The sequence below is a fragment of the Rutilus rutilus genome, assembly GCF_951802725.1.
Source record: "Rutilus rutilus genome assembly, chromosome: 1".
Taxonomy (NCBI): Eukaryota; Metazoa; Chordata; class Actinopteri; order Cypriniformes; family Leuciscidae; genus Rutilus; species Rutilus rutilus.
The window spans coordinates 51,256,292-51,328,380 of record NC_140209.1 but is presented as its reverse complement, the minus strand read 5'-3'; the positions used below and the strand labels follow the sequence as shown (position 1 = coordinate 51,328,380).

Below are 72,089 nucleotides of genomic sequence, written 5' to 3'. Positions count from 1 at the left end.
ATTAAATCAATTATCGTTAAAGAAAACAGCAACTAAGTATAATAACACTTCAAAACAATTAAACACATGGGATTCTATGAAGATTCTATGATGTTCTGGACAAGTTCTGAAACTGATTACAGCGCCGGCATCTAAAATGTAACTCTTACTTCATGTTCCAGAAGCGTTCCATTCCTTTGCGTTTGCATTGTTTGTGTGATCTCATACTGACCACACCCCTGCTGCTCTGAACTTGCACATTCATCTGTTCTTCCACTAAGCACTATTGGAGGAGAAATGTGACTGGGTGGCCTGCTTCTCTCGGCCTCCCTTGGAATGCTGGGAGTTGCAGCTTCGTGGCTGCCACACAGCCATCTATCACTCCTCTCGATCAACTCTTCAAGTGTCTGAGCCAACTTCCCACAAGCTGTAAAAGAAAAAGTGTGAATTTAGTCTGAAACCGTCTCACAATTGGTAACGTGTTGTGTAACAGCACACCACAGTAATACTAAATCTTTCTTCGACGTGAAGTTTCCTCATGAACTTGCTGAACTTTTCCTCAAACTGAAATGATCTTGAAACATGAAATGGGCTGTGAATGAGTCGGTTGTTAGCAAGATTTCAGCTCGGTGTACATCTTTCCCTGCCAATGGAAATGCATTGCACTAAAAAAACCAAACCCAGCGAGGGCACTTTGCCTGCTCATTTCAGAAGTCCACCACTTTACCTGTTAGGCTCCTGATTTGCTCTCGAAGGCCGTCCATCTCCCTCTGCATACTGAGCACCATTGCGATAAGCTCCGCCCTTGAACATGATTGGAGGCTTCCAAGGACCTGAAAGGAGATTATTCATATCCCATTTTAATAGCATAGACAGTGACGTGGACACATGGGTTCAAAGTAGTATAAACAATTTACCAAAAATGCTGTTTTTTGCATTTGACTGTTTATGCATGTAAAAGCAAGTGTTTGGAGCCAAAAGAGTGTAAGTGCAATTCACTTTTTTTGGCTCTAAACTTCCAAAAGGCACTTAGATGTTTAAAAGTAAGAAGCTTTAATTAATGCAGTGAATTAAATATGAGATTTTTAATAAAGTTACTACCTCCATAGTGAAATCTGCATCCCTTGTTGCATCTCCAAGGGGCTTGTCAACCTCAAACGCCTGTTAAAAAAGGACATTTGGTAACAATTTAAAAATAAATAAAAAGATATTTGAGGTTCATCACATTGACAAAACCCTCTAAAGATCCTCAATTCTAAGATGCCTCAGATATCCTGTACTCCTGTTATTACAAACTTTAATATTTTTTAAAGTGCCTCAAAACGTTTCCCTCATCATGGGATTTCATGAAGGAACTGATGGCAGTCTTTGAAGTTCTTGGAGGAACTTGGGGGTTCCATCATGTAAGTTCCCCAGAGAACTGATTGCCTTTTTTGAAATGGTGCCTAAAGGTCCTCCAGAGGGTTCTGCCAGTGTGACAGTCTGCGGAAATCCAAATTAAGCCTCCAGTGTCTTCATATTTACTGTAAGTGATCCTATTAACCCTCATTAAAGCTACAATATGTAATTTTTTTCGCCGCTAGGGGTCGCTAACCTCTTACAATAACAAAGGCGTAGGTTCATGACGTATAAGCGGAATTATGGAACTTGCTGTCATGCCAAAGGATCTAATAATGTTTGAGTGAATAACATGCCTGTGGTATGAAGCAGGGCGCTATTACTAATGAGAGACAGATAGCAGCGCCTCACGCACGTCCCGCGGATATGAAGAAATAAGGACATTTTATTCTACCGAACTACACGCAAGTGCTGAATTACTACTCACACAGGTCAGTTTATTAGACGAATGAAACTTGTGAGGTAACGCAGCGCTGTTTCACTTGGTCTACACTGTCACACTAAACTGCATTTGAGTGTGTTGAAAGTTATAATGTTATTCTATGTGTTATGGCGCTTTTCCATTACCAGTACCAGCTCGACTCAGCTCGGCTCGGCTCGCATTTCGCTCCGTTTTCCATTGCAGATAGTACCTCCACAATAGTACCTGGACGTCATAGCGACGCCGCAGGAAACTGCTGTGACTTAATCTTTTACGCGAGACGCGCGAGACACACCCGCTACCTACACACACAGGACAATGGAGGAAATCGAGTGTATGCTGTTTTTGGATGTTTTTGTTTTTGTTTTTGCTGTTTTTTATTCAGGATACTGCGTCTGGCGCGTGGAATGATGACGCAGTGAATAGTGACGATTCTCTCTGACCAATCAGCAGTCTGCCATGATTTCACGTCACATTTTAGTATCGCCTCAGCTCGCCTCAGCCCGCTTAGAACCTCGCCGGAGGTGGTACGAAAAAAAGTACCTGGAAGCAGGTACAGGTACAGCTTTTACACAGTGGAAAACCAAACAGAGCCGAGTCGAGTCGAGCCGAGCCGAGGCGAGCTGGTACTGTGTAGTGGAAAAGCGCCATTAGTTTGTCTGTATGAGACTAGCAGTAAGCTAGATCAACATTAGAATAACATAATGATCATATTCTAATATTTCATCATGTTGAGCTATATAACATTGATTAGTTTTATGTACATTTGCTCACCTGTCTAATAAAGTGCATACAGAAGCAGCGTCTCTATCAAGCAGAAGTTAGTCGTGGACGCGAAGCTCTCGGCATCTCGAAAACGCCACGCTGATATTGATCCTCGTTTTAGTTCTCCTTTTGTCCCAAAGTCTGTTTGCCATGGTCCATAATGTTTGAACGAAACAACAGTGTGAGCGTGCCGCTAGACGTAACGCAGTTGTCCACGTCTGTCGCCATGGTTACTATGGCAGTACAAGCGGAAACCAGGGATAACGCGGATATTACATCATTGACAGGCGACAAGTGAACCGGGATAAGCCATTATTTAAAATGGGAATTTCTCTGAAATTAAAAATCTTTGGGAACTTTTGGGATTGTGCATGTGCTTTTTGAATTTTTTATTACAAAAATCTTACATATTGTAGCTTTAAACTGCAGATGAGCTACATCAAGTCTGAAATAAATAAACACATAAATAATTTAAAAGCTCCTTTATCACATGGAAGATACAGTAAATCATTTTAATATAGGCTAAATATTATATTTCATGAAATTTCATGTAATTGTATTATTTTATAATATCTAATTAAAAATGTGTAAGTTATTATAAATGGTAAGAATGGCCATTGCAACAGTTATTCTAATCTACTCAGCAATGCTTATCAGCAAAAAAACACAACTGATTATAATTAGTCAGCATTTAAAAGTAACAAACCTTTGTTTTGAACTTTTTACAAGATGAGATGTCCTCTCCATTTAGTCCTCTCCATTTTCTCCTCTTCGCCGGTTCTTGCTGAAAGACAGTCACATAATTATATCAAGGGTCTGTAAAACAAGGACACTTACGCAACAAAAGGATGATGTTTACATACACTGAAGACGTGGTTCGCCCTCGCACCGGTGTCTTCGGGTGTCTCTTCGTATCCATTGTACAGGATGCGCTTCGCTATTGTTTTTCTCCTCATCTTTCGCCCATTAGCCGTTTTCCTCGCCGGAAAAGCGTCCGGTTCTTTATCATGCCGGTCATGGCCACGCGCAGATCCGTGACAGCCTGATGACTTTCACGCTCGTGGCATTTCCATTAAAGTTAAAGACACTCTGGCGTGTCAACATCACGAGTGCGTCTTGAAACACTTAAATGCGAGTAAAATGTGTAATAAAGAAAGAAAAATAATAATAATAAAAAATAAATGACTCTAAAAGTTTTAACAGTGGCTAACATGTCTTAAATGAATTCCAGTTTGATTAAAAAATAAAAAAAAGCATCATATAGTAGCCTACAGCTCATAATTGCTTTAGGCTAGCTGCATGTTGTGTTAATAACATCAGGCATTTTAATAACGTAAAGCTCATAACTGCTATTTATTCTATAGCCGTCATATTCATATTATATTCGTATTTAATATAGCCACTTCTAATGATCTTCATAACCTCTTGCTACTGTAGTTTTGTTGTTTGTTGATTTACTGCACATTCCACAAAATACAGTAGCCTACACTTCAATGTCCCCATGACATTTTTAAAACATAACATATACCATGTTTTTGTGTTAACACCTATTAAATATGTTTAATAAACTATTATCTAACAAAATTAACAAGGTGTGAATTGTAGCTAGTTTTAAACACATATTGACTATCTAATAGTTAAAATCATCATAATCACTGCCACAGACATCATCATTAAAAACATCATAAATGTCACAATCTATTGGAATGATATTCAATTAATTGTAGTAAAAAGCATTTTAACTAAATACACTTTACTGACCAAAAACATAACAAAAACTAAGGCCTACTTAAAAACGGACAAAAAAAAGTATTAGGCTATTTTTAGCATTTGCTGCATTTGTCAAGCTCAACCACTCAACCATGATAATCAAATTATTTTAAGAAAATGTTCAAACAAATAGGCTAAATGTATGGATTTTTAAATGGATAAGGAGATTTAATATGTTGTATTATTCAAATATTTAATTACAAGCCTAATACATTAAGACATGTATAAATGCACTTGTCTTAAACCAAAATGTGTATCTAAATCTATTCAAGTCTAAAGATTTGAAATTTATTCCACATTATATGGAGACTTTATAGGCCACTTTCCTTATTTCTTACTCTCTTTTTCTTTCTTCTTTTGGCTGTGTGAGCACAGATACCAGTGAGAGGTCAGGTACGGGTTGACCCCATGCAGTCCCAGGTGACGTACAGTGAGCACTAAGTGTATCCAGAAGCACCTGAGGTTGTAAAACAGAGGTCTCTCCAGGAATGAGAGGAGGAAAGCAGCTCTGGGCTGGAACAAAGTGGATCCTGTAACTCATTAAAGCAGTCTGTGGATTACAAAAGGTCAATCAAATAGTGCCATGTGAACCAGTACTGTCTTGCTTCTGGTTTGTCAGTTAAACAAGACCCCGTTTGATCCAATCAAGTGCATAGGCGAGACAGATTATATCTATACCTGTTAGTAAAATGCTTCTAAAAGGCATATATTTCTAAGCTATTCTCAGTATTAAATTATGAGTGATTGACAGGCGAGTAAGTAAAGCGGCTCTTCACTACTGTCTAGGTACATTAAATTAGTTCTTATACTTCAAATGTGGTCTGGTCACATGGATAGGTTCACAATTCAGTGTGTTTTGGACCCTGTTTACACCTGCAATTAGTGCTGTCCACTTGTGATTACCCAAAACAGATCTTAATACAAGGAGTAAATGGGGATCATGTAAGTTTTGACTCATTTTAAATCCATAGCTATTTCTTTATCAGCTTGTTCATTCAATTTAAAACAGACTAGCACACAAAGACTCACTGTTAGGAGACACAAATAGCATCGACTACAGAACTACTTCTCTACGGACATTAAGAAAGATACATTAACACACTGGATGAAAGCAAACTGGCACCTTCTCTTATAATGGTGATTAGACAAGCATGAAATCCACACTACATTGATCCTGGTGGCCAGTCATTTCAGTTCAGACCGTCTGAGAGGTTCATTCTAACTTACATGAACAAAATGACTTACTCATCCTGCCGGATCCACCGTGACGTTCATAATCTGCAGAGACCAAACATGAAGATCTGTGACTAAAGCACAGCAGATGTTATTACAGTCCAGACTACATATGCGACAGCAGAGCCACCATCTCTTGCTCAGACAGACTAGTTATTGATCTCCTCCCCACATTTCGGCCTCTTGAGAGGCTCCGAAATGGCATAGAGAGGAGTATTGATGATATATTGATATGCATTCTTTTATTTACTTTAACCATAAGGCCTTTCACCTCTCTCCTAACAAATCAATTGCACGTACAGCATGAAGCTTCTTTTCTGGGTCACGGGCTGCCATTCCCCATTCAGTCTGAAGCAGCTTTGAAGTGTGTCTTGTGACTGTCAGACTTGTCTATGCTGCATCAGAATTTGTACAAAAGGAGCTAATCTACAGATGCAGATTTGATACTCAAAGAACATTCAGTATTATTATCCATGTTGAAAACAGTTGTGTAAATTTTTTTTTCAAGATTCTTTGATGAATGTACAGTTCAATAGAACAGCATTTCTTTGAAATAGAATCTTTTGTAACATTATAAACGTCTTTACTGTAACTTTTGATCAATTTCAATCATCCTTGATGAATAAAAGTATTGATTTCTTTTATTTATTTCCCCCAAAAAATTAAATAAAAATTCGTACTGATCCCAAACTTTTGAACGGTAGTGTTTTAATGTTACAAAAGCTTTCTATTTCAGATAAATGCTGTTCTTTTGAACTTTCTATTCATCAAAGAAGCCTGAAATAAAAATTTCTGTCTTTTTTGTCCCATATTATTTGAGACCAACCAAAAAAAGAAGCATGAACTAGAATGAAGTGAAATCAGGAACAGAACTACAATCGTTAAATTCATATGATTCCAAATGTGAATCATACCTGCTTGCGCAGGTAACAGACAAAGACTTTCTTCTCTCCAGCCCTCTCCTTCTTTGTACATAATGAAAATAAAAGAGTAAATAGTGCCATAAAGAAAGAGGCCCTGCCTGGGCACTGAGTGGGATTTAATTGACCATATGGGGGCGTTGGAGTTGATCTCTGACCCTACTCCCATCAACCCTTGGGAGCGCCCGAAAATGATTTAATGGAGAGAAAAGTAGGCCAGCCACCCAGGCAAAAAAGGATGATACAAATTATCACACATACAGTACTACTATAATACTATAATGTCTGCATTTAATGCACCTCTTAACATTTCCCTATGGATGTGCATGCAGAAGCTTGTTGTGTCTTATACTCACCTATCGCTGATGGACAACTCGTGTTTTGAGGCCGCTCAGCAGTCTGTCACTTGTTTAGACTCCCCACCATGGCACTTCTTTCCTCCGTTGCCAACGTTCTCTCCCCCCTTTCTGCTCATGCATATGGAGAAGCTTAATTTGGAAGGACAACAGCGCTGCCTTAAGATCTGTCGCAGAGAGACAACATAGACTGACACATGAGTGCAAAACAATGCAGGCCATTCGGTGTCCAGGGCAGCACTGAATGTGAAGGAGTGCTGGACAGGGGTCTTGCAAGCCTTTGATGGGGAAAACCAGGTTAAGGGTTACCACTCTCTCTTTTTCTAAGGTGAAATGTGTAATTTTTTGTACATTTTGATGCTTAAATATGTGTATAACAGTTTAGAGGGCAGAGACAACCAAGCCCAAAAAATGTCATTAATTTTACAATTCTTTGTTGTTCAGAAATGATACACTTCACCTTTAAAGAAACAAGCATTCAAACCCAGCATTTACAAGTCAATTTCAATCTCATGCAAGACAAATAGTGTAGTTTCTTTATGTTTAGTTTCATTATCCTAAATCAGACATATTACAGAATCACGAACCTATACTTTCACATCTTACCTTGATGATAAAATGACAAACTCGTAAAAACACAAATTAAAAACTATTTTGTGAACACGAAGAAATAGTTCACGCGAAAATGACAATTCTGTCATCATTTGCTCACATTCATGTCATTCAAAATGACTTACTTTCTCCTGTGGACAGTTTCAGTTCCTATTGATTTACACTGTATGGACAAAAATTACAGTGGAAGTCAATGGGAACCGAAACTGTTTGGTAACCAACATTCTTCAGAATATCTTATTTTGTGCTCCATTAAGCCCATTAAGCATGCATATGTTGTTGCATCCCTCATATTTAAGTTTCTCTGTATAAAAACACCTGCTGATAAATTAGTAAACTCCAAATGTGTCAAATGTTGATTCTCATTAACTATTAACATCTAATTCATTGCATTTGCGGCAAGAAACAAGACCTTTTCACCAATAAACGCTCGCTATTCCACCAGCCGATCCAGATCTGGCCTACGGTCATCTGTTAACATGAATCTGAGAGTTTCAAGATGACATGAAGCTGTGCAACCTGCAAACTTTCTCCCAGAACACCGTTCTGTTCAGCATCAGCCATTTCTGCCTTTGAGGGATTAGAGTGATGTCATCGGCAAGGTCTCAACCCTTTTCGCTGTCATCCTGGCCCAGGTCGCCGTTAAGTCCGAGCGGCGTAGCTTTTGCATGCACTATAATTCAGACTGTGACTTTGATGATAATAGCACTAATAATGGCCTGACAGTGACGGATGGGTGCAGGCAATTTGGGGGCCCGTGAAGTGACCCCCGGCTCAATCAGAGCACTTCCAGGTTAAATGTGACCCCAGGCAGCCGGCAAATAGGGAGAAGTGCTGAATGGGATGAAGGAAAAAAAGAAAGAGTGAGAGAGAGGTAAAGCACTGAAGTGAGGAAAACTCCTCAGGATAATAAGTAATTGCTGCTATGCCATTTCTTTCCCGTTTGGATGCTTCTGCAAGATTCCAAGAGTAGAAACTCTGTCCGCTAACCACAGGGACAACCACATTCGAATCCCTAGAGCTACACTCGGAATTCTGCCGCGTTGCCAGAACCTTTCGGTTTCACAACCCAAGTCTTTGGCCGCAAACACAGTACTCTTAATCAGTCCAAACACCTCCCCGGGCAGCAGTGGGAATGCTTGGCCAGGCCATGTGTTAGACATTAAACGCAATCAGTGACGGCGTTTTTTGAGTGCTGGAGAGATTGAGAGGAAGGGAGATCCAGGTTGATAAATAGCAGAGCCACTCAAATGCCCGTCTGTTCACGGGGAGTCTGGGTAATCAAACCAAGGCCTGTTTGCTTTATTTATGCCGCACGTCAAAATGAGAGATTTATCGTTATTGCGAGGCAGCTCTTGATTAGTGAGGAGAATGTGGGAAGCTAACCTGGAAAACCTCTACTGGCGTTTAACGTCTTCTTGTCGGGATGAGCACAAAGCAAACAATAGATACATGCTGGCTAAGATGGAGAAGTGACAGGGATTAAGTGTTCTTTGTGGCGAATTCAATTCTGGGGCACAGCATTTTCTCATGATTACTGTATGAAAACGCTCTCCAACTCTCCATCAAAAAACAACTAACATCTGATTGCCATTCATCCTTTAGTGGTATCATCTGCAGATGGGATTTGACACCAAAGACAACATGAGCTATGGAAATGATTAAGCAAGACCTCCACAGCAAATAACTCGGTCATGCAGTACTATAATTTCAATTTCCTTCGCAAACAACTGTTTCAATATACGCTTGGACAAACCAAATAAACACTTCTGACGTACTTATGGTTTCTTGAGACATTTAACCTTTTATCTTTCCCTGCCAGAAACAAACGGCATGTTAAGAATTAACGTAAGGTTCTTCCCTCTAGGTCAACACCGTTCCTTGAAGTTCCTGTATTTTTCCATTAATCCTCCTCCATCTCCCTTAATCATACTGCTGGCCCGGCGACTTGAAAGGCGCCAAGTAACACGCAACCTGTCAGATCCAGCAAGGGAAAAATGAATTAAGTCCAGAGGGTAAAGTTGGGACGAAGAGAAGTGTGAGTGGGCCGGGTATTGAGCCCTGGGGCACCCCGAAAGTCATAACTCAGAGCTTAGGTACCGCGGCCCGCCTGAGGAGTTACCGTCTGCCAATTGATTTAGTGTCATCTGAGGTCTTGGCCGCCTCTTACGATTATGTGCCTTATTAAGTGATTCTCTGAGCATGACAGCTTTAGGATATTAGGTGGTACTTTCTGTGGCCTTTTTCTAAGTACATGAATCGCCTGCTTTTATTAGTCTGAAGGACACTGCTCAATCCTGGTCTGATGGTGTGAAACCTTTCCTATATAGTACTGACTATATGGCCAGTTGGAATAAAATACTTACATTTTCCATTAGGCGCGGTCTCTCTTCAGTTTTCTCGAAGCATCTCTACAACTCTAGTTTTAACATTTTGAGGTCGCAACCCCTCTGGACTACAACATTTCTAAAAAACTGAAACCCAAATATTTGAGTACCAAAGCATGCTATAACACCAAGTGAGCATGTTTCCTTTAGAAGGACATTTCCTCTGGATAGTGTTTATTTTCTTTCACCTTTGTTTGATGGAAAGGTTATGCAAACATATATAAAAGAAAGATTTTTGTTTGATGTGTGTATATCTGTGCCTGTGAGTGGATGATTATGTGTGTGCAAAGAAGCCAAAATTGTGAGTTAAATATTGTCATAGACATTCATTAGCCAAGTGCAACAATTACAGGGGACTTTTGACCAAAGTTACAACTGCAGGATTATTTTATCAGAAATCACATACACAGAGTTCCCAGAACTCTCCAGGAGAAATCTCTTCATCCTCCATGTTGGATAAAATTCCTGTACGAGATATGCTGTTTACCATGACTCCATGGCTTCATGCATTACTGGAAATAGACAAAGAGAAACCAAAAAAAGATTAAATAAAGTCTTATGCTGTCAGTAATGGCAGTACATATACTGTTCTCCTAAAACGTTTCTGGGGTATAATGGGTATAACCCATCTTTTCTGTAATGTATTTTTTGATGATTTGTGTGATGACAAAGTGATGATTGAATGATTGGACTGGGTACAATGTAGAATTGAACAATTGGCTCCTTTTCAATCCAGGAGTCAGAATTTTAATTGCGCTGGCCACACCCTACAGGAAGTCAAACTGGATTGATAGGAACTATTCATTCAAAGCGATTCATAAGATAATGCCTTCAGGGAGTGTGCGTCACGGATCCATATATCTATTTATAAATAATTTACATGTATTAGATTATATTGTTTGTGTGTGTGTGTGTGTGTGTGTTGAGACAGATAGATGAATATATATTTAATACTACTGATTAAAAGTTTAAGCCTTTTTTAAAGAAAGTAATACTTTTTTTCAGCAAGGATGCTGCTCTTTTTTTAACATTCTAGTCATCAAATAATCCTGGAAAAATGTATTATGGTTTCCAAAAAAATATTAAGCAGCACTGTTTTCAACATTTATAATAAGAAATGTTTCTTGAGCAGCAAATCATCATATCAGAATGATTTCTAAAGTATCATGTGACACTGAAGATTGGAGTACTGATGCTGAAAATTCAGTGTCGCCATTACAGGAATAAATTACATTTGAAAATATATATTTAAATACACAACCGTTATTTTAAATTGCAATAATAAAAATAAAAAAAATCTCTGTATTTTGTTTTCACTGTATTTTTTATCAAATGAATGCAGCCTGGTGAGCATAAGAGACTTCTTTCAAAAATATTTAACAAAATATTTGAACAGTAACATATAATATAGAGATGAATAAATTTCTCTCTATATATAAATTAAACTGATCTCTCTGTCAGTCTATAATACTGTCAAACTACAAGACTTCAACCAGGCTTTATCAACCCATCATTCAAAATCTGTGTTCATGAAAAAACCTTGTATTACCTCCACATTACCTTTAAGGATAATCTCAATCTTTACATTCAACAAGAATGTCAAACACCAAACATGAAACTGTATTACAGCCAATGTGTTAAAGTTATAATCATTCCACAAACAAAGATAACATTCAATAAACGCATTGCTGAGAAATGTTTCCAGGGCAAGGACTCTGAACCTTCTTTAGTCAAGGGTGTTTTTACTGCTGAATCTTTGTGCCAAGAGAGTTTGACAACATGGCATTATGTGCAATTTATGTCAGGCTTGGTTTTATGTGTGTGTGTTTATGTGCGAGAGTGTCGGTGAAAAAGAGTGTGACAGAGATTGCATTCATATGTATGACCTTCCTCTTTAGAGGCACCGTCAGAGATCACAGTCAGTGTTGACAGAGATATTTCTCCCATGCATTGCAGCGTTGAGGGCTGCTGTCTAAATGCTTACTCACCAGGCGCCGACTGCACAGGCCGCCAGCAGAGCCAGCCAGTGGCCCTGAATGCCCTTTTGCTGACTAGACTCTAGCAGCCAATAAATGGAGCTGTCACTCCTGTCAATCTTGCTTTCTCTGACACAATCGACCTATCACGCCCACACATGCCGTCCTGCCCGCCTCAATTATGTCCCCAAAAGGACAGCTTTCTCTGACAGCCCTGCCTCTTGCACGACGAAACGCAAAGATGGCCAATCATCTCATTCTCCGCCCTGGGGATTGAGAGAGAGAGAGAGAGAGAGAGAGAGAGAGAGAGTGAGAAAGACTCTTTCTTTATGCAATGTTATATTTAAATGTGTAGCTTAAAAATCAGTCTCTTTAATTCATGAAGCCTATTATGAAATTATGTTTTTGAATAAATGTTATCATAAAATCTTTCCTCATATGATGCTTGTGATACCATCACTAAACGTTCACAAAGCGGTCCATCACTTGACATCTCAACATACTTGAAAACAAACATAACAATTTCGAAAGTGACTGATGAAGAATTCACACAGCTCTGTATCTTCGGACATCTCAGATTCTTGTGATTTCATGAATAACCTGAAACACGAGGAAAGGCAAGCCAGGAACAAGGCCTCAGAGTCCCCTGTCCTGGTCCACTGCATTTTGGTGCTCTATCGCCCTCTACCGGATGAAAGGTTGATGCGCAAGTTTGCTGTAAAAACAGACAATGATAATGAACCACAATGTTTTCAATATGCTTGAAATGTTTGTTCTATTTGTAACATTAATCAATCAATATTTTGCAATCCTGCTCATAAAAAGTATTTAATTTGATGTTTATTCATTTTGATTTCACATGATGTTTATACACACACTGTTTAAATTAATATTTTTGAAGTGAAGATTATAAATTCTGTTTGTTTGTTTTTTACAATGGGACCAATATTGTAAAAAAAAAAAAAAATATTAATAAACATCAAATGAAATACTTTATATAGGCTATATCTTGAGTGGCACGTGATTCAGAAATACTGTATGACTAATTTGCTTAATATTTTTGTGGAAACTGATTCTTTGATCTTCAATAAAGAAAGAACAGCATTAGAGTCAGAAATCTATTGTAAATTATACATTTCTTTAGTGTCACATTTTATCTAGCTATTTAATGCATCCTTGCTAAATAAAATACTTTCTTTCAAAAACATCTAACTTTTGATAATAAACATAAAAACTATGAATAGTAGGCTAAAGCATTAGCCACATTGATTGTTAGAAGATCCTACATTTCACTTCTGAGGCTGCGATGCTTTGTGGTTGGAGAGAATATGAAACTAGCTTGCAGTTGCCAGCTAGCTGCAGATGATGACATTTTTGTATACATAGCCTTTTTTATGTGTAATAAAGAAAAATATGCAACAACTGGTTACAAATATGACTGAAATTGCAACCGCTAACAATGTGTCTGTATTTTGAGAAGTTAATAAAAACATTAAGTAAACATTTAATTTGTGTAAATAGATCTAAATTATCTTTTATTTTTGGTCATATTATATTATTTGAGTAGCCTAAATATGATTTGACGCTGTTAGACCAACAAATAGGCTAGCTTTTAATGGTTGAGTAAAGTAGCCTACTCAATAAAACAATCAATAAAAATAGATATTTACATTATTATCCTACATTTAGACGGCTAATTCAATACTGACCCGTTTCCTTATGTAAAACATTTTATATAATATTTTCTCTATGTGGCTGGCTATGTACAATTGACGTTTTTGACACGTCTAACTGCAGCCCGCGGTGGCTTTCGGCCTGAAAACTTTATAATTTTAGGCCTACATCATTTAAACGACCTCGCCTACACTTTCCTCTTGATTACTTTTCTGTTGACTATACACTCTGTGAAACCTACCCTCTCCACATATATTCGGAGACCTGTCGCCGTGTTTATCCTTCGCGAGGATAAATCGTGTTTTTTCCTATCCCGCGCTTCCATCTCGCGCGTTCTGAATGGCGCGAGGGTTTATTTGTTTAGGAGAGCAGCATTTATTTTCCGCGTGCTCTGTTTGGGCAGATGGCGGGTAGCGCCGGGCCAAGTGGACCCGGGTGTTTATTTGAAATGGGGCGTGCGGCACGCGAGGGTATTGAGGAGCCCCGCGGACCATGTGTTTCTCTGTGACGCGGAGTTGGCAGGCGACCTGACGAGAAACAGGAGACAAAATGGCGGGCCACATCTCTATGAGCTAAGGCCTTCCATACGGCGTTTATCTGGTTAAAAGCGCCTGGCTTCATGGGTGGATTCATTTCATGAGATCTCGAGATCCAGCACAACACATATTTTAATATGATTTTAAGGCTACATGACAGTGCGGTGTAATTTGGTACAATACTTAAGGAAAGGACCCTGATAGTTAAATAACACAGGCCTCCAAAGTAGGCTACTCCATACCATTCAGTTCTTCCAAGAAACGCACGATTAAAATAGTTAATTTCATGTTAGCTATTCGCACTTTCTTTCTTTCAACAGTTTGAGTGATGATTAATATTCTGTGTTAAAAAGAAACTGGCCAGGAACATGAATGTCATGAGCACTTGATTTATGAATTGTTAGTTATAGCTTGAAAAATAGGTTTTCATCAGCTATTTTACCTCCACTCTCTGGTGTGATTTTACTAATTTTGTTACCAAATTTTGTTTCCATACTTATCTTTCTAATACTATACCACTGTGGTAAATAAAGCAATTGTTAAATTGTTCTGTGGATTAAAAGTGAAATTGTGTGTACAGGATGAAATACTAGTATTTTCTTTGTTGATAATCTATGCTTTAAACTATAAATATAACAGTAAATGTGTTTTAAACAAAAATGTTGGAAGTGAAAACACTTTCTTTTGTGTGGAGGGCCCATGATGATTGACAGCACACATTAAATTAGCCACTCCCTATAGTTTTAGCCCTGCCCTTCATTCGAAACGTCATTTTTTAGAGGAACCTATCAGTAAAGAACCAATCCATCAACGTCAGCTCCTTAGCCAGTCAGGGAGAGTATGCTAAACAGCTGCTAGCCAATCAAGCTCAGTTTATTCACGCCATCTCCTATATATGCAGCAACCCCTCGCTGTGCAACATGATTTGACTGAAAGTGTGAGTGGGATAACAGTTAGGCTACATGATTTGAGCTGCTGTTCTGGTGATTGTGGATTTTAACTCCTGCAATGAAAGCAAAGGAATTATTTCAGATTTTCTGGCTGATTTAGAAATGAGTCACAGTCACACAACATCTAAACATTCAAACACACAGTGCATGAAACCGGACTATTGATAGAACTGTAATTTTTGTGTAATGATATACCTACACTTTCAATCACCTCAGTTTCTAAATGGTTAGACTTACAACACCGTGTCGTTCACATTATCTCTTTCTCTCTGTTATACTCACTCCATCACCTTCCAAACAGCAGCGTTACATTTCCCCAAGCATGATGATCTGCCAACATGTGAAATATGAGGAAGAGTTCAAAGGTCTCCCCATATGCCAACTGGCTCCTATGATGTAAAAAAGCATTGTGACATCAGCGTTGTTGCCTGTACTTCCCAGATGCCACTTATACCCCATTATGGGTGACCATTTGACCAATCAATGTTTCAGAACTGAACCCCCTCATAATTCATTCATTTATAGAGTCAACTTGATGTTTTGATCAATAGCCTATTATGCTCTTGTCTGTCTCTTAAAGCTCACCTTTATTTAGATAATTCACATCATGGTGTGTGTTTGACTTAATTTTTTACTTCATAAGATACTTTTTTGTCAAGTTTTTTCTTAGTTTATCAAGCCATATACATGTATACAGTGTATCAGGGTCAGAAATGAATGGGGGATCAGGCCAAAATGCCAGTTTTGGTGGTCTGATGTAGTTCTTCAAGTTATACTCTTTGCTTATATATTATCACTTAAAATATGTGTTAAAATGTATGTTATATAATTAGTAAGAGCTTAATGAAAACATCTAATGATTCACATTGTGAATTTATTTAATTGCCATCATGTTATGCAGAGAGAATATATGGTTAGAAAGAATATGTCCTCATAAATGTACCAAATATTACTCTGAAAATCATATTCAGGGGGCAAATATTACACCTAAAGTGCCAAAGCGACGCGGTGCGACCATGTATAGCAGCATGTGTAGTTCAGTCTTCCTTCAGAGGTGAAAGTCGATGTCAGGCCGTTGAGGAACTTGAAGTCAGTCAAGTCACATTTATTTTTATAGCGCTTTATATTGTTTCGAAGCAGCTTTACAGTAATATACATGAAAGTATAACAGAATTAATGATGCAAACTTCATCAAATATAAGCTGCTGTAAAGCTGCTGTAGACTAGCATAAGAACATTGTCATTTTTCAGCTCAATTCAGTTCAGTGACGATTCAGTTCAGTTCAATAACTGTAAAGTTAATTCACTAATACAATAGTGTCATTATTGAGCTTCATCCTACAGTGTTAGTGGTGTGGTGTCAAATCAATAATATTACTTTTTTAACTTTCTATTGATGGTATACAAAAAAGGGACAATTTACTATTAGGAAAACATTAGATTTTAAAAATATATTTCTTGTTTTACTACTCTAATGGCATACATATTGTCCGTGACGGGGTGGTACAAGAAAGACTCCCATGCCTGAATAAAAAGGATAATATTATTAAGGATTTTGTGCCTGAGGTGGGAAAATATATTTTTTGGAAATTTAGATTTTTTTTTTGAAAATTGCAAAGTGGCACCCGTTTCGTAGAATGACTCTAAATATGAAGGGAAAAACTGTATATGGCTATATAGTGGTCTTACTAACTTGTAAGACCGCCATAGTCTTACAAGTTAGTCATCAAACTTTTTTCTTTAAGACTGTTCATAACTTTGTTAAGTCAGTTACATAAAAACGTGCATTGGGCCTAATTTGATACCGAAAAGTAAGACTAACCGTTCTTGACTAACTGCTGGGTCATAGATCTTAACATAATGCAACTGGCCCCAGATCTGTAGGATGAGGATTAGAATTTATGATGATGAAGAAGTGTCTAGGCCAATCATTTTTTATATTTTTCCCTCAAGCTTGTAAAAAAAAAGCATAATTTCTTTAAAATGAAGAGACAATCAAATTAATTGTGAAATCAATGTGAACTAAAATGTTTTATTTGTTTTATTAATGTTTGGTTTTACTGGAGACAAACTGACAGTAGCAACAGACTCTGCTGTCTATGGTATGGACGTAACACTTGACTGACAGCTGTCAGTTCTGAATCCACTTTTTTGCATTTGTGTTAATGAATCTAAGGCCTTCAAAGTGCATAACTCCAGCGGTTTCACTTACTTTCATCGTGTCAATAAACTATCGAGCACAGGAAAAACACAGTCAGTTTTCCCATGGCAAAAAAGTGAGAAAAATATAGACAAATACTCTCAAGGTTAAGTCCTTGAGGAAACTAGCGTGCAGTTATGACCTCGGCTGTATTTCGGGACGAGCACACAGCGTTGCGTGTCTCTGTCCCATGAAGATGTCTGTGACAGATGAAGTGACGTTCTTTCATCTGATGCTTCTTCACTTTGAAGCACTTTGTGAGAGCAGCTGCAAGCGATCTGAAATCTATTAACACCCGCTACTCTCTTAAAAACACATTTCCTGAGGATGTGAAGATGCAGCCACACATGTGTCATGCGTTCGCTGAGTGACCCCTCCGTATAATTACATGCAGGAAGCATGAAGCCATAAATGATGGATTTCAACAAGGTTTAAAAATACATCCATGATATGTTTGGGAGAATGGATGCTGTAAAAGGATGCTGGTTTGTTGGTCTTTGCTTGTCTTTTAGATGGTCTCACGTCCTGGACAAGGTGATGTTCAGCTGGTTTAAACTTTAAACACGGCAGCCAACAGAGCAGGCTGAATAAAGACGTATTTAAGGAAAGAGCTGTGTCTAATGAGATGCAAAACAAACCTAATCTTGCTTTAGGTGGTGAGAGTCTGGCTTTTTCAAGAGGACAGTGTAGATTTTCAATTGTCCACTAGATGGCGCAAACGACAAACACATCACAATCATTCACTCCTGCTACTTAAAGGGATAGTTCACCCAAAAATGAAAATGCTGTCCTCATTTACTCACCCTCATGTTGTTCCAAACCTGTATGACTTTCTTTCTTCTGCTGAACTCAAAAGAAGATATTTTGAAGAAAGTCGGTAACCAAAACACTGACTTAGTAGAAAAAAAATACTATGGAAGTCAATGGGGACCAGCAACTGTTTAATTACCAACCTTCTTTAAAATATCTTCTTTTGTGTTCAGCAGAAGAAAGGAAATCATACAGGTTTGGAACAACATGAGGGTGAGTAAATGATGACAGCATTTTCATTTTTGAGTGAACTATCCCTTTAAGATAGGCCTTACTTGTGCTTCTGGAAAAAAAACCAGTTTGTTTCAATACATTTATTTAACATTTTACAATGATTGAATAACATTCCTCAGATATTTTGGTCCATATCACCTCATTGTCAAGTTCAAGAAACCAGTTTGAGATGATTTGAGCTTTGTGACATGGCATGTTATCCTGCTGGAAGCAGCCATCAGAAGACGCTGTGGCCATAAAGAGATGGACATGGTCGGCATCAATACTGTGGAGTATAAACTATGCTCAACTGGTTCTAAGGGACCCAAAGTGTGCCAAGAAAATATCCCCCACATCATTACACCATTCAAGGCAGGAAGGATCCATGTTGTTTACACTAATTTCTGACTCTACCATCTGAATGTCACAACAGAAATCGAGACTCATCAGACCAGGCAAAGTTTTTCCAATCTTCTAATGTCCAATTTTGGTGAATCCGTGTGAATTTTAGCCTGTTTTTAGCTGACAGGAGTGGCACCTGTGTGTCTTCTGCTGCTGTAGGCCATCTGCTTCAAGGTTTGATGTGATCAGAGATGCTCTTCTGCAGACCTCGGTTGTAACGAGTGCTAATTTGAGTTAGGCCTACTGTAGACTTTCTATCAGCTCAAACCAGTCTGGCCATTCTCCTCTGACCTCAAGCACCAACAAGGCATGTTCTGCCGTTCACTGGATATTTTGTCTTTTTCGGATCATTCTCCGTAAACCCTATAGAGATGGTTGTGAGTGAAAATCACAGTAGATCAGTTTCTGAAATACTCACATCTCACCAAGAACGATGCCACATTCAAAGTCACTTAAATCACATTTCTTCCCCATTCTGATGCTCAGTTTGCACTTCAGCAGATCGTCTTGAGGATGCATGCCTAAATGCATTGAGTTGCTGCCATAATTGACTGATTATATTTGCGTATTTGAGATCCCTTCAAAACTGCCACAAGAAAATATATAAAACTAAACAAAGAAGTGAGAGATTAAAGTAGGCTACTACATATAGGCCTATACATATATTTATATTCCGTGGCGCGGAGAGGGAAATAAAGATAGTAAAGGAACTTATTAGAGAAAGTAGCCTAACCGCAGTCAACTATTCTATCGCCACCGCTGCGCTCGCGCTGATCAACCTCCTCATCGCAATGAGCGCTTCCATGTCACGTGGCCATGACACCCCTAAACATCCAGTGCTTTCTCTCGGTCGATATTTCTCTATAAATGGATCGGCGCATGCAGTAGGCCTACCAACAGGTTAAAAAAAAAAAAAAAAAAAAAAATTAAACCTTCTTAAACCATTGCTGACGTAAAATGTAGGTAGGCTAGCATGCATATAGACTATTTAGGTTCTTTTAAAATAGACCTACCAGATCAAGAAAATCAAGTTGAAATCTAAAAAATAAAATTGAGTAGGAAATTACTGAATTTATTGTGACGTTAAATAGATGTAGGCTAATCTAAGAAGATGATGTAGCCTAACAATGATGATAAAAATAAATAAAATCCACTGTCATTTTTTACGACCGCGTTGGGAAATATCTTACTAACATTTTATGAAAATTACAATGTTATGCTGAGGAACATATATGATTTTGTTTCAATACGACACAATTTTGAGTCTCGATGTTTGTTAAATTTGTGTTGTTTCCAACACAGATGCACATTAATCAACTTAATCTGTTTTAATTATCACGATATAGCCTAGAAATAGCCTAGGTATCACCGTAACAGAACTGAAGCTGCATTCATGCAGCATACAAAAAACTAAGCAACATTATAAACAACAATAAATCCACTTTTATTATGCCATTTAATAGCCTATATTCATTTTAGTAGCCTAGTACAAACGATTCTACGGGTTTTATCTTGTTTTTTATGTTTATGGTCAAAAAAGGGGTTTGCTGGTGTCAGTGATTATTATTAGGCTATTACTTATAAATAATATTTAATAAACGTGTAGGCTATACGCTCAAATGAAATAGCCTATTATTATTTTATTTTCGATGATTTTCGATGACGATATTTTAAGATCGATTATGATTTTCGCGTTTTATTTTATAAATTGTGCCTTATGCTTATAAAGTAGACCCTACAGCCTATTTAGCCTATTGCAGCTGTTTGGCTAGCCTACTTTATGTATTAATTGCAGTTGTCGTTATTCGTTAAAATAATGTAAATAAAATCAAACATCTTATTCGTTGCGAAGATAGAAATTAGCCTTAGGCTACCTCTATTAAACGAAACAACGAAACGAAACAACTACATTTAACCTCTAAAAGTAATTAACATTTGAAACTATTTAACAAAATATTTGGTTAATTTTCAGTGCTTATATAAGCATTATTAGCATCATAATTTCCAAATTTATAAAATATATTTAAAGGCGTAAAGGAAATAGAAGTAGGCCTAGAATTTGAGGTTTAATTTAGTGCTAACAGGTCTAATTCGACAGGCATCGGCTGTCTACATAGATAGGCTACATAGGCCTACATATCCATATCATAATAGGCTATTGCATGAATACGAACAGAAAGAATAAAATGTGATTGGGTGTTGAATGTCTCCTCCTCTTTCAAAATTCAACACCCACCTTCATTAACTGTGGCCAGTCACGGCTTGAGGCGATTCCTCGGCTTCAGTCATAGGTGGAGACTCGGATCTGCGATTTCCATTGGCCTACAACATCCAATGGCAGACTAAGCCACACCCTCCTGTAATTAATAGTATTTATGCAGGATAACACAAATCTGATTGGTCCAGACTCACTCGTCTCTCACCAATAGAGAAGCGGCATCATTGTCGAGCTGTCATACAGACTCGAAGACAGAAACGACCAAACAAAGCTATAAAAAAACATATTTATTCGTTTTTAGTCACATGTTCGTCCGTAATTATTTCCCATTAAAACATTCAGGAGATACACAGTTACTATAAAATAAATCCTAGTAAATAAAATATATTTTGCTATTCATATGTAAATGTAACTCACTGTTATTTTGTATTATATTCATTGTATTATATTTAATAATATTGCCTCTTTGTCATTTAAACAATTTACATGTATAATAGCAAAATATTTAGTTATAAGCCTAATGTAACAAAACTTTGTGAATTAAATTTTTGACAAAAGTTTATAAAGTAGCCATGACTTAAAACCAACGACAAAATTGACAAGACTAAACAAGTTTAGACAATCCAGTAACGATCTGTGATTATTTATATCACAGGCCATGCTGAAACAAAATATACCTCCTCTAAACAGAAAAATTACACAATTTGTAATAGCTTTAAAGCTGCTTTGGAAATAGACAGGTATCTGTGCATTGACAACACATTTTATATCATTTAAAAAACGGAAATGACCCACTTTTGACAAAAATATAAATATTGCAGCACTAAACATGGGATGCAACAGGTTGCACTTCTACAATTAATTAAATTACAAATAATTAATAATTAAAATATAAAATAAAATTGAAATTCCCTTTCAATAATTTACAGATTCCTTCAAGATATTTTATTTTAGAATCGACCACTTGATCTGCTCCTTTGCTGACTGTAACACCTGAAAAATCAAACAGAATTTCAGTGAACATTCAGTGATCAATCCCAAAAACTACAACACACTTCAAAAAGCAAAGTTGTTAGTTGTTAATCAGTTAATATGGTTTTTGGACATATTTCACATATACCATATTTTGTGAGTAATAATAATAAAAAGCCCCCACTGACTGAATCAATGCAATATAGCAATAGTGATCAGATTTTATATTATCTAGCTAAATAAACACTATTATGAAATGAAATATGCAATTAAAATAATGTGCACAATACAAGGCTGAATAGTGCAATAATGAGGTGTAGCTACTATATTCTTAATGACAAAAGTTCCCCAATAAACTAACAACTTTATATTACGGCCACAAGGGGGCATCTGAAGACCACAGTATTAGACTGGAAGTTTCTTTACAGCGGTCTCTTTTAGAATTAAACTTCACTTTAGATTACTTTCACTCCCATACTACACATCTGTTGTCACTCTGACAAAATATTTGAAAGATTTACCCAAAAGATAAAAAAAAAATTTTTTAAGCGCTTAAAAGTATTCGCATACACGTGTGTGAGAGTGAGCATTCATGCACTTACATTAGAGGTGAGAGCCAGTTTCTCAGTGATGTGCTGTCAAGGTTAGAGTTAGTGGCAAAGGTTAGAGCGAGACAGGGGATAATGGTGTTAATCACAGTGCAGGCATTAAAGAGAGTTAGACAGAAAGGGAAACATTTCAGACCTTTTAGTGTGGAGCTTTAAAATGTTTCACAACAAACGTTAACAGGTGGGAAAAGTGTCTGTGATTATAGTTTCTGTGTTTTTATATAGTATATGTGTGTTCATACCTGTGCCACACTCTGTTCTGATAATGGGTTGTCATCTGCCTGTAAATTAACCAAAAACAGGACAAATTACGATTACAAATTACAAAACCAACCAAGCCAGACAAATCGTGCAAGATGTTTCATACTTAGGTTACTCTATAGCAAAGTGAAGGTTAAGATCAATAACACACCACAACTCATCTGCCACTACTGTTAAACATCACTAAAGGGCAAAAATAGTGTCCCAAAGCTGTAGAAAAAATATATAGAGAACATTTGTGTTCCAAAATCATCTGTAAATATTCGGCTGATGATAATGCCAGCTTGCCCCGTTAACAGAAGGGTTAGTTCGCCCTTGATAAAGGATATTAAACATTTTCTTTTGTCAGTTAAGCACTTTTTTTTCTTTTTCTTTTTTTATGCATTTGATCATTTGGTTTATTATGGCATTATTTCAGCAATCAATCATATTATCACTGCCCATTAAAAAGCCATATTTGGTTGACCACTATTACTAGAACAGGACCATTGCTAAAATTTACTAAAATATCCAAAGATCACAAAAAGTGCCCTAGCTGCTAAAATGTATTCAAAGATAATAGACTGCAATTTTACTTATTTTAAAAATAATAATAATAATAATAATAAATATATATATATACAGTGCAATGCATAAGTGAATACACCCATGCTAAAGTTGACTAAAAAGAGGAATAAAAAATCATATTTTGGAAATTGAACTTAATGCCTTAATTTAAAAAAATAGGAAAAATCCAACCTTTAAGGACACAAATTTTCTTTGTGAATGAATAATGTATCGTAAATAAATAAATGTTCTTCCTTAAAATACATGGTGCATAAGTGAGTACACCCCTATGTTAAATTCCCATAGAGGCAGGCAGATTTTTATTTTTAAGTATTTAAAAAAAAATTTTTTTAGGATACTATGCATCCTGATAAAGTTCCCTTGGCCTTTGGAATTAAAATAGCCCCACATCATCACATAGCCTTCACCATACCTAGAGATTGGCATGGGGTACTTTCCATAAGATCATCTCTCAATGCAAATCAAACTAGCTTTTAGGCTAACTGAAATAAAACCATGCCAATCTCTAGGTATGGTGAAGGCTATGTGATGATGTGGGGCTATTTTAATTCCAAAGGCCAAGGGAACTTTATCAGGATGCATAGTATCCTAAAAAAATTTAACATAGGGGTGTACTCACTTATGCACCCTGTATTTTAAGGAAGAACATTTATTTATTTACGATACATTATTCATTCACAAAGAAAATTGGTGTCCTTAAAGGTTGGATTTTTCCTAATTTTTTAAATTAAGGCATTAAGTTCAATTTCCAAAATATGATTTTTTATTCCTCTTTTTAGTCAACTTTAGCATGGGTGTATTCACTTATGCATTGCACTGTATATATATATATATATATATATATAAAATAGATATCTATAGATTAGATACAAAATTAGATTAGATTATTTAACTGTGTTATCTCTCTGTATTTTAGTTTTTTTAAATCTTATTTAAAGTTAATAATTTATTTTATGGGTGGATCTTAGTGGGGCAATATCTTCCCCCTGATGATGTCCCTGTATTGGAATTTTTTTATATATATGTGTGTGTATGTATGTATGTATCTGTGTATGTATGTGTGTATATATATATATATACTGTATATATATGTATGTATATATATATATATATATATATACACACACATAAGTAAATTAAGTAAAAAATAAATAAATAATAATAATAATAAATCCATATTGGTTGACAACTGTATTGGTGTAGGACCATCAGTAAAATTTGGTCTAAAAACTCTAAAACATAACAAAATAAAATGTTCCATAGCTGCTAAAATGTATTCACAGATAATACACAGCAATTTTACTACTAATAAAAAATAATACATTACATTTAATTTTCCAATTCATTCAAAATATATATTTTTTTAAGATTTATTTACAAAATACATTTGTCAGAGACTAGATCTTTAGATTAGACCTTAATTTAACTGTATTTTCTATTTGTATTTTGATGTATTTTTAAATATTATTTGAAGTGGGACAGTGTCTTCCCCCTTGCACTGAAGTAAAAAAATCCAACTCTTAAAAGCATAAATCAGAAGTGTGGACTGCTGAAATCATGCCGGTCATTGACTGAGTGAGTTTATGTGAGCGTAACTCAAAGATGTGACTCAGTGTCTCCCACTCCGCAGCAAAAGCTTTACGGTCAGATGTCAGCGGGACATTTTCTTATTATTGATCGGCTCCCTCGGTTACAGCGGTTCCTCTTCTGAGCCTCACACACGCTTGTGCATGCCATGCAGTTACCTGCCCACTCTCTCACCCTCATCCCTCTCTCTCTCTCTCTCTCTCTAGTCTCTAAAGCGGAGGGAGAGAGGAAGGGGGCTGAAGGAGAGCTACAGTAGCTCTCGTCTCTCTCCTTGGCCCTCCACGTTACCAGTGATGTAATCAAAAAGGACGAAGCCATACGCTTGCTCCGACACACACTGACAGGGCAAGAGAGGGACATTTAGTCTGCGTGCATGACTAAACTGGGCAAAAAGAAAAGGGAACTTCCTGTCAAGCTGAAATGATGTGCCAAGCTAATTTCTAAAGACAGGAAGCGGTGCATCAGGGTATAAAGAGCTAGAAACTGTGCTGACTTGCAGTATACTATTGATATATCTGATGAATGTCTGGGGTTCAATAACAAACTCTCAAAGCATTGTGAAGCACAACTCATAGATACAGAAAACAAGCACTGATACAGTCTCTTACCCTGTAGTTGACCTTTTCAATGACCTGTTGGGGGTCACTCTCCAGGATCACCCTGTAAACAAGTTTAAGAGCAACATATGAATGAAGTTTAGAATTTGAAGTTAATTATTTATTTTATGGGTGGATCTTATTGGGCCACTATCTTCCCCCTGATGACGTTCATGAAGTAAATTAAGTAAAAAATAAATAAATAATAATAATAATAATAATAATAATAATGATGGAGAAGAACCATTACTAAAATTGAATCTAAAAAGTCTAAAACATCCCAAAATAAAATCAGCCTGCTCATGGAAGAAAGTCCTTTTAACAGTTAAAAGCTGGTAAATTTAGTCAAATAAAACGTTATTTAGAAATGAAATTAAAGATTTATTTAAAAAGTACATTTCTTTAAGATGAGGCTTTTATCAGTCATTGCTGACATTCTTACTGCTGTACACATTATCTGTTCATATGTTCATTTAATGGGGTCATGACATGAGAAGTCAAATTTGCCTTGATCTTTTGACATATCTTTGTACTACTAAAACATCCTGCAAGTTTCAAAACGAGTTTAAAACATCCTCCTCATTATTAACAAAGCATTTATTTAATCAAGCGCCAAAACAACTTGACATTGCAGGATCTGTGATGTCAAACAAGCAAATACATTTGCATATGCCCGCCTCCAGAACAAGACATTGACAAATAGTTATACATCATCGCACCATAGGCCCCCGCCCACAATCGTTCAGTCGCTTAAAGTCTCCCTGTAGTCAATCATTTTATCCCTTAAAACTCACATTTGATCACCAAAAATGACATTTTTTAAACGTTTTATTTTTTCCTTGAAAAAGAATTATTCATGCCTTAAAATAGCTTGAATGTAACTGTACACCCTTGCCTCATTTAGTATATGCTTCAATGGTTCAATGGTTCAATGAATATGCAAATTATCCCCGCCTCCACTCACTCACTCACACCAGGGGCATGTTCAAGTTCAAAACGGTGCGCAACGTTTTGCTACGGTTTCCGGGTTGAACGTCATGTTTCCTGGAAACGGCGTGCACCGGTGTGCACCGGGGTTTGAGATGCGTTTTCTCTTGTTTGGTGGGTGTGTCAGAACTGCAGTCCAATCAGCAGCAACATGTATATAAAACACGTGGTATTAAAGTGAACTCGCACAATGGGTTCAAGAAAAGTAATTTACAAATGTGTTCGATGCAGCTCGGTATACGCAACAACTGAGGATATTAGAAGACATGTTTGTCGAAAGTTTTATTGTAAAAAATATAGGATATCAACATAATGATGTAGTTGTTTATATTTTTAGCTTCATTGCAAGTGTATTGGTATAGAAATAAACAATGGTAATTAAGTGCTTTTCCTAAAAATGAGAAAGAAAATACAGGGTATTAAAACAGTATGACCTACAAATAAAGTCAGTATGTGAGGCTAAATAGATGTGTTTTAGTCTGAATTAGGTAAGATGTGTGCTTCCAATTCAGTTTCCACAAATCCCTTCACTCGATTGGGATGTTCTCTTTTGTTCTGGGCGGCAAGTGCAGTAACTGTAACATCGGGCATATTTTGTAGTATTAAACACATATTTATACTGACTTCATCAGGCTCAGAAAATTCTTCACAAAGAACACAAAGAATGGCCTTCTCAGCTGCCATAGTTGCAATTCTTGCGTCATCAGAACAGTGTGTTCAACGCATCACCGTTTCTGTTTAAAAAACGTTGTGCAACGTTTTGTCGGGGCTGAACGCAGCCCAGCTCAGAGATCGACTAGTTGATGATCACACGTTGTCGTGATTGGTTAAAAGGTCGTTTGTGACGTCAGAAACACCAGCGATTTCAAACTGTGTTTTTGAGACTGTCTTTGGTTCACTACAGTTTTAAGGAGAAAATACTCAGCAATGGTGTTGACTTATGAATGTGCACATGGTTTGTCTTAAAGCGTATTAAAAACACCACATAGACATATAAACAACATTAAAAGCTTGATTTTCACCACAGGGGGACTTTAACAGCACTTGCCTTCACCAGCTGCATAAACATATAGCCATTATGTTAAGACTGTGACTTTTAAGAACTAGCCTGACCACCTAGCAGTTAGCCAAGGAGCAAGCAGTCTTCATTTTCGGTATCAAATTAGAACAATCCACCGTTTTATGTACCTGACTTTTTATAAACAAAGGTTATAAACAGTCTTAAAGGGTTAGTTCACCCAAAAATGAAAATTCTGTCAGTAATTACTCACCCTAATGTTGTTCCAACCCCGTAAGATCTTCGTTCATCTTCGGAACACAAATTAAGATATTTTTGATGAAATCTGAGAGCTGTCTCACTCCTCCATAGACTTCTAGGTGACCGAAACTTGCTGGCCCAGAAAATGTATTAAAGAGATCGTTAAAATAGTCCAAGTGACTACAGTGGCTCAATCTTAAGTATATCAAGCGACGAGAATACTTTTTGTGCGCAAAAAACAACAAAAATAACGACTTTATTCCACTATTCATTTTGCATTTCTGTGTTGCACGTCACACGTAGGCTCACTATTGGCCAACGCTGGTCGTGTGTGTGATGCGTGTGACGCACAACACAGACGCGCTGCGCAAAAACACTACGTAAACTATCTCGAGGCCCAGATAGAAGGAAATTAATAGTGGAATAAAGTCGTTATTTTTGTTTGTTTTTGCGCACAAAAAGTATTCTCGTCGCTTGATATACTTAAGATTGAGCCACTGGAGTCACTTGGACTATATTAACGATCTCTTTAATACATTTTCTGGGCCAGCAAGTTTCGGTCACCTAGAAGCCTATGGAGGAGTGAGCCAGCTCTCAGATTTCATCAAAAATATCTTAATTTGTGTTCCGAACATGAACGAAGGTCTTTCGGGGTTGGAACAACATGAGGGTGAGTAATTACTGACAGAATTTTCATTTTTGGGTGAACTAACCCTTTAAAGAATTTTTTTTTTGATGACTAACTTGTAAGACTAGTCTTAGCAGTTTACGCAACCAGCCCCAGATGTGAGCATAGTGTCAAAAGCAAATAGAAACCATTATAATCACTATCTAATCTAGACTGGATGGATACAATATAAAGATGCATGTTCAGTTTCTGACATGCTCCATGACTTCAGTCTGCCAACAACAGGACAAACGGAAGAGTGAAAGAACGTTCGCTGAGGTCCAGTTTAGCTCGTTTGCGTCTCTGTACAGACTTCAGAAGGATCCCAGCGTTGGAAAAAAGTGGATGGTTTATTTTAATGGCGTCCTGGATCATGTCGGAAAATTATGTTTGTTCAGAGCATCAGCATTTGACAGCAGATTGTTTTGTAAACAAGGCACAGGGTAATGGAGAGTTAGCAAAGAAACTTTTGTTTAAAGATGACAATTCATAATGCTTCGTCTGTAAATGATGGTTTTATTTGGACAATGTTTTCTAAACACTTACTCATGACTGGGCATTGATACTGATTTCTATGCAATGACATTAGCCAATCATGACAGTGACCGTTTACTGATAAGCCTTAAAGGAGCCGCGCCTTAAAAACAGCTCATTTCAGAAGGAAGGTTGAAAATAATGCTTTTTACACATAAATGTTTGGGGTTCTTTTGTGCAAAAAACTTTATTAACATTGTAAGTGAACCTCAAGGAGCATACTAAAATAATAAAATAATCCATGTCATGACCTCTTTAACTGTGACCTATAATTTCAATTTTTATAATCATTTATTTGACTTAATAGCAAATATAGGCAAAATAGAGCATTTTTATTTTATTTACTTACATTTAATTTATTGTTATGCGGTATGTATTCTTTAATATATTGTTATACCCATCACCTTTAATGGCGACACTATACACTTACAACACAGATCTACATTACAATTTGTGTGATTAAGAACAGCACACTACAATTCAAAAGTTGGATTTATTTTCAATAACAATTTTATTCAGCAAAAACAGATTAAATTGAACAAAAGTGACCATTCTTTTAAACTTCCTATTCATCAATAAATCCTGAAAAAAATAGGCCGTTCTCAGCATTGCTAATAATAACAAATGTTTCTTGAGCATCAAATCATCATTTCTGAAGGGTTATGTTACACTGACGACTGGAGTAATGACCCTAAATATACAGCTTTGACATCACAGGAATAATTTTCAAAAAAGTGTATTTTTGATCAAATAAATTCAGCCATGGTGAGCATAAGAAATTTTAAAAACATAAATCTTTTGAATGGTAGTGTATGTTCTCTTGCTGTTCTAAGTGAATGTGCAAGTCCTAAATGAGAATAATCTATTATTTAATATTTACCCTCCATCAATGATTTCATCCACCACTAGGAACACTCCATCCATATTATCCAGCAGAGTCCTTTTCTCCACATTCTTCCTGTTGGAAAAGAAGCAGACACCTGAGCACACAAGTCTTCTACTGTGACATCCTTGACATCTTGTGCTGCCCTTCACCAGTTTCCATGGTGACCACAGAATGCCTAATTCGGTGAATTCTGACATGAACCAGCCTAAAGGGCAGTTAGAGCGGCACATGGTGTCAGTGAAACTGCTCTTAAATATTAAAACATACACTGGCTGTAGTGTTGTCCTAATATTACATGGCCTCGGATTTCATATACTATTAGGGTTAATATTTTTTTAATGTTTTTTAACATTAATATGCTCACCAAGGCTGCATTTATTTAATCAAATATTAATACAATTTTCTAAATATATATATATATATATATATATATATATATATATTGTATATATACTGTATATATATATATATATATATATATATATATATATATAAATACACTGCCATTCACAAGTTTGGGGTCGCTAAGATTTTTTATGTTTTTAAAAGAGTCTCTTCTGCTCACCAAAGCTGTGTTTATTTGATTAAAAATACAGTAAAAATTGTGAAATATTATTATTGTAAATCAGCTGTTTTCTATGTGAATACATAGTAAAGTGTAATTTATTCCTGTGATCAAAGCTGAATTTTCAGCATCATTACTGCAGTCTTCAGTGTCACATGATCCTTCAGAAATCATTCTAATATGATGATTTGATGATCAAGAAACATTTATGATTATTATCAGTGTTGAAAACAGTTCAGATTTCTGTGGAAAAACTGTCATACATTTTATTTATGAATAGAAAGTTCAAAAGAACAACATTTATTTGAAATATAATCTTTTGTAACATTATAAATGTCTTTACTGTCACTTTTGGTCGAGTCCTTGATGATTTAAAGTATTAATTTCTTTAACTTCTTTCCAAAAAAAAAAAAATTCTTACTGACCCCAAACTTGTGAACGGTAGAGCATATATATATATATTTTTTTTTTTATCCTATTCCTAATTTTCACAAGGAATTGATCAAATGATCCTTCAGAAATCATTCTAAAATGCTGAATTAATACTCAAGAAACATTTATTATTATTATCAGTTGAAAATATTTATGTGGAAACTGTGATATACCTATATTCAGGATTCTTTGATGAATAGAAAGTAAAAAACAACAACATTTATTTGAAATAGAAATCTTTTGTAACATTATAAATGTCTTTACTGTCACCTTTGATCAATGTATTGTAATGTATTGTATGTAAACTTTTAAACGCTAGTATGTATGTATATATGTATGTATATATGTATATATATTATATATATATATATATATATATATATATATATATATATATTATATATCAGAGCATGAACTCACCTCAACATCAGATTGAGAGACTCAAACAAGCAGTTCAGCACTGCCATTAACATGAGCTGAGGATCAGACAAATACAGGAAGAGAGAGTCAGAAAAGGAAATGGAATGATTCACAGCTGACTTTTTGTTATATCTGTATCCTCTTAGAGAAACAAAATGACAGATGTCAAATACTGTCCAAAAACGACCAGCTCTCTATAATGGTCATAATGAATTACTGTCACGTGCAAAATGAGTGACACGATTGGAGTATGAACAACATTCCAGCCAATTACAGGCCAACTCATCTGCATACATGACTCACCTCATTCTCCTGAGCGCTGCCAACTACATAGAAGAACAAGTCTATGCTGCTCTTGTAGACTATCGTCATCCCTTCTAAGAAGGAAATCTCATCTGTGCACACACATGAACCAGAAGACTTAAAATACATAAGATATACATTCATTTATATATATTTGTACATCTGAATATTTGTTTAGATATACATATATTTATTTGAACATAAGTGTATATTCAGTTATAGAAACATCAGAGAAATGATCTATTCTTTTTTTTTACACTTTCAGGCAAGTCTTTGTCCAGCCAACAAAGTTAGTCTGGATTAACCTTACAGATTTATTTATTTAATGGGCAACATGATAGAGATACCCAGCTAACAAAAATATGTTCTAAAAGGATTTTGCTAACATTCCCATTAAAGGTACATTATGTATCTTACTCTGATTCACTATGGTAGGCCTATTATAAGAGTTTATATTTTAGACCTTACAGGATGGTTTTCGTGGGAAATAGTGTACATACGTCACTCGCCAGTGTGTCTCATCATATCTGTAAATAGAGAAAAGTTGCTCCGGCTACTTTGACGCATGCATGTATAGGTTAGTTGTCACAACGAGCAAGAAAGATTGACATGGAGAAGCTAATTCTTGAACCTCTGGAAATCATCCGTTTTTTTTTTTTTATTCTGAGAGAGTCGCGACAGAGCTCGTGATAAAACAAGAATCAACATCGGCTTTGCTTTTGGGAGATGGTGAGAACTGAGGGGTTTGAAATGTTGTAAAAGTGACGCAGAGATGGTGTTTTTATCACTCAACAGGTGAGTAAGGTATTTTATTGAACAGATTGCCATATGTAGCTCTCTAACAAGAGTTCATTGTAAAGTGTTATCTATTGTGAAGGCTCTTTTCATTTTGGTTGTTGTAGCTGTGCTGGAATTTATTTTTAATGAAGTACCATGTCTGTTAATGGGTAAAGCTACAGTAACGTCTTCAGCTTATGTTTTATGAGCAGTATGAGCAGTAATCTCCCTCTCTTTTTTTAGTTTTGAGAAAGAATCCAGTTCTTCCACACAGTCACGCAGAGCCGAATCTTGCTCTAATCTTGCTCCTGGAGGGCCACTGTCCTGCAGAGTTCAGCTCCAACCCCAAATAAACACACCTAAAGCAGCTAATCAAGGTCTATAGGGATACTAGAGACTTCCAGACAGGTGTGTTGAGGCAAGTTAGAGCCAAACTCTGCAGGACAGTGGCCCTTCAGGACCAAATGGACACCCCTGATTTAAGCTATGAAAATGTTATTTTTTAATGTTGTCTGAACGTTAAAATCATCAAGTTTTTAAAAATATTTTTCTTGGTTATGAGGGGAAAAAGGAAAAATTCCCTTTTATCATTTTGCACACATGATGAGAGCAATGTTTAAAAAACGTCAGAGAAGCATCCAACTAAAAAAATTCTGAAAAACACTTTCCTTGTCCGATTTAAAGCATATTGTATTAAACCGTATAAATAACATTTTTGTGCTAACACTTTGAGGACGTTATTAAAGACCAGATAACTTTAAATGAACATTTTATTAACATTACTGAAGGGAGTGTTTTGTTCTTAACTTTGACAAAACCTTGCCAGAACATTAGCCAAAGTTCTGAGAACTTTCCCAGTTAGCTGGGTAGAATGAGACCGTAGAAACTACTAAAATGCAATATACAGCACAGTAAAAAGGTCCAGTGACTGTATTTCACATAAAATTCTAGTGCTAATTCAAGATCAGTTTCAGTTTTGTCTATTAATATGTACTAGGAAATCTGAGCCCAGATCAGTGTTTTACTTTGAGATGCTGTCCTAAAAGGCCAGGGTGTCTGATTACTAAAAGTTTCATGTGAAGCAAATCATTTGGAGGTCAGAAGCGATTTCTGCCCCTTTTCCGTCAAGAACGACTCCAAGAAATGTAAACAAATCGGACAGTTTCACCTCGGATTCACCTTTAAAGAGACAAATACAGGTGTGTATTTTGACCAAGCTAAAACATTTAACACCTAAACAGGCGAAAGGATCAGGGTGGTTTTGTTATCCTGGTGTCAAACTCCTTCACCCCACAGGGCAAGTAACAGAAACATTTATTAATTCTAGAACAGGTTCTCCACCCAGTTTTCCAGTAATCTGACCTACAAGCCCCAGAGGAACCTTGCAACTGCAAGTTCTAACGACCATGAACCACTGTAAACTAGTTTGAAACTTGATCTGGGACTGATCTGGGACACTTCTTAGAGTGGATCTGGTCCTAATCGACACAATAGAGTCTCTAAACTCCCCTGAGTTTAGTAGGAAACACTGATCTGAAGAGAAGAGCTTGAGTTGGAACATAAAGCAGCCCATCAGGTCTAATCACTACAAGCAAAACATTTGGCAGTATCCCAGCTAACAGGGAATGTTCTCAGAACTTTAGCTAATGTTCTGCCAAGGTTCTCTCAAAGTTGTGAAGAAAAAGCGTTCTTCCAATAACGTTAATAGAATGTTCGTTCTAAGTTATCTGGTCTTTGGTAATGTTCTGAAAATGTTCGTAACTTAATGGGAAGGTTAGCAAAACACTAGTTAAATAATGAACTTACTGTCAGCTTTATGTGTTTTGTTGAAGACGTTCATTTCAAAATTCTTCTGCTCTTTCATGGAAGGGTAGAGCTCTAGATCATAGTACTGTAATTGCACATGAGCACATATATAATTGCACAGTACATAAATAGTTATTCATGATGATCTTTTTCCATCTTCTGTAAAAAGAAAGATTATCAGAAGGGGTCTAAGCACCTTAGAAAGCAGTCTGTTTCCATCGTTGTCTAAGATGAAGACAGCCTTCACGGTGTACAGCGAGGGTTCCTGGTTGAAAATAAATCGACATTATTTTCAAGAATTAACATTATGAGGATTTTTTGTATCTATGATGTCATAAATACACCTTAAAATGCTATTATATTATGCCTAGAAGAGGCTGTTTGTTGGCTTTCACTCGACTGGGTCCGGCCGGGCCAAAGTTCTGTCATGCACTGACTACCACTGATTCAAAGTCTGAGTGTATCACAGAACTTGAGCCAGGCGAACAGAAGGAGAAAACTATTCTTTGGTCACCTTTTCAGATCATCTGGTTGGCATACAAGAGTATCCTGTCTCGAGACACACACCTTCAGGGCCCAACGATGAAACTTTGCCCTTTGTAAATTATAATATCTGTTTCACAGTAAGGCAAAGTCTTACCAATGACCATTTAACTAATATATTTTGTTCATTATAACAATAAAATATGAATCATTCCATCCAAGTAAGGGCTCTATTGTATGTAAACAATGACTTAAACAAGGCAAAGCCTTTTTTTTTTTTTACAATGCTAGTAGTAAATTAACTGTAAAAACCTTGTTACATCACCCTTTTAAAGGAACCCTTTTATAGCCTAATACTCCTTCCCAATAAATCATAAGGAAATGTACTTTAAATGTCACCTTTTCCCACATTAAAGGCATTTATTTTGTAGAATTATTTTTCCACAGCTAGAGTATTAATAATTTGCATTTGGAATTTATGTTGTCTATATAGCCAGGTCAACTCATAAGAGTATTAAAAAGTCCATGGCAAGCAATAACCCTGATCTCCTCCAAGTATCCACCTGTGGAATCAATCACGCGCACCAAACAGGCAGCGCGCGCGCTCCGCTCCGGCAGAGACGCATCGAGGACGTGGCATCCACGTCCACTTTTGAAAAGCCACATCTTCCACGACTAGACCCGTAGACCAAAAAAAAAAAAAAAAAAAAAAAAAAAACTTTCAGAACAAACTGAACACAAGTGGAGAATGACGTGGAAGAAATGGAAACACTAGGCTATACATCCGCATTGTGCACTACAATGATCCATTCATAATCTGAAAAATAATGTTATGGTTTGATCACATTAATTTTCGTGCGCTCGTAAACAGAAACCGTATCGGTTTCTGCCAACGATTTCGCATTCGCGAGGAAAAAAATACATGCACGAGCATTTATATTACAAGACGACACACATTTCCAGTAGTTGAAAAATGTAGAGTTTCTTCGGGAGAAAAAAAAAAAAAAAAAGAGACATGCACGAGCATTTATATTAGCCTACAAGACGACACACATTTTCAGAAGTTGTCAAATGTACGTTAGAGTTTCTTAAATATTGTTCCAACTTAGCACGCTAAGCCTAAGAATAATATAAAGAGAAAATAGTTGCTGTCGAAAACATATTTCTCCATAGATTCCAAATGAAAAACTGCTCACAAGCTGCTAAAGCCAGTCGCCAATCTACTATTTCAACGTTTACAATGAATTAAAGAAATAAAAAACAGCGATTAAATGGCACACATATCTTACCAGAGCCGTGGAGTCCATGGTGGTAGCACAGTGTTGACGTGGACAGCTTTGAGCTGTCATTACAGTAACGCTCCTAAACCCTCTGACTCACAGTGGGCGTGTCTGCAACTACAGCCCTCAAGCCGCCATGTTGGCTCAAACGTACAATAGCGTTCTGGTTGGGCAGCGCTGCCGTACGGGAGCCACAATGGCGGCTTTCATAGTAAGCTCGTTTGTTGGGAAGTCTTGGGAACGAAATTAATATTTTTGGCGTCATGTCATTTGCTCTACTATTGAGTAACCCGTTTTGCATAGAAAGTTTCACGTGTCTTCCACATCATACAGGACATGCAATGAATAGATAATGAACGACTGCTGTAAACCAATGAATTATGTAACGTCACCACTTACTAGCACGACAGGGGGCAGCAAAGCTGAAAAGGTTCAGGGAAAAGGGATCTTGCTTACATTCAGCTTACTGTAAATACATTAGCCTACTTAAAATGTCTTAATAATAACAAAAACAATAATAGGCTAATCTGCATACCCCCACATACCCCCCTTTAAATGTTATATATTATATTGTTGTATGTTATGTTAATGGTGTTTGTTAAACCATTTTTGTATTCCTCTAAATACTATAACCTATACTATTGCATAATGTAGGCTACTGCATAGTTTGCCATCATACAGTATAGCTCATAAAACAGTTCTGAACAGCTATTGTTATCATTTTGTCCTCTCACTTATCCTTTGACACTTGTTTCATGGTCCTATGATAAACAATTAAGGAAAGCTCTGAAAAACACATCTGATGTGTTATTGGAAAAATCAGTAGCCTAGTCTTTTCTAAACACTGACAAACTGGGCGAGCACGCGCGGTCTTGCCGAAAGAAAACTGAAAGGCTCATCACGTCATGTAGGGAGGAGACCAATACTTTCCGCCACAGCCCCATAAATACACTCGCACACTGTTATAGAGCATGTGAAGTTGTGTGATTCAGATCATCCAAGAGAAGCATCCTGCTCTCACGCCTTTATATAGCGACTACCAGAACTCTGTGTCCGTAGACAAGGTAATGTTTTGACGAACTTATTGATAGCCTAAATCTAAACAGCAGATATTGCGAGCATATAGTGCCAAATGTAATGGATCTAGTAATAGCTCTCTACATCGTTCATTTGAAAATATGAATCACTTAAAAATGATTGACATAATCTAAGATGCAGTTTATCAGTGTAAAGGTAGGCCTATTCCTATTTTAATATTGTGAATTAACTAACTGTAAATGTGCATACTAGCATAATAGCCTAATGTAATAGCATTGTTTTATGATTTATTGTATTGTTATGTTAATATTGTGAAATTTAATATTTTATTCAATTAGCTACTTATTTATTTGAACACTTGGACCTCTAATGTTTATTTCACGAGAAAAGTTTTGTTTACATTATAGCTGACTCATGTCGCCTGTTGCCTAGTTATGAAAAAATCAGCAAGAGGTGGGTCAACGGGAGTGTGTCACGCGTTGATGATTGCAGCGATCTTCAGTCTTGTTGACTCCAGTCAAGACATAGCAGAAGATTCTCGAAGTTTCGCGCGTCCATCGTAAAATTGTTAATTCATGTTTGAAACTTCTGCCTAGCCAACGTTTAAACTAAAAAACTGGAAATTAAATACAGCACAGCCCCGCGTGCCTCATTGCTTTTTAAAGTGCAATTTTTCATTGAAATGGTAGGCTATTCAGTAAATTCATATCCTTCCGAGGGATGAAAAGTCCCAAATAAATGTATCTGTGTTCTTTATTGGAAGATTTTGGTTTTATAATATAAAAAACCTCATACTTTCCTACTTTTCTTTCTTTTGTCTTAAATTACTTATTGTTTGGTATGATATGTAGCCTATGTGATGTGACAATTGAAAATATAGTCTCAGTCTTTAATTGTAAATCTTTCAGTTATGACTGTTTTGACTGTTTCTGATATTGTTCAACAAGTTTATGAATAATATAAAACATCCTTCCGCTAGAGAAAGTTCCTGACATAACAGAACGTGAATAAGTGGAACGCTGTATTGACCAATCAGAGGCCAGGAACTTAAAGGGACAGTTCACCCGAAAATAAAAATTCTGTCATCATTTACTCACCCTCAAGTTGTTCCAAACCTGTATGAGTTTCTTTCTTCTGTTGAACACAAAGGAAGATATTTTGATATAACCAAAGAGTTGATGGGCCCCATTGACTTCCATAGTATAGAAAAAAATATATAGCCTATATACTATGGAAGTCAATGTTGCCCCACAGCTGTTTGGTTACAAACATTCTTCAAAATATCTTCCTTTGTGTTCAACAGAACAAAGAAATGTATACAGGGTTGGAAGAACTCGAGGGTGAGTAAATGATGACAGAATTTTCATTTTTGGGTGAACCATCCCTTTAACAATACTTAATGAGGTCTCAGCCTTTTACAGTGACCTTGATTTTTCTCATAAATATTTATAACTTAAATATGATTTTCAATTTCCATTCTAAGTCTTTTACATCTCAGATGTAATGCATGCCTCTCCCACTTTTTGAAGCTATATTGATAAAAACAATAAAGATAGTGATTTTTGTAATAGCCTATATTTTTTATTGATTAGCCTATATATAATATATATATATATATATATATAAACAGAAACAAAAGAAGAGTTAATCTAAGCAACAACTAATTTTCATTAAAACACTGCCTGATAATGTGTTAAATTCTGATATTAGGCTATATCATTCTTCTTCTCTGTTTCAGGAATTTGTGAAATATTTTTTCCCCTATAAACTAAAAAAAACTACTTTTATTTCTGGAGAGTTTTGAAAGCTCCTGGCACCGGTTTTGGCCATGCCGGACCTAAAGAAGTACCTAACAGAGGGTCTGCTTCAAGTGGCTATTCTTCTCAGTCTGTCCGGGATGCGTGTGGACGTGGATCCCTACCTGCCCCCCTTTAGCGAAATCATTCAGGGCCCAAGTTTAGCTCTAACTCAGACTCAATTCCACAATCTCCGAAACATCCTGGATGGATATAACCTGCACCCAAAAAGCGTAGACCTAGATGGGTTCTTCACAGCCCGCAGGCTTCTGAGTTGGGTTCGTTCCCTAGACCGCCTGCAGGTGCCAGCGGCAGAGTTGGAAGCCTGGTTGGTCCACAGGGAGCCTGACAATGGAGTCTCCATTCCAGGTCAAGTAGGTCTCCTTGAGGAAGCTGGAGGACTTGAAGATGTGGAGGAACCCTCAGAGCTAAGCATGAGGTTGGGAAATGGAGGAGAACTGGGCTATGACGTAGCTGAGGATCAAACCCTTGGACCTTTGGGGCACATGTCAAGAAACCTCAACCATCCAGACGAAGATGAACTCATTAAAGAGGTAAGCAGTGAAGCCAGTTGAAGCTTCGAAAAATTATTTCCTATTTCCGCCAATGGCCTGCTTTGTGGTTTGTTTCATAATAGATAAATTATATTAATATTTGAAGAATGGAAGTTGGTGCCAGCAACACCCTTCAAGGATGTTTCACTCTCATTAGTGGTTCTTTTTAAAACTTTAAAATGCCATAACAAGAATAAATAACTAAAACATTTTTTTCAAAAGTGACTAAATATAATGTTACCAACAATTTCTATTTCAATTAATTAAATGCTGTTCTTTTGAATTTTCAATTAATCAAAGAATTCTGAAAAATGTATTCCTCAAAAACATTAAGCAGCACAACTGATTTCAACATCGATAATAATAAGAAATTATAAAGATAATAGAAAGAAAGTTTTGAGCTGCAAATCATATTAGAATGATTTCTGAAGGATCATGTGACACTGAAGACTGGAGTAATGATGCTGAAAATTCAGCTTTGATCACAGGAATAAATTACATTTGAAATATATATTCAAATAGAAAACAGCTATTTTAAATTGTAATAGTATTTCAAAATATGATTGTTTTTACAGCTTTTTAAATGAAATAAATGCAGCCTTGGCGAGAATAAGATACTTCTTTTAAAAACATTTTGCTGACCCCAAAGTTAAAAACTGTAAAAAATATTTGTAAAAGTCAACTACACCATTTACAGTACATGTCTTCTAATTAGCTATGTATTTTATTTGCCTAGAGTGCAGAAATCTGGTTTAACAAAAAGAAAAAGAATTATTAGGCTACATCTGACTTTATTGACCTGCCAACTAGGGTTTTGTTTCCTCATGGCATGATTTCCAGTTAAATCGTGCCCTTACAAAATAAGGAAGTGTTACCTGTGAATCTTATTACGTTATCAGCTGATGCATTATAGCCTACTTGACAGTGAGTTTCAAAATGATGTGAAACAAGAAAATAAAATAAAGAAAAATGATTAACAAACTCATGAAAAAATGATCATGGTATGCATTTTATTGATTCAGATATTGCTAATACACAAGTAGCATAACCACACTAAACAAACTCTATTTGCTAATATCAATTCTGAAAACACACACCCAAACAACACTGGCTCAATACCAGACACGTCTGGTCTGGATGTGCACATGGATTTGTTATTGAGTTGGACAGATGCATGTGTCCTCGTCTTTGCCCTGAGGCACAGCTGAGCGTTAAACAACTTCAAACATCTTGGCTGGGTTTCCCCTCCACGTCTTACTTAAGTGTTGCATGTTGTTTGTTGTCCTACTGACCGTTAGAGTTTCATGAGACCCAGAGTATTCTTGGTAATGGGGCTAAAGTGTATACTAGCACATTACGTAAGTGTCTGTATTGTAAACAATTTCAACTAATTATTTTCAGACTCAAGAATAAGTAGACAATTATCAATCTTAGATCTAGGTCCATATTATTTGTTTAACCATATTGAGCAAATTAATGTCTAAACAGTCATTTAAAAGTATATCAGGGTCGTTGTGTTAGTATTTTCCAAACACACAAAAAAACCATAAGTCTCACTAGCCGCGTTTCCATTACCCTTCAAATTGCGCAAATTGAAATTGCGAATTGAAAATACGCCCAATGGAAACACGTAAATTTCGCAAAAACTCCCATTTATCGCAAAATAAGTTTTTACGCTCGCATGAGGTGGTTTTTCAGGCAATTCGAAAAAGAAATATTTCGCAAAACTGCAATGGAAACAGTTTTTGTGCATTTACAGGTCACCTGACGTAGATGATGCGGTGTGTTTGGACAGAATACGAGACAGAGTTCTTTATTAAATTCATATAAGACAAAAGATTTACAGGAATAATGGATTCTAAACCTCAAATAAATGCCACAATCAAGATCTTGAAGCAGATATTAGGGAGAAACACCCAGAAACACCTATGTGCTGCTCACAAGTATAATAAAGGTCGTTCCTTACCCTTAATGCTTGGAAAATACACATCCATCTCCTTCGATTAATAATAATGGCTAGTACAGTGGCTGGGATATAGTAGGCCTACATAAACCTACCGACGTCTGTTGCCATGGTTTTTGGAATGATTTGACTTAATCAATGATTTGACTTTCATCGTTAATGGAAACGCCGTGATTTCGCAATAGTTTTTTGTCGACATTTAGACAAAATCGCAAAAGTTTTGCACAAGTCTGTAATGGAAACACGCCTTGTTTGTAATATTTTGTAGAGTCAAAGTTCCCCTAAGCTATTTTAAAGGTTGCTCATTTTGTTTTCTACAACAGGTTTACATGCATTGAAGGTAAAAAAAAACAAAAAAACATTAAAAGTTCAACATGAAACGTTAATTTTCTCATTGTAGCATCTCCTCTCTTCTCACAGTGTCTGAAACGGTTCATGAAACGATTCAGTCTCTCTAAACCCCGCCTTTCTGAGAGCCTACTCTGCTCTGATTGGTCAGATGGCCCAGTGTGTTGTGATTGGTCTAATGCTTACAGTGCATGTTACAAACGAAATGCCCAGTACCATATCCAAGGCTTTACTGTATCAATTCGAGTGCGAGTCCTCATCTTTGCTTTCACACTGCAGAAAAAAAAGCATCTTAGCAACATGTTGACAACACAAGCCAATCTCTTCCAGGCCTCAGCTACAACTAGTGTTACAGTGTCAGGTTAAAGTAGGACAAAGTTGTTCTCGGGCAGCCAATGAAGACCAGGCTGGAATTATGTAGGCCTATGTTACAAACATACGTAGGTTTGCAACAGAAAGTGAAGACTGAAATTACTGACGACTCTTTTTCAGGCAGTTCAGAACCTTTTTTCTCTCTCTCTTTTGGGAGCCAATAACTTTATTTGTCGGGCACTTTGATTTTTGATACTTTGCAGACCTTTTAAATTTACAAACAGCTATATTACAACTATACCAGCTATATTACATCATAAAAAGCATAATAGGGACACTTTAAACTGGTTTATCACATGACCCACAGCAGGCTGCCTGCCAGCCAGTGCCCAGACTATTTAGTGTGACTGTACGGGTGCCTGGCTGTGCGCCCACATTATTGACATTTGTGAGAAGCATCGAGTCGCTTTCTTTTGCTTTCTGTTCACATGCATAAACTCAGCGGGACAGCTAGGGAAATTTCGACTGGGTGCTTTTTACTTTCTGTTCCTTCAATGGGCTTTGAAACAGAGTAAGATGTTACACACAGTGCAAGACATTCTGAACTCGAATTCCCCCTTGAGTAAGGACCCTGAACTTAGAAACAGCTGCCATGTGCCAAGTCCCTTACATGTACAGAGTGCAGACCAGATCAAATTTGACAGGTTTCCATGCACATGATCCGCAGGGCTATTTCTGAACCAAGAGCCAGTCTAGAATGTACAAAAGGCTGCATATTTGGCCCTATGGCACATTTGACCTGTACTGACTGGCGGCCATGGTGTTCCTGGATCCGACTGTTGACTCTTTTACCCCTAGAGATTAATAGAAGCATGCAGTTTGGTGATAAGTTCATCTTTGGGTTTTGTGTGAGAGATGGCAAGTACTGATGCTGATTTATTCATAGTTTTCAGTCATGTGACTAGCGCGAAGACCTGAAGGGCAACCACAGCACAGGCCGTGAAAAAAAAAAAAAAAAAAATATGGGAACAAAATGTTTGGCCACTTGTGATCCACAGGAAATATTGTTTTGTGTATCTTATGGTTCTGTTATTTGGTTGTATTCTACCTGGTTGTTTTCCTGTTTCCTGTGCCATTTTGTAGTCAGATTGTAGTTTTCTTGTTGATTAGTTCTCTTGATTGTTCCCAGGGCACAAAACTGAATTTTATATTCCTATACAGAGTCCGTACCTTGCCGGAGGAACATAAGTTTCTCTGCTAGACCAAATCCTAAATCACGATGGATCCAGCAGAGAAACCTCTGTTCCTGTACATTAATACATATTTTTATGTTAAAAGCAATTTCTTAAAGCAAAGGAAATCTTGTCAGAAACTAGTAAATTACATGTTATTTATTTAGTAAACTAATGATAAGGTTTTGTAAATCACTGAAACATCACTAAACCAATTTTCAATTTATCCAGAATGTAAAAAAAGGCAAATGAGCATTGCATACACAATTAAACATCAACTATTAATCAGTACTGATAAATAAAAAGAAATAGCCTAAATAAAACTCTTAATATCGCTGATGCCGGTATATTGTGCATCCCTAATAGGCTATCTGTTCTATTTGCAGACTTCTATAATGTTAGATCCCCACAAGAGATGTCAATGAGACGGCCAGGAATCATTACCATATCGAAAAATCCCCCTCTCGAATCACTGTAGTTCAAACAAGGGCACATGTACTTGACTGTGCAAGCTTGTTGTAACCCCAAATATAAACTGACCCCTGTTAGATATGCCTGAGCATGTGCTGGCTTGGCGTCCACAGCACCATCCTGGCTTGTTTTGTAATCCGAGAAGACATGCACATTTGCTTTCGCAATGCCTGTTTACCGGCTACTGATCAAGTGTCTGGGCCTATCCCCTCAAAATGGACTTAACGGAGAGTGCATTAAAGACATCTTACTGCTCCACATACCTTAAGCTCATACGTAAACAGGCAGCTGTGACCTTGTCAAACCCTCTCTTACTGAGCATGTAAAGGTGTGGAAGTTGATTTGTACTAAATAGGTTACATGATTAAATGACACCCTAATCTTAACTATAAGGCAGGGGGGACTTGAGTTGTTATTCCCCTAATACCAAAAACATATTAGTCAACCCATGATAGTCACAAGGACCACAGGGGTCTGTGGGACTTCCAATAACAACAGCACAGACACCCAAGAGACCAATCGCTTTCATTAATCACACTCCCGAACAGGGAAAGGTTAAGTCTATTTATAGCCAAGAGCTGTTGTCTGTAAATGTATGGGTTCTATATATGCCAATGATATATATATATATAAGTCTTAGGCTCGTTAGTATTTCACCAGAAACGAATGGTTTTAAGCCAGTTATTCAAGTCTTCAAGTGTCTTGCAGTTCTTCTTGATTTATTCTGTCTCAGTTTTTTTCTGTTTCTTCATGTAATCCTCACAGACAGACTCGATGACGGTGAGATCATACCGGCTGTTGTCAGACTCCTTGTGCATACAAAAATCTCACAGGATTATTACAATTAATGGCCAAAGAAATGTTTGGAAATATAAACTGATATTTCCTACTGACACACTACAGCAAAAGATATAAATAACTGGCTTAAAATTATTATTTTGAAAATATATGAAAATACTTACGTGGATAAGACTTTTGCACAGTACTGTATATATACATATATATATATATATATATATTAGAGATGCATTGATGAATGGGCCATAGATTTTTGATCAATTTAAAAAATGAAAAATGAAAAATGCAGATAATGATAGTTTTGATTAATTAACTGCGTGAAGGCACTGAGTTGTGTAATGTCTGTTGCATAATTCAATATTTTTCTCCTGGTAAAATAATAAAAAAACTTGCTAAAACAAAATGAAAACTGTACAATATAGCAGAGCTCGACAATACAGGCTGCCCGGGGCCAGGGTGAACGATGCTCACGACAATTGACGGAATTGTCCCGATCGGGCCAGTGCTGTATCTTCACGGAAGTTTATCCTTTGCACGTGTTTTTAAGCCTTGCCAATTTAAATATTCAAGCACGAGAAAATGCGAAAGAGAACTCAATTTGGTACTCCATGAGTAAGAAGTTCTGTGCGCATACATCTAACTTTGAGCCCCCGGAAAGCCGCATCTCAGACATTGTGAATACTGAATCAAGTTCTTTTTCGAGTCTTCTTGCGCTTGAACGGACAAATTCACATCACAAAATGATATCAAAACGCCCATCTTGGTGCGTATCCTAGTAAACACAAGTTAAGGCTTGAATGAACATGAACAGTTGAAAAATAAAACGCATGTGTGTATCAGTATATTGGATCAGTGCAGCTCTTAAAGAGACAGCAGCTTAATATTGCTGCTGTCTGTGATTTTAATGTTAAAAAAAAAAAAAAAACTCTTGATTATCATACTCTTGATTAAATACCTTTTGTAATTTTAATAAGGATTAATATATATTTGATTTATACAGCAGTGTTATCTTACATTTGATTACTTTATTTAATTTCTCTACCTGAAAACTAATGTTAAACCTACCTGAAAAGCACTGTTTTTGTTCTGTTGTATTTATGTTAGCCTGTTGAATGTTAAATGGATCCAATCCATGTTCAATGATGATTTGATGATGCAGTAATAAACTAGTATACCTTAATGCATGTTTTTTAACTTAACCGCAAATTTAAAACACGATATGTATATATATATATATATATATATATATATATATATATATATATATATTTATATGGGGAAGATGGACAATTTCCTATCCTTACTAGACCTTCGTTTTGCATTTGCAGGAGGGAGATGGTATGTCTTTCTTCTGGGAACAAGAACCTCAGCAAAATGTCCGCCAGGAGCAGTTGGAAAATGCAAGAACACAACCACTTTGCTTGTTTAATGAGGAGGAAGAGGAAGATGAATTTATGGTGGATAGCTGGAGGAATACAAATCCATTTCACAACCAGATGTTTGGAGAGGATCTACAGGTAACCGTGAATAAGGCTCCAAATATTTAATATTTAGATTAAACCAAACTATGAAACAATTATGAACATATGAAACAAATATTTTAAATATTAGGGAAGAACAAAACACTAAACTTAAGGTATTTATCTGACAAAATTATTTGGCAAAAAAGGCAAACTACAGATACAGGTTTTATTTTACTATAAAAAAAAGCACAGGAAAAACATAAAGCTCACATGAAACAGCATATATAGACTACAATATAATTAATTATTAATATTTTGTTGGTTCTGTCCTGTTTTTATAATTTTCATAATTTCTTTGTATGACAGCCAGGACAAAAATTGTCTGCACAATTTGTCTCGTTTCATTGCTTTATCACAAATAAAACAATTGACTCCAAGCACAACTACGCAATATGCTTATGAAATCTTTAAGAATTTTTTTTTATTATGTTTGAATAACATTTTATAGGCCAGACATCACTTTTGGCCACTGCAGTATTTCTTACATTTTACATTATATTCTATGAAACAAGACACTTAATTTTGTCATTTGTCAAATTCAATTTGCAGAGAAATATGTACCATGAGCTAAAGTACTAAAATTCTGTGAATAGGACACAACTTCTAAAACTGAATTAACAGTGTAAAAAGTAGATTTCGGCACCGAATGTTTTGCTATTCAGTGCTGCTTCTGGCCTTGATGAAGACTTTCCACATTCCAAAGAAGTGCAGCATGAGCGTCATAGCTTGACCTTGACAGATAACAGAGTGATATGGTTTTTATTGAACAATTTCCTCCAGCTCACTTGCTGCTCTTTCAGTTGTCAGGTGTAAGGGACGACACTTCTCTTGCCATTGAAGAGTGCTTGCATCTCATCGATGACAACTTCGCCTCAGAAGAGGATCCAGAGGTGAGAACCTGATCTAGAACGCAACGTTTCATCTTTTTTACAACAATTAATGCTGTAGGAATTGTTTGAGAGAGAGAGAGAGAGAGAGAGAGAGAGAGAGAGAGAGAGAGAGAGAGAGAGAGAGAGAGAGAGAGGAGAGAGAGAGAGAGAGAGAGAGAGAGAGAGAGAGAGAGAGAGAGAGAGAGAGAGAGAGAGAGAGAGAGAGAGAGAGAGAGAGAGAGAGAGAGAGAGAGACAAAGACAAACAATCTTTTGAAACTCGTTTGAAAATCTTAATGTCTTAATTTTCTCAGTTGACAGGTCCTGGTTTACAGAACGTAGGAGAACATGAACTTCAGTTTCAGAGGCCACTCATCTCACCCTTGTTGCCTGAACAGGAATCCACATTTAACTTAGAGCAACAGTGGCAAGATGTTTTGGCCATCATGGAATCACAGGTATGCAAATGCATGCATCTTACTGTCAAGTCTCAAATTATAAGTTCATCAGTGCTTCAATTAAGATATGTGACGCGCTCTATCATTTTGAGTCGTAGCAATGAATAGTTTGAGAAACACGATAAGCAAAAAACTGTTTTAATGTTATAATGTCTCAGTTGTCAGATTTATGGCAATTGTTTTTTTTTTACAGGATTAAAACATTAAATGCCATTTTGACGCTATTTAAAGGGATAGTTCACTTTGAAATTAATTTTTGATATGTTTTAGCTTACCTCAAGGGCATCCAAGATGTAGGTGTCTTTGTTTCCGCAGTAGTTTCAATTTTGATATTTTTAGGTCAAACCGTTCTTGTCTGTCAGTCATATAATGCAGGTCTGCGGTCACTGTCTCAAAACACAAGCACAGAGTCCAAATTAAAACAATTCCCCACGTCCAAATGAAACAATTCCCCATCATAAGTACACATTGATGGCCTAAGACACGAAACGAGCGGTTTGTGTGAGAAAACGAACAGTATTTATATCGTTGTTATCTCTTGAAAACAGCACAAGTCCAAATGATCTGACGGCGCGGGCGGGTATAGATATATAAATAGATGTCGCCTTGGCTACTGCAGTTCATTGGAACGAAACCGTAGCCAAGCGACATCTAGTGTATATATCTATACCCGCCCGCTGGCGGATATAGATGTATACACTAGATGTCGCCTTCGCTACTGCAGTTCATTGGAACGAAACCGTAGCCAAGGCGACATCTATGTATATATCTATACCCGCCCGCGCCGTCAGATCATTTGGACTTGTGCTGTTTTCAAGAGATAACAACGATATAAATACTGTTCGTTTTCTCACACAAACCGCTCGTTTCGTGTCTTAGGCCATCAATGTGTACTTATGATGGGGAATTGTTTCATTTGGACGTGGGGAATTGTTTTAATTTGGACTCTGTGCTTGTGTTTTGAGCCAGTGACCATCGACCTGCATTATATGACTGACAGACAAGAACGGTTTAACCTAAAAATATCAAAATTGAAACTACTGCGGAAACAAAGACACCTACATCTTGGATGCCCTTGAGGTAAGCTAAAACATATCAAAAATTAATTTCAAAGTGAACTATCCCTTTAATGTGGTGTGACAGATCATTTTCCGTGTTCCGCACCGTCATGTCCGCACAGCTTTCAAAAGTATACTCAACCGCGTGGATGGACGCCTTCGACACATGCGCAGTACAATTGCTTTTTAGGGCCCGTTTACGTCGCATCTTTTGCGTGCTCAACTTCGTCATTTTAAACATAGACATGCAACAAGTGCTATCACAATAGAGAGCAAAGGCATTGTGACGCTCTGGTTTTTTCAGGCCATTTTCTCATTAAGATTTTTATGATAGACAGCAACCATTTAAATTATATTTTGACAAGGATTTGGAGGATTTTATCATAAAACAATCACTTTTTCATTTAGGCCTAATATATATTTTTTTTACTCAAATTGCGTTTCTGGGTCAAAAATTCAAAATGATGGACCAGTTCACGTGTTTATATTGACCTGTGATGACCTATTGAACCTTTTTTAACTTCTCTTATCTTTATAGGACATGGATATAGCCGAAACAACAGGCAGATTCCCCCCCTCAATATAAGTGATTCAGACAGAAATACTGGATCCATGGACAACTTTATTCATCAGGATGTTAGCCTTCACCGAGCCACTCTGCCAAGATCCACTGATGCACAAAACAGCGTCCCCATGGAAGAAACCTGTCGGATTAACAACCACTCCTTGCCAAACCTCAACTTGGACACCTCTGCTAATGTAGAAGCTTTTGAAGACTCTGATATCATAGCCCTCCTTACTGGGACTAGCCTGGCAAGCCCTTTAGATCCTCTGCTAGAGGAAGCCATGCTTGATGAGATTGGACAAATGGATTTGGCCCTGGAAGACCTTGAAGAGCAAAACCAAGCAGATTCTGACTCTGGTTTATCCCTGGACTATAGCCAAAGCCCTACCTCCACTACTGGATCTGAATCTTCCAGTTCCTCATCATCATCTTCATGCTCTTCATCACCCTCCAGCCCAACCCCTATGATACCCGAGGAAGGTGCCGTGGGCTACACCCATATCAAGGAAGAGGAAGAGGATGGAGCTGTGGGTGGCTTCATGCCAGAACAAACCAAAATGTGTCAGTCAAGTTTTTTGGAAGCCAGGCAGTTCCACCGTCTTCCTTGGCTCGAGCACATCGGACACGATCATACCTACAACCAACCTCAAAGCCAGAAGAAACCTCCAAAAGATCCCTTCGATGAGTCGAAAGAAAAAGTGCTGGAGCATCTGTCCAGCCGGGATGAGAAACACGCAAAGTCGTTGAATATCCCGTTCTCCAACGAACGCATCGTAAACTTGCCTGTTGAGGAATTCAATCGTTTGATAGCAAAATATCATCTCAATGAGGCTCAGCTCTCGCTCATCAGAGACATTCGCCGCAGGGGTAAAAACAAATTGGCTGCTCAGAACTGTCGGAGGAGGAAGCTAAATGTCCTAGTGGGATTGGAGCGTAATGTGGATAGCCTGCGACGCCTCCGGGTCAGACTGCTTAGGGAAAAATCAGAGATCTTGAGCTCCATCAGGGAGGTTAAGCAGCTTCTTGATAGCCTGTATCAAGATGTGTATGAGAGACTAAGGGAGGAACAGGGACTGCTCTACTCGGACAACAACTTTACGTTGCAGCAAGACTGCACCAGCCCTGTAACATCCCAACGCAGATCAGATTCACACTCCAGACGCAAACTTAGCAAGAGACAAAAACGCAAGAAGTGAGGAGGACTCTTCAATGAGCTGATGTTGATTAGTTCTACATGCTGGTTTTCCACAGTTCAAAGGGATTTTACACCAAGTAGGGTATTTTTACCCAAGAGATCATCCTTGAAGATGTCATATACTGTGTAACCACCTAATATAACTTGACTGAACTTCAAGTTCCACAAGGTTTTGATGTTAATTTAAAGGGCAATGTGTGTTTCCAATGTGCGTTTAAATATACTCTAAAAACAGACTGTAAAGGGCAGCAAACGTGCAGTTTGTGTCTGAGTCTAGCCAGAGAAAGCACTCAGCGCTGTAGCCTATGTCACATGTAAAGCGGACGTTTCTGAAAGGCCACAACAGCAAATAACAGACTGTTTATTTATAAGGGCCACAGAGAGGGTCCCTCCTTTCCAGCAACCCGTCACTGACTCACATTAGCAAACGACAATCAATTCCCAATGGAGAAAATCGTTTCACTTGGATGTCACAATAGGGAAGAAAAGAGTATCGCAACATTCATGCGGACATTAAGAACCAAACTAGGAATATCGTAAACTGTTCCCAAAAAAAAAACAGTACAATAATCCTGTGTTAGAATGGCAAATTGTGTTTGGAATTATGCTTGGAATCCAAGTATTGAAACAAAGTGATAATGCGTTTTAAATATTGCTTACTGGTTTGATAAGTGTTGGTTTGCCATCTCATTATAGGGAACGCCATACAATGAATGTACATTTAGTTTTGAGCTCGATTAACATCAACTAGATAACAAGGCTGTAAAGTTTAAGGATTTTTGACCCACCATGTTTTGAGTGAACTGGAATTCTGTCCTTGAGTTTGTGTGGTTTATTTTAAATTGTATTGCTTTACCTGTGATGAAATGTCAAAATACAGAACTGGTATTTGATTTCATTAATATTTTGAAATGCCTTGTAAATAATTTAAACCTTTTTATATTCAATTGTTTATGTAGCTTGTGATTCATATTTTGCAGTGAATTTATGTCTCTTTTGTTTTAATTAAAAGCCATTTATGGTCCTGAATTTTCAATTTCTTTTCTGTAAAATAGGACCTTAATATAGCAAAAGTACATTTTTAAACACCATTTCTTAAAATAATCAAAGATCAAAAAACAGAATTAATACAAAAGTTTAGTTTAATGAACAAATAATCATCTCCCCCCTTGAAAAAGTGAAAATGAAAGAAAGTAACATGCTTCAAACAGTACACTTTAAAAGAGAAAACAGACAATCAGAGAGTAATATAATGCAGTCACATTACTGATTGTGTACAACTAAAAGCACTTCAGGCTTCTCTGGTACGCAGCAGAAAGAGTATGCCACTATTAATACCATATTTAGCGAAAAATGTATCCAGTGATCCAAGCACTATTTTAACCAACGGCAAAACATTTTAAAATTAACATTGATTACCAATACTAACATGTTTATGCTGGTGCAAAAGTGGTACTAAGAGACCTGATCTGTAGCATGTTAATGTTGGTGAGCTTTTTTTTTACCTTCACTACACATTTATGTTCATGAAAAAAGAAAGAAAGATGCATCAAAGCTGTGTAGTACATTCTAATTCTTGAGCACCGCCAAAGAAGAGAGTAAAACAGCAAAGTGTCCAACCTTTCATCAATGTTTTCTTAAGTATTCTGAGCCAGGTCTGGCACTCCTTGATCAGCCTATAAAACTTGAAAGATCAATCTGAGAAGCTGGAATCTAAAGAGAGCATATTTCCTCTTCACACAGTAATGCAACTGATAAAATACACTGACAGCTAATAGTTAAAAATAAAAACGTTTATATAAGATTATGGGAAATGGAGTTTACTAAGCTGACTAGAATTGATCAAAAAACCTATTTGTGAATATACACATACATACACACACATCAGTATATATATATCCATCCATCCATCCATATGTAGCTTATATCCTCAAGTGGTGAACGAATAAAAGACCAGAATACTGTATACATGATGAATACAAATTCAAAAATACTGCTAAAACAGCAAGACCGCACTACACAGCAATGTGCTCACTAATAAGGTGACAACAGTTTTGGTAAATGTATTTACACAACAAATGACTTGAAGAGTAAGTCTCAAAAAATGAGATGGAAAGGAAAAAGAGAAGGCTTAAGAAATTAGGTCATACTGCCCTGCGAAGACAAAACACAGTAACTGCACACAATCATAACTGAGTTGAGCAAAAAACTAGGCCTAGATTATGAGAAAACTACACACTGATATCAAATCACAATTTACTCAAACTTGATATCCATTGTTTTTTCAGTTATAGTGTTGCATACTTACCATGTTTTAACTTTGGGCAGCATTTTACCCAGTGACACGTTCTGATTTAGACATTAAATGTCCTTCAAATCGCTTGTCAGAAAAATACAGAGCATGAGGATGTGCACATATAGGATCCATCGCATTAAGCATATACATAATCAGACGTTCACCACCGGGAACGACAACTGAGCAACTACAGCAGCATATACACCCCATTTCCCATAATCAAACAAAAAAGAAAGAGAAAGAGAAGCAAAGAGGAAATACAGTAATCCTGTGTTTCTTACGGGGGTCAGTATTCTGGCTAAAATCACTTTTGATGACTCCACGTCTGCACATCATGCTCTGAATATACTCTTGAATCCGATTTTATGGCATTGAGTGTAAGAGTTTTTGTCTCTGTTGCCCCATTTCTAAACTTCCCATGTCCCCCCGCCCCACCAAGCCCGCCCTATCTAGTACTGACTTGCCACCTTTCTTTGTTTCCCCCGGCAAGCCTAGTTCTTGTCGTCTTTCTTCTCTTCTTCCTCAGAAGGGTAAGAGTGCCATGTCAGTCGCTCTTCGTAGAATGAGATGACCACCTGCGGGCACTTCACATTGGCCTCTTTGGCTGGAACGAGATCTGCCTCGTCAGAGTTTTTCCTGTAGAGAACAGGCAGAGGGGAATACAATTAAATAAGCACTTGAGATGATGTAATTTAGCCCATCATACAGAATGGGGTAAAAAGACAGGCATCTAGGCTTTGGCTCAGCCTGCCTAAGGCTATGTTTACACTAGTGCGTTTTCGTTTTAAACTTTAGCTATGGTTACGCCTGGCGTCCACACTACCCCGGGGTTTTCCACCCACGAAAATGGAGACTTTTGGAAATGCTGCAGACCCCGTTTTAGTTTGAAAACTCTGTGGTTGCGTTTTTAAGTGCAGAACAAAACAGAGACTTTTGAAAACGAATGCATGGCTGCCCACATCCGCTCCCTGATCGGGTCTTCTGGATCATTGAATATCCTTCCCTGATTCGTCAAGCCCCATATCCCATGAGCAAGATTATTAGAGCATTCGGCAACGGTTTACACTCGTACGCACATGGCCAGTGTGCACGAAAGGTCACGTGACATCCGTTTTCGGTCGTGTAGTGTGGATGGAGATCTTTTCTGAAACGCAGTGGAAACACCAGTATGGAGGATTGTTTTCATTTTAAAACTAAACCGCACTAGTGTGGACATATGAATTAATGAGGCATTTATATAGTGCTTTCATATGTACTACTGTACAACCAAAGCGCTTTACAATCATACCAGGGGATCTCTCCTCAAACACCAGTGTGCAGCATCCACTTGGATGATGCGACGGCAGCCACAGTGCAAAAAGCAAACGCTATACTTTTTCAGTTTACTTTTTTTGTTTAACAGTTCTAGATAATATCATATTAGATATGACTGCTAAACAGAGACCGTAAACTATTGAAGATAGAGAATGTGAGCGCGGTGTGATCAGGCATCTGTTTGTTTGACCAAAGGTGGGAAGTTTTCATTATTTTCAAAACTAATTTGGGACTTTAATGGAGCTGAAATGACTAGGGATGCACCAATAGGAATTTTGGATTTTTTTTGGGGTGCTGATACAAATTTGAACAAACAATTTTTTGCCGATTCCAACATCGATATTTGTCACTTTTATATTTATATTATCTTATTTGATAATAGATGTTTTTTTTTGCTTTGTTTTTTTACTTTGCTGATTTAAAACATGATCAAAACAATATGCATTAAGTTATACTAGCTAGTCTATTGCTGCATCAAATAATTTCTAATGAACTGTGATTTCTAATTTCTAATGAATTGGATCCAATTTCTAATGAACTGTGATTTCTAATTTCTAATGAATTGGATCCATTTAACATTCAGCAGGCCAACATAAATACAACAGAACAAAGATACATATTAAATAAACAGTGTTTTTATGTAGGTTTAACAGTTTTCAGGTTCAGAAATAAAGTAAACAATTGTAAAATATACGCATATTCTAAATTAAAGGCGCATTGTGTAATATTTAGGAGGATTTGTTGACAAATGCAATATCATATGCATAACTATGTTTTCAGTGGTGAATAAAGACCTTACTTTAAGGAACCGTTGTTTTTTACCTTAGAATGAGCCATTTCTATCTACATACACCGCGGGTCCCCTTACATTGAAATGTGCCGACATGTTTCTACAGTAGCCCTAAACGGACAAACACGTTTCGTCACCATGTTGTTCTTCGTGCAAAGAGCTAGCTAAAGTCAGCGAATAAAACACTGACAATGATGAACAAGTAACAATAATATTCACAATAACAGATCATTTTGAACTGACTAATTAAGTAAACCTAATTTCTTAATTTATCTTTGTAAAGAAACCTCATTGCTTAACTGGCTACTCTCTGCTGTCTCAGACGACGACATCTTTTCCTGTCGGCCACCGTAACTTCTATTGGTTGCAATTTGCAACCTCACCACTAGATGCTGCTAAACAAATACACAGTGCACCTTTAAATACATATATTATTATTACATTGAGACGTAGCTAAATTCTACTGTACAACAGTAATATATTTCTGTCACAATTACGTTAAGTAAAACTGAACCTTTATTTTGACGGGTTGCTGACATTCCTTGTTATACAGTATATTCTGTTTTATGACTGGAATCCGCGATTCTGACCACGTTTTCCGCATCGCAGAAATCATAGGGCCCTATTCATATTAATACTTACGAAAGTTACAAAAGTTATTTAGTGAAGAGTAGTGAGCGTTTTTTGTCTTTTGTTTGATTAACACTAAAAGACAAGACAGCAGCACAGCAGGAATATTAGATTAAACCATCGGTTTGTTAAATCAGCCTTCTTCATGCTATTGCCGATATGCCAATTGTTGTAAATTGATCAAAAAAAATATATATTTGATAGATACATCAGTGCATCTCTAGAAATTACACACTTCACATTTTTTACATACCATTTCATTAGAAACATGAGCTCGCCGCTGGAATCTGTGGCTCCAATGATGCGCTCTGGGTCTAACCCTCGTGAAAAGCCTCTCGGCTTGTCTTGCTGCAAAACATTAGGAAATCATTTATTATTCATATGCAGTAAAAGCTTCTTCCAAGTAGTCTTCCATACAGGAAAATGTTTTCTTCTTTCTAATCAGCATGTCTTTATGCGTGGTTTGGATCAATCTTTTTAGCAAAAAGGTTGTGCTAAGATTGTCTCGCTAAAACTAAATTCACAGCTAAAATTTTATGTATCCTAAATGCACACAATTAAATAATGGTTTCATACTTTCTAATAAGACAAAACTTCAGATTGGAATTGATTCACAAAAATACTGTTTATAAATAAGATTTATTTTTTTCATTAATCACGTCTCATAAAGGTATTTGATAAGCAGCAAACTAAATAAATGCATAATAAAAATCAACTCTTGGACATAAATTTCCCAAAGTTGAATAAACAGCTAAAAGCACACGACAGATGCATAAATGTAAGTATGAGCACAGTTTTATGTATAAAAAGTAATAACGTGCATCAAACAAGCAATGGGGGTGCGACGAAAATTCTGTTAGAGGTTGCAGTGGCGTGACCACAATGTTTCCCAACATCAAATGGAAACCGAAATAAAAGCAGAATTAAACTGCGCTACTCATTTGTGCTTCACAGACCGTTTACCAGTTCGGACCAAAAATAGGTCAGCGCAGTGCTGCGAGCTACTCGCGGGGCGATCTCAATCACGCAACACCATTACTACGCAGCGCTAGCAGATCCAGTGAAGAAAGCCATTGAATTTGCTACAGAATTAACAATCGCAGCGAGGTCTAGTCGGAAGCATTTAGATTTGGTAAAGTGTTCTCTGGTATAAACCATGTATATCAGATCATACAGTGCTGACGTGCAAACCAGGAGAAACATTGTGTCACGAATTAAAGAATGCTTTAAGTCCACAAATCGGCAACATTCACCATGGATTTAATGTAGTAACACTAACTGTAACCATGGAATTATGGCAGAAATATTCAAACGTTTACAAAGTACATCACATCTTTTTCCAGCACTTCAAAACTCTAATATAGTCATATTTAAATGTTATTTTTAATGTGATGACCAAAACATTATTTGTTCATCCTTTAAAGATTGTCCTTATTTATAAAAGTAAAAGTTTCAAGATGTAGGAAAACTCAAACTTATTTAAAAATAAATACAACATTAAATTACCATTGTAACCAGTAGTTGGCTGCAGATTATTGGCTTATTAGCTATTAATTATAACTCCTTAATTCTATGAATTCAAAAGCAAAACGAGTAAAAAAAAAATATATATAAAAGACATTATGAATGCTAATAATTTAATCAACACCTAAACTCAAGCTCAGAGCTTTATTGTCAGCCCTGCAGTGCTACCAAATACTTTCTGTAGAACTTAGTGGTGATGCTGCCCTCAAATATTAGTCTGGACTGGAGCCCTGTGAACTTAAAATAAAACTGCACATTATAATTTCTGTACGTTAAGTCTATTTATTACCAAGGCATTTGTCAGTAATAAAGTAAAAATGTAAATAACTACACAGGGCTCCAGACTAACTTTTTTTACTAGGAGCGCTGGAGCCCCTGACTGAAAATTTTAGGAGCGCAAGCAGAAAATGTAGTTGCACACCTTAAATCAGCTTGCAATGCAATTATTAAAATTACCTACAAAATAACTGTAATACTGACAAATTATTTAATAATAAATAGACTTAACGTACAGATATTACAATGTGCAGTTTTCATTTAAGTTCACAGGGATCCAGACTAACATCTGAGGGCAGCAGCACCGGAGCCAAGGAGTTCTGCAGAAACATATCTGGTAGCACTGGGGCTGACAATAAAGCACTAAGCTTAATTTAGGGTGTTGATGAAATTAACTTTAATTATTATCATTCATAATGTCTTAATATTAATTAAAAAGCAAAACGAGAGAAAAAAAAATTATATTAGGGAGTCAAAATAGCCAATTAGCATCCTACTGTTTACAATGTTTTTTTTTTTTTTTATTATTATTTCCTACATCTTAAAATTTTTAGACAATCTTTGAAGGATGAACAAAAAATGTGTAGGTCATCACATTAAAAATAACATTTATATATAATATTATAGATTTGAAGTGCTGAAAAAAGATGTGTAGTAAGTTACTTGTAAGCATTTGACTATTTCTGTCCCAATACCATAGTTATGGTTAGAGTTACTACATTAGCCTAAATCCATGGTGAATGTTGCTGATTTGTGGACTGAAAGCCTTCTGTAAGTGTTTCTCCTGGTTTCCACGTCAGCGCTGTTTAATCTGATATGACGGTTTATAACAGAACTCTGCACCGAATCGGAATGTTTCTCACTGGATCTCGCAGCGATGATGTTATTAATTCTGAGGCGAATTCAATGGATTTCTTCACTGGATCTCCAGAGTCTGGATCTCCTAGTAACAGTGTCGCGAGATCGAGATCGGCCCGCGACTGGCAAGTTCGGGGCGCTGCGCTGTCTGTTGTTGGTCCAAACTAATAAACGGTCCGTGAATCATAAATGAGTAGCGCATTTTCGTTCCGCTTTCATTTTGTTTGCATTCGCTGCTCGGCAACGTTGTGACCTAAATAAACCTAAATAAATATTTGGTCGCACCGGCAGAAAAAATGGTCGCAAAATGCGACCAATTGGCCGCAGTCTGGAGCCCTGCTACATTGCAGATTGATTTAAGGTGTGCCCCTAAATTTTCTGCTTGAGCTCTTAAAAATTAAGTAAGGGACAACAGTAAAAAAAAAAAAGTTAGTCTGGAGCCCTGCATAGTCTATTCTGTTCTGCCTCACTTTCATAATGAACCAAAAATATTAATCGAACTCATAATAACAAAAAAAATGTCTATAACATTGTTTTGCTCCATTGCTTTGGCAAGTATCTGTCAAACAAACTAAATCGAATGTGTGATATATGGCTTTGTGCGCTCATCAAATCGCAAAAGACTGATTTAATTAAACAAGTATAAAGTCTGTTTGTGCTGCGTGTTTTTAAAGCAATGTGTGCACTTTGCTCATGGTTCAGTGTGTGATCTGGTGTTTTACGTGTCTCAGAACGGCTTAGTTCACAGTGAATGAGTGCAGTGAACTCCATTGCTGCATGCGCTGAGAGTTTACACGGGCACCAGTTATTTATTTTCACAATTGCATAATTTCCAACATTTTTATGGGAAGATTGCAGCATTTTACTAGATCTGTAATGTAAACCTGTTTTCACAGAAACTGTTTATTTGAACCGAAATAAAAGCTCAACTGCAGTTTCCATCAAAATAAAAGCTTGAGGGTTTATCTCTTGTAAGTGTAGAAATTAGGACAAAAGTATTGTAATTTCCCTACTGTAGCTTAAAGTAAAATAATATACATATGAAATCACTTATTTTACAATATATGGCTATTACTGTCAAAGGAATAATAATAATTAATAAAATTATTATTATTGTTATATTCTAATTGTTTGGCTTCCTAAAAACACCCGTGTGAATGTAAAGTAGACTGAGACACTATATATATATAAAAAAAAAAAAAAAAAGGTTTGAGTCCCCTTTAAAGTTTAGGTACAAGTCAGGTCACAGACTTTGTCTTTGTTTAAGGCGAGACACGGCAGGCAAAAACATTGTTTTTTTTTACTGGTCAATTTTGAGATTTTTGGATATTTGTCTTCAATAACATGTCTTTCAGACTTGTGTTGAAAAAAAGTCCGAAATACACATTTAGGTCTTTATTTTATTACACTTTGTCTGTTTGCGTCTGTAGATTTCTCATAAATTCAACAAAAGTTTGCGTTCTAAATCAACATGCTGCTCCGCGATCTCTGCCGTCAGCCTGTCATCACATGCACCGTTAGCACCTATATACACAAAACTTTCCAGACTCGTACCTAGTTATATTATGAAGACATTTACAGAGGGATTTGTAAATATATTATTCCTAGCCTGATTTATATAACATTTTATTCCAAAAAACATGGCGAAAATCATTTTTTTAAGGCTATTGACAGTATTTTCTGATTTACAGGATAACAAAAGTAGATATCCATAAATCCCTCTGTAATTTTTTTCCCATCTAATATGTGAACACAATGAAAAAATAAATTTTAACCTGGCTTTATCCAATACTCCGATAACGTTTTTTAAAATATATGCAAATTAGTGCATATTTGATTAGATATTGCCTGATTTGCATATTTAAACATTAAATTACAGAAACCTTGTAATACATTTTTTTTCTCATCTTAATGTAGGTAATCAACTGGGAAAGTTTCATGGTGATATCTGCTAGTTAAAAATTTTACCCTATTCACCTGTAGTGTCTCGCCTTAATTTGCACACTGAACATGGGTTGGAGCTCTTAATTTTGAACTCTCAAAGTGCACTAGATTGTTGCATTTAACTTGCCTCCGGACCCCCCAAAAAGGGCAGAGGTCCACCCCCTATAGTCTCATAAAATCCTGCAGCAAACACTGCATATGCCAATTTGTATACAAAATCAGTTTAGAAACAACATTTGTAAAACAAAAAGTCTATAAAAGATTATTCATTAAATGAAATGATTAAGTCTAACCTCATCTTTCCTCTTTTTAGGCCGGCTGTCTTCTCCACCATCCGTGTCAGATTCTCCTTTCCTCTTTCCGCTAGAATCTTTCTTCTCATCACTCACAGGTTTATGTTTTAGCATGTACTCCGCAATGAGATCAGGACAGTCCAGGTTGTCCTCTGGTTCCCATGTGTTGTCTTCTCTAAAGAAAAGGAAAGAATTTCTCAATCAGTTGACAGATTTGAATGCCATCTTTTTCTCTGGAGGAAGGGCTGCTCCACTAACCGAAGCCAAAAGTACATATTTATTAGAAAACCATTTTGTTCTTCCCGAGTTCTTTATATAATGATAAAATTGCCCAACACGAGTTTGCTAGGAATCCAGTTCCATGCCTTACATGAACGCGTTTTAGTGGAAATCTAGCTGATATTAGTAACTTACTCTGAGAAGCCCTTCCATTTAAGCAGGAACTCCACTCTGCCCTTCACCACCCGTCTGTCCAGGACTTTCTCCACCACATATTCTTCCTCTTCCTCTACAACCTCCTCCACCTTCTTCTTGTTCAGCTTCTTTCCAGCGGTGGCAGCCAGCTTCTCGTCTGTGGAGAAAGAAGAGGTCAGAAAAGAGGGTCAGTCTTTTCTGTGGGGAAAAAAAAATCTTAAGTGTTCAAACAGTTAAAATATGATGCAAGTTGAACTTGAAACAGACACTATGGGCACTGAGCAGAACAAATACAAACAGTGATACTTCAATGGCAGTGGGTCGTGCGCAAAGAGGAAGAGAAATTGTTTGAAAGGTAGGCCAAGGTCAAAAAAGTCTGTCTACCAACATTAGACAAATCTTGCTTTATAGAGCAGTGTCAACATTAGAGACATTTTGACTGCAGTATAAAACCGCAGCTCTTAGTGATAAATTCTTGCTATTGAGACCTAGATCAGTAACTAAAATCATTCAGAATAGTTATCAAAAGATGTTTTAGGGTTTCAGATTCACTGTCCAGCAATTAGATAGTTCGTTAAAAATATAATAGTGTAACAGACACACCTTAAAGGGATAGTTCTCCCAAAAATGAAAATTCTGTATGAATTTCTTCTGCTGGACACAAAAGAGGATATTTTGAAGAATGTCTGTAACTTAACAGTACTATGGAAGTCAATGGGGTCCATTAACTGTTTGGTTACCCATATTCTTCAAAATATCCTCTTTGGTGTTCAGCAGAAGAAAGAAATTCATACAGGTTTAGAACAACAAGAGGGTGAGTGAGTACATGACATAAGTTTCATTTTTGGGTGAACTATTCCTTTAAGCTGTTCAAACTTTCACTTGTTAAGAATCAGCATAATCACAATGTTAGCATCACAATCCAAGCAGGGCAGATACCAGTTTGAACTAGAACCATAACCACTTGACACTCATTTCACAACTTCTCAGGGCTGGTAAACGACCAATTAATCAAAAGACATTGGCATCAAATATTTGGGGGTCAGTAAGATTTTTTTTTATTATTATTGTTTTGGAAAGAAGTCTCTTATGCTCATCAAGGCTACATTTATTTAATTAAAATATATTTTAAAAAAATTCTATTGTAATATATTTTAAAATGTAATTTCTTCCTGTGATGGCAAAGCTGAATTTACAGCATAATTGCTCAAGTCTTCAAGTCACATGATTCTTCAGAAATTATTTTAATATGATGATTTGATGCTTAAGAAACATTTATTGTTATTATCAATGTTGAAAACAGTTGTGCTGCTTTAATATTTTTTCGAGAACATTGATAAATGTCTTCAGGATTATTTGATGAATAGGAAGCTGACAAAACAGCATTTCTTTGTAATTTAAATCTTTTGCAACATTACAAATTTCTTTACTGACCATTTTGATAAATTTAATCAATCCTTGCTGAATAAAAGCATGGATTTCTTTAAACAAATGAAATAAAATCTTACTGACCTCAAACTCTTGAACAGTAATGCATATTTTGTGAACAAAATATTAATTTTAATGAAAATGTAATTCGTCATCATTAAACCATTAATATCTTGATTATATCAGTATCAGAGGCAATTCAACTCCCATTACACGATTGAATACACCACAGTAGTTAACACAGCTAATGTGGAGAACAAATGCCTAACTAATCAAACACAAATAAGGGTAATGCAACCTACAATTTCAGTAACATTTTACAATTTGGTCTCATTTGTTAATGTATTAGTCAATGCATTAGCCATGAACAGCATTTATAAATCCTTGTTAATGTTAATCCTTGTTAAATTTAAAACTAGTTTGTTAGTTCACAGTGCATTAACTAATGTTAACAGATACAACTTGCCAGTTAGAATACTACAATTCAATTAGTAATAAACTTGATGTTAAAAAGGTTATGAACAAATGAGACCTTAATGTAAAATGCTTCCAAAAGGTCTTCACTTTGAAATGCTCATTCGGTCTTTTGTGCACCAGACCAGAATCGCACCTCTGACCTTATAAATCACCAGCAGAAGCACCTCTATTAGTCAGTGACAAATAATGGATCACATGGCAGATGAAACAGTGGTCATGAAAACAGACAGTTACCAACAACCCGTGATTCAAAAAAAAAAAAAATCAAGGCTTGTTTAAAAGACAGAAACAACGTCTGGAAATAAACCCTCCTTCCCACACATTTGAAAGAAAAATAGCAGTGAAGGAGAAAGTTGTGAGACACCTTCGGTGACGCTGGGAGCATCACTGGCTGTCTCTGTTGGTTGGCTCATGCTCGTCATGAAGGGGGGAGGCTCTGCGGAACCTTCCGGTTCCTTGTCAACGTCAACAGTGCTGAACAGAGTGAAAGTGTGAATTAGACGGGATGGGGGGGGGGGGGGGGGGGGGGATCAGGTGATATCAGGGAAAGAACAACAAGGCAGGAAATAAAATTATACAGCACTGTGGATAACAGTTTGCTGGCTCTAACAAATACAGCATTTTGTAGTGCACAGCTCCCTCTGAATTGCTTTGCAAATAAAAAAAAACACATTTATTACAGGTATGCATTTTGGGCTAATCTTACAAAAACGCATCCAGGTCAGACTGAAAATATCTTGTGTAATGAAACCTATTTTTAGGACGATTAGGTTTTTTGTGATTTTTTTTCATTAGGGCTGGGTTAAAAATATTGATTTCACAATTTTCCTTCATTCTCATTTTGATTAGCCAATATCGATTCTTAAATCCAAAGAATCGATCTTTCAGGCCAAAATTTCATGGTTCAGGTAGTGATGGGTAAATTCATTTTGAACAAATCTTTAATATGACTCAGGAACCATGAGTTGCCTCAGAGTGATTCGTTCCTTTTGTGTTGACCGCGCATGCGCAACATGCCATAGATTCTGTACAGGAAACAGAAATGATTATTTCACCTCTCTCAAGTCGAGTCGTATGTTCTTTTGTCACGTAACTGCTATATTGGATACAAAAAAAAAAATGGTCAATTCCCAACCTTCCTTATAAAAGCCCATAGCTAAATGTTTTACAGTTACGTGCATTGATGCATTTTTGGACTCAAATTGCTTATAATTTATAAATTACAGTCATGATGGTTCTCTTCCATAACTCGTGATGAACGGGTGACTCGGACGGTGAACTAATCATTTCTGTTTCCGGTACAGCTTAGCTTCAGCCTATGGGGATGTGACGCGACAGAAGAGCGAACGACTCTGATAGGGAGGTGAGGTGAACTTACATACCGCATAGCCTGAAAACCCAGCTAAGCAATGAATTAATCATTTCTGTTTCTCAGAACTTGGATGAGATATATGAGGATAAATGTGATCAACATTTGAGTAAGTTGATGGCAATTAACATGCAGGACCTGAATTTCGTTTTGGAAAATGGGAGGGAAATCCCCACTAGGTGATTCTTATGGGGGGGGGGGTTTTAAAAAAATTACATTTATCTCACCTAAATGTTTGCTCACTCGCATTTTTACAATGGGGTAATTTTGTTGTTAAGAATTTACACAACGCAAGGAAGCTTGATTTCAATCTTTGAATTAAAATTGAAAAAAGTAGCTCAAATAAATACAATTTATTCTTTATAGAATAAAGATACCAATAAAGAGAAAAGTTTTTGGATAGGTCTAACACTAGTATTCGGAAAGTAATCAAATGTAAAATAACACTGGGTAGTATTTTAGTCCTGACTAAAAAAAATAATAAAAAAATAGGATATTAATCCTGATTCCTTAAAATTAAAGCTATCTTTTGTTGTTTCGAAAACAAAATGAATGACAGCCACGGCTGCTGTCACTTTAAAGGGTTAGTTCACCCAAAAATGAAAATTACCCCATGATTTACTCACCCTCAAACCATCCTAGGTGTATATGACATTCTTCTTTCAGAATGAATCTTAACCCCTCAGAGCCGTGTGGAGGACTTTATTCATGGATGGATGAACTTTGATGGACTTCAAAACAGAAACATCCATTCACTGCCATTATAAAGCTTGGAAGAGTCAGGACATTTTTTAATATAACTCCAATTGTATTCGTCTGAAAGAAGAATGTCATATACACACCTAGGATGGCTTGAGGTTGAGTAAATCATGGGGTAATTTTTCATTTTTGCGTGAACTATCCCTTTAAGAGCAAGTGCACGGATCCTGTGTTCATTATTGTCACATACGTTTTATGTTTAATTAAGACATAACCAACTATGTTTAGAGTATACTCACCAAATCCAGAATTTTGACATAATTTTGCATGTTTTCGACTGTTAAAGCAAAAGTGATTATCCGCGGAAAATAAATTGTTACTTGCAATAACAATAACGTTTGTGAGGCGGCTTCATCTACTCTAATGCACGCAGAGAAAACCATCTCTCAGAGTACTGTATGGTTTAAAATCACTTAGGGTCCATTTTCGGAGTAAAATCAACTTAGGGTCCTTTGCACCATGACCTCGAGCCAAACACCCCCCTAGAAGCCTTTTTTCCCTTGGTTGAACATTATTAAAGTTAAAGCTTATTTAGAGATATCAGGCGGATGGTGCAGTATGCGTCAAGCTCTAAGTTGTTACTAATTACCTCTAACACACTAACTAAAGTTGAAAAAGTGGAAAAGCATAATGGGACCCCTTTAATACCTTTGGTGTTTTTTGTCAATTTGGGGTAAAATGAACTCAAATGTGACTCAATGTCATGAAAAAAAAAAAAAAAAAAAAAAAAAAAAACCAACAGCAACAGGTTGCAATGTTACAAATTTAAACCGAAATAAACGCAACAAATTCCTGGCTTGAAGTTCGTAAATTTGCATACAATATCTTGTGGCAAACGACCTGCACCAACAACTCTTAGTATGTTTTTTTTTTTTTTTTTTTTGTTATTAAATGTCCCCATCCCCCGTTTAACAGATGCTTTAACAGAAAAACAATACAACACGTGTTTTGCTTTTATGGGGCTATCAGCAAACACTCACCAGGCTGAAGCACTGAGATATCAACTTAAAAGGGCGTAAAAACAGAAAAACCTAACAAATTAAGGTCCAAACCAAGAGCATGGGACACTTTTTGAAAAAATTAAGTCGCATTAATGTAACGTTAATCATATTTATCTTCTTAACAATTGATCGCACCTCTTCACTTCTAAGTAAAAGCAGATCATATGCATCATTATTTTAGTTATATTTTTTATAATAAACTTTGTGAGGACCAGCGCACCTCGCGCGCAGAAAAATACTCGATTCAACTTCCGACGTGCACGCGCAAAAGCCTTGCCAGAATGTTCGGCCCATTTCCTTCAAGCTGCAACAGCAACAAAGACGAACCTGTGAGGCCAAGTGTTACATTTTAAGGTAGCAATGCAACTGAGCAAACTCCGTGTAGATCTCTTAAAAAAAGAAATGAAGGAAAAAAAATGGGGAGAGAGTGTTCCCGAGTTCCTTTAACGCAAGGTGTGTGCGAGAAAGGCGTTTCTGCCTCGCGCGGAGATGGATGGCTGGACAGACTTTGCCCGTACAATTTTAGGTCCAAAAGCTACCATGACACCAACAACGTTTAAGCTGCCCGATAAATACATGCACAAAACGTTCCAATACACATTTTTTTTAAACTGTATAAACCCAAAAATGGCCCTAAAACCCGAGACACGGACTAGCCTTGTGGCTAATGCTGCAGAAGCATGGTCGCTCACTTCTCCATGTTGACCTGGATCCGAGTAGAAAACTAACCAGAATGTCTCAAAATATGACTAGATATTATTCAAGAGCAATTAGTTGCTTGAAGTACTCAAAGCATCTGCCTGTTAATCATAAAAATACAAATCACAGTCCTTAGTAACGTACAAACATAGCCAGTCATTACAGTGTTTCACAATCTGCATGCAGCGCCACTTACCTGTGAATTACGGAATTAAGGGCGAAATAACACCAAATAAGGTGGTTGTCTGCGGATAGAGCGGCTTTAAGTGTCGACAAACGTTTGAAATGTGTCGACTGGGGAAAGAGTTTGCTATTATTTTATCGAGGTTCTTTGACTGCTCAGACAAAAGGGAATGCTACAGTACACGAAAGCTGCCTCCAGCAACCCGCCAATTCCGACGGAAAGTACGTGCCTCTCGGTACACGAGTGGTGCATCCTGGGAGTTGTAGTTTTACGTGCTCACTTAAAAGAGGAAAATATGTTTGTTGTTCCTCGGCACGCTTCGAAGATGCCTCAAATATCCTAATGTTTATTTTAAAATTTCAATATTTAACTGTCTAAAAACCCGTTCCTACTAATTGTGTAAAAAAAAAAACAACCCTGAAATTCTTTAGAGATTTTGCAAGAATTTTTAGCGGTAAGGTTCTTCAGAGAACAGACATCAACATCGTAAATCCGGTAAAGGTTTTTTTTTTTTTTTTTTTTTTTTTACATAGGCTAGCCTACTCTGTATAATATTACCTTTGCATCAAAAAAACAAAAACAAAAAAAAACCTATGCTGTGAGGGTGTTTCTAATACAGCGGCTGTGGGAGTGACGGTAAAATTTACATCTTTCTCTCTTCCGACTGCCGTTATAAATCTCACTCTATTTTTTCCTCTTTTGAAAGTTGCGCAAAACTATTGTGGAGTTTTTCTTTTGTTATTTGAACAAATGGGAAAACACAAAAAAAAATAAAAAAAAAATAAAAATAAAATAAATGTAGGCTAGTCTCTGATTCACCACTATAGAAGTTTACCAAACTATGACGACTTCCGCTTCTGAGAAACCCGGAAATGTGAAAAGGGTCAATTGGGGCCATCTTCACAAAACATTTAAGCTGCATCTGAAATCGCATACTTCCATAGTAGGTAAAAAACAGTATGTAACAAAAGAATATGTCCGAATTCACAGTAGGCAACTCATAAAAGAGTATAGGCAAAAAGTACCTGGATGACCTACTTCCAATGAGATTATGAAGTGTGCATATGATGGACATTTTACTATCCCATGAGGCCACGGGGGAGGATTTGTGTATGACAGTGAATGTATGTCCAGATTACATTCATACACACACTTATATAGGCTACTGTATAGAACTACTTTTAGAAGTTGTGAAGTAATTACTTATTCAAAATAAATACCTACTCTAGAGAGTAGGCGATTACGGTTGCAGCCAGAACCTTACCTCTAATAGTTTCTCTTAAATCGTCAAGTTAGGAGCTACTTTTATCCTCAATATGTTTCGTAAATACGGCTCCTGACCTTTTGAAATTGCCTGAAGATTTTCCAACGGGTTTCACCAGATGAACCTCAAACAATGCCTCAAGTATTTGAGGAAGTTTGACAGCATTTGCTTTTCTCAAGACTGAACAATCTGGATATAATGTTAGATTTAGTGCATTTATGAACGGTGATATAATTATAAATTATATTTTATATGAAAAAGTATGTGGCTGTTTAAACTAAAATCTGAATAATTTTTGTTTGCTGTTTTCAAAAAAGGGAAAATTGTTGTGGCTGGTGTTCAAAGACAATAGGACATGTGTGGAGTTTATTTTTCCCCTCATCTGTTGGTTCAGATACCATGTGAAATCTGACCTGTTTTAATTAGCTGTTGACCTTTGGAAATGTAAGTAATACTTGAGCATTCAGTTGTATAAAGGCGGTGCATATTCTGATTTAATATAGATTATAAACAGTATGTAAGAAGTATTGAAAGGGTCATTGACATCAGAACATTAGAAGTCTGGATTATGGCTCATGTTAACTTTGGTACAGCTTGCAATCAGTTCAAACTGTTATTGATGGCACATAAATAGCATCACACCTCACATGTCACACTTATATTATATAATGAATTTGTCATAGCTGCTTGTGTCTGAGTAAATTGCCTCCAGAGAGCATACAGTATTGCGGTCTTTGCAGCATTGGTATTGCATTTCTTAACAGATATATGTGCATACATACAAAAATAAATAAATAATAATAATAACAACTGAGTGAAACTGCTATTTTCCTCCTACAGTGATAAACAGCTGCCATGGTGCTCAGGTCAATGACACAAGCGTAATGTGGTTCAGACCCAAAAGTGCAATGTGAGAAGGCCTGCTGAAGGATGGGAGTGGAACTGAAATCTGGTTCAGACCAAGCAATCGAGCCAAGTGTGAAAACAGCCCGACAGCCTGCCATTATCTCAGTGTTTGAGGTAAATATAGTGTCAGTGATCTGCAATGACTCCCAGACTGTTGCACAATGCTGCACTTTGCCCCAATGAACAATAGCATGTTGACCTTGTAAGCACAGAGAATAAGAAACCGCCTCTGTTATACCTTGTTTTCCCGTTGCAGTTCCACTTAGTAACAGGTTCCTCTCTCTGGCCCATTTGCATGGCTGCAACAAAGAAGATCCAGTGTGTGTGTGTGTTTGTGTGCACATGTCGGGTTAATGTAGAGGAAAAAGACCTGCTCAGAAATGAGTGGAGAACAAAGGAGAAGCATTAAGAAAATTCATCATCTGTCTGAGTGTCGTGATTGAGTTAATTAGCTCATTACTCAAACAAACCAGCCACACCATACGCAAACAGAGGGTGAGATTTATATTGTCTCATGCAGCGTCTGCAAGCGTGTGGAGACTAAATTATAACTCTGCTTCTGCCCTTTCTCTCCAAAAAAACATTTTATAAACTTTTGCACAAAAAACCCCCCTGAAAATTTCAAAAACTATTCAAAACTCAATTCAACATAGCCTAGTGTTGTGGCACATGGCAGTCAAGATTCTGCTAATAATAAATCAGAATACATTAATAATTATCAATGTAACTTACTCTTAATATATAGCTGATGGCCATCATGAAACATACAGGACCAAGATTTTATGTTGTTAATTTTATTGAAAACTTTGTGTTAGCTAGATCCCTTTTTGTTCATTGACAAAATATCTCAATGATCATCTGGTGACCTTTTTTGTTGTTGTCATATTTGCTGGTGAGAGACATACTGCATCGAAATATAGTTCACTTACAATGGCCTTAAAAATATTTATATGCTTAAACCATACTTAAAATGTCTGAATAGATAACTCAGCTCTGTCACCTCAACCGCACTTCACTTCCCAGCATCCCTCATGTTTTCCACCTGCACCATCAGCCATCATCTAATCACATCAGCACCTGCACCTCATCATCAGCACTCCCTATAAAGAGACACTTCTCCTGCACTCCCTTGTCTGGTCTCGTCTATGACTTACACCACAGACTACTCACCTGAGTGTGCTTCATACAAAGCATACTTACCTGAAATCCCGGTCTTCACCGATCTGTGTTACCCTGGTTCTTCCCGTCTTCACCGATCTGTGTTACCCTGGTTCTTCCTGTCTTCTACCTGCAACAAGAGACATCATTACTGTCAAGCTAAGTCATCTTCAGTTCAACGATCATCATTCATTGTGTCTGCACCCCTTCCCTGCATTGCTCTTCCCTCTGCACTACTTAATAAACTTGTATTGTTCACTAACCTTGTATGTCCTCTTCTGATTGACAGAAGACCAGACCATAAAGATGAGAAGCTTGAAAATTGCTTCTATAAATGTTGGCCCTTTGAATAGCAGGATGATGGAAGGTACAATAGTTTTTATTTTCCTAAATGGCAGAAGCCTGGAGGAATATGTCACGGAGTTTGTCACCTTCAGTCACTGAGCCACTTGCAGTGACCACACCCTTATGGAGGGATTTTGGTGCGGGCTGGATGAGATCTGCTTAGTGATGCTGCGAGGAGACCCCGTATGGATGCTTGAAAGTTATATCAACTTTGCGCTCTGGCAAGATTGGGTCCTCGTTCATCGTTGGCAGATTCGGAGGAAGATGTCATCGTCCAGTCTCACCTCACACCAGTGCGGAAACCATGCTCCCTGACAGGGTTCAGCCAAGAGCCTCCTTTCAAGATGGCTGCCGTTCCAGAGCCTCATCCCTTCATGGCCGCCGAGACCACCCTTCCAGAGTCTTGTCCCGCTGAGCCCACCCTTCCAGAGCTTCTTCACGTCCCGGCGAGCCCGAGACTGTTCACGCCAGGTCAACCGTGCCTGTGTCTTAGGACAAGGTGGCCGCTGCACCTGAGACAGTTCCGGATGATACAGCACTCGTGATAGTCGCCTCAGTTCTTTTGTGTATTTGGGCAGCACACGCATGAGCTCTCGCCCAAGTTGGCTGTCATGCCTGAGCCCTTGTCTCCGGCCAAGATGGCCGCCACCACGCCTGAGCCCTCGGCAAAGATGGCTGCTGCCTGAGCCCTCACCCAGGATGGCTGCCGACGCCACACTGTCTGAGCGGTCCTCTTTTCCTCAGCCAAAGTGGCCAGACCGGGCTCCCACGGAAAGGCCACAAAGGCCGATCCGCCATGGCCGCCTGAAGGGTCTTCTCTGCCCTGGCCGCCTGCACAGCCTGCTCCGTCCTGGTCTCTCAAGCTGCTGGCATCGCTCTGGAGTCTACATGCACTGCTCACCCTCCGGATGAAGACTCCCGGATGCCCTCATCCGAAGCCTACTTGCCTGAAGTCCCGTTTGTCCCGTCATCACTGATCTACGTTACCCTGGTTCTTCCCATCTTCTGCCTGCAACAAGAGACATTGCTCTTCCCTCTGCATTACTTAATAAACTTATATTGTTCACCTAACCTTGTCTGTCCTCTTCTGATTGTGACAATAACAAAATATCAGTTTTCTCAGAACTTCTCTTTCTGAGAATTAGTCTTAACTACTGCTCACAAGTGTAGTTTATCACGTATTTAATAAATGCGTCCCACTGAGTTTGTCAGATTTGTAAATTATAAATGACATTTATACATCAAGGCCTGGTTTCACAGACAGGGCTTAGATTAAGCCAGGATTAGGCCTTAGTTCAATTAGGGCATTTAAGTAGCTTTTAAATCTTGAGACAAATAATGGCACTGACATATTTTAATATTAGTTGCTTTCAGTTAAAACGGCTCAAACATGCATTTAAGTCTGGGACTACTTGTCTGTGAAACGGGGGAAAGAGTGATTTAGTAAGTGTACAAATACTTTGAGGCCACTGCTTATGCACTTCCGGTCAGTAAGATTTTAATGTTATTGAAAGAAATCTCTTATGCTCACCAAGGCTGCTTTTTTTTTTTTTTTTTTAACAGTAAAAAACAGTAATAGATGACAATGTTAAATATTATGTTTTCTATTTTAATATATTTAGAAATGTAATTTATTTCTGTGATGCGACTGAATTTTCAGCATCATTTCTCCAGTCTTCAGTGTCACATGATCCTTCAAACTAATATGATGATTTGCTGCTCAAGAAACATTTCTGGTTATCAATGTTGAAAAGAGTTGTGCTGCCTTTTTGTTTTGTGGAAACCATTTTTTCAGGATTTTCGTTAATGAATAGAAAGTTCAAAAGAACAGCATTTATTTGTAATATAATCTTTTTGTAACATTATTAACGTCTTGTCACTTTTGATCAATTTGATGCATCCTTGCCTTGGTGAATACAAGTATTTTCTTTCAAAAAATAAAACAAAAAACTTACTGACCCCAAACTTTTTGAACAGTATAGTAATGTTAAGTTCAAGGTTCCTACACATTTTTCAGGTCAAAATGTGAAATTTCCAAACCTCTCTGTAAATATTTCAGACCATATTTAACATAAATTGTCCAGACAGTTTTATTTTCAGCATTATATTTGTTATATACTTGGTATGAATATATAACAAATATAATGCTGTATGGACAATTTATGTGGTCTG

General features: G+C 37.0%; 4 protein-coding genes and 1 long non-coding RNA gene across 9 annotated transcripts in view; 1 reads left to right on the top strand and 4 right to left on the bottom strand.

Annotated features, from left to right (window-relative positions):
* LOC311288868 (BEN domain-containing protein 6-like) overlaps positions 1–3,653 on the bottom strand; it is a 5,897-nt gene extending 2,244 nt beyond the window's left edge. Inside the window, exons 1-5 of the mRNA XM_084406501.1 lie at positions 3,427–3,653; positions 3,270–3,347; positions 1,081–1,140; positions 707–812; positions 150–406 (exon numbers count right to left, since the gene is read on the bottom strand). Coding sequence (XP_084262627.1) covers positions 150–406; positions 707–812; positions 1,081–1,140; positions 3,270–3,347; positions 3,427–3,519 — 594 coding nt within the window. The 5' untranslated portion in view covers positions 3,520–3,653. The remainder of the gene's footprint in view (positions 1–149; positions 407–706; positions 813–1,080; positions 1,141–3,269; positions 3,348–3,426) is intronic.
* Positions 3,654–11,370: 7,717 nt separating this feature from the next.
* Positions 11,371–13,821, bottom strand: LOC311303940. The gene is made up of 3 exons (XR_014629855.1): positions 13,733–13,821; positions 12,418–12,532; positions 11,371–12,083 (listed from the first exon to the last, which is right to left on the bottom strand). It is a non-coding gene; the product is annotated as an uncharacterized lncRNA (long non-coding RNA).
* Positions 13,822–21,092: 7,271 nt separating this feature from the next.
* Positions 21,093–35,896, bottom strand: copz2 (COPI coat complex subunit zeta 2). 2 transcript variants are annotated; one of them, XM_084424691.1, is made up of 10 exons: positions 35,819–35,896; positions 34,243–34,311; positions 34,047–34,131; positions 31,464–31,555; positions 31,161–31,216; positions 29,738–29,815; positions 25,424–25,475; positions 22,643–22,681; positions 22,395–22,427; positions 21,093–21,813 (listed from the first exon to the last, which is right to left on the bottom strand). In XM_084424691.1, the coding sequence occupies exons 1-10, from the start codon at positions 35,876–35,878 to the stop codon at positions 21,766–21,768; spliced, it is 612 nt and encodes a 203-aa protein (XP_084280817.1). In that variant the 5' UTR covers positions 35,879–35,896; the 3' UTR covers positions 21,093–21,765. The 2 variants fall into 2 exon arrangements, with proteins under 2 accessions (XP_084280817.1, XP_084280818.1); XM_084424692.1 differs by lacking the exon at positions 22,395–22,427.
* Positions 35,897–36,780: 884 nt separating this feature from the next.
* Positions 36,781–51,008, top strand: nfe2l1a (nfe2 like bZIP transcription factor 1a). The gene is given in 7 exon segments (XM_084425285.1): positions 36,781–36,873; positions 38,586–39,197; positions 45,650–45,838; positions 46,645–46,734; positions 47,027–47,170; positions 48,767–48,796; positions 48,799–51,008. Coding segments are annotated over 6 exon segments (2,166 nt in total). The 5' UTR covers positions 36,781–36,873; positions 38,586–38,675; the 3' UTR covers positions 49,990–51,008.
* Positions 51,009–51,112: 104 nt separating this feature from the next.
* On the bottom strand, positions 51,113–68,736 carry cbx1a (chromobox homolog 1a (HP1 beta homolog Drosophila)). 4 transcript variants are annotated; one of them, XM_084425299.1, is made up of 7 exons: positions 66,257–66,485; positions 66,054–66,161; positions 62,597–62,706; positions 60,328–60,484; positions 59,914–60,088; positions 55,272–55,366; positions 51,113–52,920 (listed from the first exon to the last, which is right to left on the bottom strand). In XM_084425299.1, the coding sequence occupies exons 2-7, from the start codon at positions 66,059–66,061 to the stop codon at positions 52,776–52,778; spliced, it is 690 nt and encodes a 229-aa protein (XP_084281425.1). In that variant the 5' UTR covers positions 66,062–66,161; positions 66,257–66,485; the 3' UTR covers positions 51,113–52,775. The 4 variants fall into 4 exon arrangements, with proteins under 4 accessions (XP_084281425.1, XP_084281427.1, XP_084281424.1 ...); XM_084425301.1 differs by having other exon boundaries at positions 66,091–66,161; positions 66,257–66,448; XM_084425298.1 differs by lacking the exons at positions 66,054–66,161; positions 66,257–66,485 and adding an exon at positions 68,653–68,736.
* Positions 68,737–72,089: the final 3,353 nt, after the last annotated feature.

Coding starts and splice junctions, on each gene's coding strand:
- copz2 (XM_084424691.1), bottom strand. CDS start 35,878: ATGACAGCTCAAAGCTGTCCACGTCAACACTGTGCTACCACCATGGAC. Junction 31,556..34,046: donor CAAAACACATAAAGCTGACA/GTAAGTTCATTA, acceptor GTGTGTGCACAG/ATGAGATTTCCTTCTTAGAA. Junction 29,816..31,160: donor TCTCTCAATCTGATGTTGAG/GTGAGTTCATGC, acceptor CTTTTCCAACAG/GAAGAATGTGGAGAAAAGGA.
- cbx1a (XM_084425298.1), bottom strand. CDS start 68,711: ATGCAAATGGGCCAGAGAGAGGAACCTGTTACTAAGTGGAACTGCAAC. Junction 62,707..68,652: donor AACTGCAACGGGAAAACAAG/GTATAACAGAGG, acceptor CACTCTGTTCAG/CACTGTTGACGTTGACAAGG. Junction 60,089..60,327: donor AAATGGAAGGGCTTCTCAGA/GTAAGTTACTAA, acceptor CCTTTTCTTTAG/AGAAGACAACACATGGGAAC.